The sequence below is a fragment of the Peromyscus californicus genome, unplaced genomic scaffold (assembly GCF_007827085.1).
Source record: "Peromyscus californicus insignis strain IS unplaced genomic scaffold, ASM782708v3 Scaffold_24__1_contigs__length_46423439, whole genome shotgun sequence".
Lineage (NCBI taxonomy): Eukaryota > Metazoa > Chordata > Mammalia > Rodentia > Cricetidae > Peromyscus > Peromyscus californicus.
In genome coordinates, this window is record NW_026294535.1 from 44,158,033 (window position 1) to 44,220,085 (window position 62,053).

The following is a 62,053-nucleotide window of genomic DNA, read 5'->3' on the forward strand; positions in this document are numbered from 1 at the left end:
TCCAGACAAGATGGTCCTGGTGGCACCTGGGAGAGGCAGGAAGGATGTCACAACTTGGCAAGTTCAGGCTAGGCCAGCCAGGGCTATTAGTGAGACCTTGTCACAAAACTAAACTAAACTAATTAATTAAAGATCTCAAAGAGCTGATGCCCCGGAGTGCGTTTCCCCTGGGACTTGGCAGGCTCAATTCAACTTTTGTTTGCTTTGTATTAATGAGTCTGTCTTTTTTTTTTCTTTTCAGATAATAAAAATTAAATTTGTTGACATGCCTGAATGCATGGTAGATGGTTTTGAGTCCTAAACAGGAGGTAAAACCAGTGTGGGATTTCCTTAAGATCAGAGCTGAGCCCTCCTTTGCCCTCCCATGCCCCTTCCCAGAATGCACTTGAACTCACACTACTCTGAATTTCCCCATTTTGGGCTCCCTTCCCTGAAAGGTCGAGGAGAGAGATGGAAGCAGTCACCAGGCCAGTCATTCTGTCAGAGGTGACATGCTTCAGGTTGGACCTGAATTTCTTGCATCTGAGCTAATTGCCATGTGGATGCATCCACCTATAAAATTACAGAGCAGCTCATCCAGGGGCCCTGTATCTGTTGCAAGTCCGAGAAGCTCTCGCTCCCTGTGGGCTCCGGCAGCTACCTGCTGGGCTCTGAGGACCAGCCTCCCCTACCATTTCCTGGGCCCATCCTTGGACATCAGCTCCAATGGCAGCCCTCACAGACTTCGCTTTCATGTACCGCTGGTTCAAAAACTGCAATCTGGTTCGAAACCTCTCAGAGAAGTACGTCTTCATCACGGGCTGTGACTCGGGCTTTGGGAACCTGTTGGCCAGACAGCTGGTTGACCGGGGCATGAGAGTGCTTGCTGCTTGCCTCACTGAAGAGGGGGCTCAGAAACTCCAGCAGGACACCTCCTACCAGCTGCAGACCATCCTCCTAGATGTCACCAAGACTGAGAGCATCAAGGCGGCAGCCCAGTGGGTGAGGGACCAAGTGGGCGAGCAAGGTGGGGTGACCGGCATTCTTCAACATCCCCTCTCTCCCTCTCTCTCTCTCTCTCTCTCTCTCTCTCTCTCTCTCTCTCTCTCTCTCTCTCTCTCTCTCTCTCTCTCCCCACCCCGGGATCCTGACGTGCAAATGGAGTTGGAGAGATGGAACAGGAACAGGCCAAGAGCCTCTGGTGCAGTTAAACCTGGAATCATTGCATGGTTTGGCCAGGAGACATGAGAACGCAACATTTTCTCCTGAGGACGTTTTCTCCCTCAGAGGTTCAGGACAGAGGCGGCAGCTAGAATGTTCTGAATGTTCAAACCTCTAAAGATAGAAGTGCTTTTTGGAGGCTTCAGGAGTCCCAATATTGGCTCCCATGGAAGTGCAGTCGTGTTTCTTGGAGGGCTGAGGCTAGGAGCAATAACGAAGGGGCAAGCGGTGGAAATCTAGTGAGGCAGGCCTGTCTCTTCTGTACACCACCACGGAGGCTGCTGCCTCCAGCAGGGGGTCGCTCCCATTGGAAAATGAGCCTGTGTTGGAGGCTGTTCCACGAATACACTGGGACTTGCCCGGGGAACTTGTAGCATGCAGGGCGTGGACACAGGATTGTTTGGTTACTGGAACAGAGACTGCAGGGAAGTATTTGGTTCCTAAGAATCGCTAGGCTTCTGCCCAGGTCGGGTCAACAACTCTAGCATTTAGCCCTGTCCAGTACATAATGCGTTTCAGTTTTTTTTTTAAATTATACCATTATTATTATTGGTGTGTGTGTGTGTATGTGTGTGTGTGTGTGTGTGTGGTGTGTGTGTGTATGTGTGTGTGGTGTGTGTGTTGTGTGTGTGTGTGTGTGTTGTGTGTGTGTGTGTGGTGTGTGTGTGGGGGGTGTGTGTGTGTGTGTGGTGTGTGTGGTGTGTATGTGTGTGGTGTGTGTGTGTGGTGTGTGTGTGTGTGGTGTGTGTGTGTGTGGTGTGTATGTGTGTGGTGTGTATGTGTGTGGTGTGTATGTGTGTGTGTGTGTGTGGTGTGTGGTGTGTATGTGTGTGGTGTGTGTGTGTGTGGTGTGTGTGTGTGTGTGTGGTGTGTGTGGTATGTGTATGTGTGTGTGTGTGTGTGTGGTGTGTGTGTGTGTGTGTGGTATGTGTATGTGTGTGTGTGTGTGGTGTGTGTGTGGTGTGTGTGTGGTGTGTGTGTGTGTATGTGTGTGTGTGTGTGTGTGTGTGTGTGTGTGTGTGTGGTGTGTGTGTGGTGTGTGTGTGTATGTGTGTGTGTGTGTGTGTGGTGTGTGTGTGGTGTGTGTGTGTGTGGTGTGTGTGTGGTGTGTGTGTGTGTGGTGTGTGTGTGTGTGGTGTGTGTGTGTGTGTGTGTGTGTGTGTGTGTGTGGTGTGTGTGTGTGTGGTGTGTGTGTGTGTGGTGTGTGTGTGTGGTGTGTGTGGTGTGTGTGTGTGTGGTGTGTGTCTGTGTGTGGTGTGTGTGTGTGTGGTGTGTGTGTGGGTGTGTGTCTGTGTGTGGTGTGTGTGTGTGTGGTGTGTGTGTCTGTGTGTGTGGTGTGTGTGTGTGTGTGTGTGTGTGGTGTGTGTGTCTGTGTGTGTGGTGTGTGTGTGTGTGGTGTGTGTCTGTGTGTGGTGTGTGTCTCTGTGTGTATACAGTGCATGAAGAGGCCAGAGGACAGCATTGGTTCTGTGGATCTGGAATTACAGAAAAAGAAAACAGAGTAGGAAAAATGTATGTGGAAGCCAGAGGATAACTTTTGGAAGTCAGTTCTCTCCACCAGCTGAGCCCCGGGTGTTAAACCCGGGTCATCAGGCTTGGGCTGCAGACACCCTTATCTGCTGAGCCGTGCTACTGGCCCTTTCTTTCTTTATCATCTGTTTTCTCTGCTGGACTAGAGCCTCCTGAGAGTGGGTCTATGTCTCTTTTACTCATTCCATGTCCTTAGTACCTAGGACACCCAGGAAGGTGCCCAATAAATATTTGTTGAATGAGTTAGTTAATGAATAATTCAGCAAGGGTGAGCCTCTTCTACCACGCTGTCTCAGCCTGTTCCCTGAATTCAGCCTCCAGCCATTTGTGATGTGACTCACTGGGTGTATCAGTCTCCTGTGGTTGCTGTAACAAATCCACGCAAATGTGGTGGGTTAAACAACAGACATTTATTACCCCATAATTCTGGAGGAAGTAAGTCCAAAATGGTTCTCACTAGTCAAGACCTCGGCAGAGCCACGCTCATTTTGAGGGCTCTGGGGCAGAACTCACTTGCAGGAGTTTCCACCTTCGGAGGCTGCCGACACTATTCTGAGATCCTTATGCTCATAGCCTCTTCCAGTGAGCTCTTAGGTGTCCTGTGGTTATACGGGCTTACCTGGTGAACTTGGGGTAATGTCCCCAGCTTAAGGTCAATTGATTAACTGCCTTCCTTCCACCTGCAGTCTTAACTCTCCCTTTCCCACACCACCTAACAAATTCTCAGGTTCCTGTGATGGTGACATCTTTGGAGGACTATTATTCTGCATGTGCCACTGGGCAACATTTTTCACAAAAGAAGCGCTAGGGATTGGGTGAAGTGAGGCATCCCGGACCTCAAGAAACGGAGGCAGGCGGATAGACGGCCTCCTGCAGGCACAGACGTAGAGCTGTTTGCCCTGCTTTATTCTCTAATTATTCTTTTTTAAAGAATAATTTATTTATTTATTTTTATTTCATTTGCTTTGATGTTTTCCCTCATGTAAGTCTATGTGATGGTGTCAGACCCTGGAGTTGCAGACAGTTCTTAGCGGCCACATGGGTGCCGTGAATTGAACCCAGGTCCTTAGGAAGAACAGTCAGTGCTCTTAACTGCTGAGCCATCTCTCCAGCCCCCTCTAATTATTCCTTGTAGGAAAACAAACAAAAAATACATCCTGTTTCTCCAGTGCTCTATCAGAGGCATCGGTGGTACGTGGCCCTCTCTAGAGCAGAGACCACTCAAGTGTTAGGATCTTTGAGTCTTGGGAGCCTCATTTTTTCCTCTGTAAGAGAGTTCCCTTAGCTGGGAAGGCCCTAAGTCCTACCAGCCAGTTGTCCTCCTGCAGTCTCTCTAATCTGAAGAAGGGATAAGATGGGAAGTGGCATGGCTTAGGTGGGGACTCCAGAGCTAGGGGAAAGATGGGTCGTAATTGATGCTTGTATCCAGACCTGCCCTCAGAAGAGAGAGTGCACTGTGGTACTCCAGAGAGTGTCTTGAGGCTGTGTGGATCAAAATGGAACTCTACCAGGGAAAAGAATGGAGGGATCAGGGATTGGGGCACATAGGATCCCTGGTGAAGGAAGCAGCTTGCACTGTTTCTATGATCACCTCCTCTGCTGGCATTTCACTCAAAAGCTCGATTCATAAAACAAATGAAAGGAATGCTTTCTCCCACAGCCCCACCGCCAGCAAGCTTGTGGGAACTGTCCTGGTGTTGTTTGATGAGGAACCTGAGGCCCAGGGAGGGAAGGGACTTGTCCAAGGCTAGAATCAGAATCAGACCTGGAACCCTGGTTTCTCCAACCCTGAAGCCCTGTAGAACTGGATAACCACATTGATTTTCACCAGCCCTACCTTCCTAATTTGAAGAGAACCCTTATCCCATTTCCATGAGTATCAGATTTAAATGTTCTTATGCATTTATCTATAAATACTCTAAGCACGCTTTTCTTTCCAGAGGCTTAAGATCCCCAACTTACTCATTTTATGTCTCCTTTGCTTAAGTAACATGCACAGAGCAGAAACATGAATGAATGAATGAATGACATTTGCTACATGAATGAATGAATGGGCTGATCTGGTAACTGTGAACTGGAACTTTTTCTACTTGGAAGAGTAGAGACAAGGATGCATGATTGGTGGAAAATTCAAGCACCGATCCGCTTGTATGAAAACCATATCTCTTAGCCCGTATCTCATGGCTTCGGTGACACCGGTTAGCACACAGCCTTGGTTACAGCTGGTACAGAGCCCGGTTTAGTTGGCAGACCACAGGAATCAGGGAGGGGGAAAGCGTTCCGTCGGGAACTGCGAGCATTTCATTTGGCCTTCAGCTTGCTGTAGCTCTCATGGCTGTCCCACGCCACACACCATCCTTGAGCGTGTCTGCCCACTGCCCCGAGGTGTTGTACTCCTGCTCTGCCATCCTCAGCTATCGGTAGTGGCCCCTGGAACTCTCCCAGAGAAGTTGCTGACCCCCGTATGGTTCTCTCTACCCTTCTCTCTCACCCTAGGCCTCTGGGCCCTAGTCAACAATGCTGGTGTGGCCCTGCCCAGTGGTCCCAATGAGTGGCTGACCAAAGAAGACTTTGTGAAAGTCATCAATGTGAACCTGGTGGGACTGATTGAAGTCACCCTGAACATGCTGCCTATGGTCAAGAAAGCCCGGGGCAGGGTGGTCAACATGTCCAGTTCTGGTGGTCGTGTGGCCGTCATCGGTGGTGGTTACTGTGTCTCCAAGTTTGGTGTCGAAGCCTTCTCCGATAGCATCAGGTGACTGGGTCCTGGTACCAAGCCAGGTGGGGGGGGGGGGGGTCTTGGGGCTTTAATGCGGTAATAGAGGTCTGAGCATGTCGGTGTGTGGGCGGGGTAGTTCTGGGGAGAAGAATCTAACTCAGGACCAAGAAAAGACGTGAGGAGGAGAGGGACCCTGCGGAATAAGGATCGAAGGATCAGGCGGATCTTCCCTTGGGTGGACCCAGAGTGAGGGAAACCCCATTGCTGGGGAGAGACAAGGGGGGAGGCTGGAGAGGGGAGAGAGAAAGAGAGCACATAGAGGGAGGCCTGGAGCAGAGGTGCCTCTGGAAGCCCCTTAGAAGATGCCAGTCTTTTTACAGATCCCCTTATACCTTTTGTCACATGGGTGATGGGCATAGGGCTGAGTGGAAAGAACCTGGGAGGAGGCAAGAACTTGACCTAGATTCTCCACCGAGTTCCTGTTGGCTTTGCCTAATGCAAATTGCCCCAGACTACTGGATCAGTTTGGGAAAGGAATGAGGTCCTAAGGAAAGCTTATTTGCATGAAGGCAATGTTGAAATTAGCCCTATGATGGCATGAACACCTCCAGGTTTCAGGAGAGACAGGTCCCTCCAAAGGTGTCTCTGATGCCTGTCATTATGAGGCTAGACCAAATGCAACTCTTAATCTCACAGGCGAGAGCTTCACTTCTTTGGGGTGAAGGTCAGCATAATTGAGCCAGGGAACTACCGGACATCCATTCTGGGCCAGGAAGCTCTGCCATCTCGAATGAAGAAGCTGTGGGATCGGCTGCCTCAGGAGACCCGGGATAGCTACGGAGAAGAGTATTTCCATGCCTGTGAGTCTCCAGGAGGAAGTGGGCTCTCGGAGGAAGAGCTGGAGGTTTGGGGGTCCCCGGATGGATTTCAGTGTACAGATGATGGGATGGAGCCCCAGAGATCATACACACAGGTAGTAGCAGCAAAGCTGGAGTTTGAGATCAGAGCCACAGCTTCGGGGAAGGTCAGGGCATGTGGAGAGAGGCTGTCTGCTCTGACACTTCTCCAAACATCAGATGTAGGTAGATCTGAGAAGACAGTAGCAAACTGATAGAGCGTGTGGGTGCAGGAGCCAGACCGCCTGCTTCAAGTCCAGGCCCTGCCACCTGTGGGCTTGGACACTGCTTGGTTTTTGTTTTTTTTGTTTTTTTGTTTTTTTTTTTTTGTTGTTTTTTTTGGTTTTTTGGTTTTTGGGGTTTTTTTGTTTTAAGTTTCCGTTGCTGTTTTCATTTTAAAAGTTGTTGTTGTTGTTGTTGTTGTTGTATTCCTGAGGCAGGTTCTCTGGTAGCTTAATATGTAGCTCAAGATGACCTTGAACTCTGGATCCTCCTGCTTCTGTTTCCCAAATGCTGTAATCACAGGACTATACATACCACCACACCCAGCTTGACTTAGGCCTCAGTTTTCATCTGTACATGGAGCTTAAAGATAGTGCATAGGTCTTTGGGGGGACACTTAAGATCCAAACTACAGCAACGTAAGTCAGTGAAATCCAGGGCAGGAGTAGGAGCTTGTGCTCAGTGGCATGGTTTTTTGTTTGTTTTTTCCTTTCTTGTATTTTACGTACCAACCACAGTTGGCCCTCCCTTCCTCTCCCCCTGTTCTCTCCCCCCACCTCCCTTCTACCCCCCACACACACCCACTCCTCCTTCCTCTCCATTCAGATGGGGTAAGGTCTCCCCTGGGAATCCACAAAGAATGGCATTATCAAGTTGCGGCAGGATCAAGCTCCTCCCCCTGCATCAAGGCTGAACAAGGCCTCCCACCATAGGGAGTAGGCTCCAAAAAGTCAGCTCATGCATCAGGGACAGGTCCTGGTCCCACTGCCAGGAGCCCCACAAAAGACCAAGCTACACAACTGTCACCCAAATGCAGAACTAAATCCCCAACCCCGAGAAACGTTCCTTAAAGAAACACTTTGTTGTGGATATAACAATGTCCTGTGGGGGAGAAAAGAATGCCCTTAGGTGGAATATCAGGGCTCTGGTTCACAAGTGAAAGAAAATTCAACCCAAATCATTTAAGAAGAAAGTAATTTCTTATATGACTAAAAAATTGAGCAACAGTGGTCTCCAGGCCCCAATCTGACCCAGGTGCGGCATGTTATGGTTAGGGTCTGGTTTTTCTCTCATCTCTGATTATTTTGTATCAATTTATGTCCACCACTTATCTCCCCGGAGAGTAAGCTTCTAAGCAGGAGCGAAGAGTCCTGTCCAGCGCTTCCTCTGACAGTTAAATAATTCATCCTAACCTGGAGGTCCCATCATCAGGATGAGCCCAACCCTAACCTTTCACATGCTCAGAGGAGCATAAGGTTCTGATTGACTCAGGCTGGGTCATGTGCCCACGGATCCCGCAAAGGGAGAGCTGCGGCTGTGGGAAGTAAGGGAATAGATGGTAGAGGGAATGAATAACATAATCCTCTGTGTGATTCTTAAGCAAAGGATGTGCCAAATTATTTACAGGCCTACTCTGAGGCTGGGGTGAAATGTAGATTTAGTCAGTCTCTAGGAACTTCACAAGGGCCGTTTCCTAAGTGACTACCTACTACAGTTTCCCGTGGGTCTTTGAGGGAAGATGTAGGTAGAGAGCGGGGGCGGGGGTGGCGGTAGTATGGCTATACTGAAGTACAGTAAGAGGAGTTGGGCTGATAAATACCCTAGGCTGATTTACCTATATTCCGAACAGTGATTTTCCAAGAACAGGTGATAAGTGCTTTTAGATAAACTTCTTCCAGGTGGTTAATTTTCACCTCTGCAGAGGAGATCTGAAAGCAACTATATCACACCCAGAGCATCATGCTGTAATGGGTAGGCACAGAAAGCCAAGCCACTCCAGAGTGGTTACCAGTGGTTACCCAGTTCTTCTGGAACCGATGGCTCACGGATGAATCCTTTAGTTTTGCTGGATAGGTAGGAGTTCGCCAACGGGGATGAGATCCTAGTTATTTCCCACAGAAACATGAGCAATACTTGGAGATCTGAGCATCTGGGTGTGGGGCAGGTTCCAGGGCATGATTCCATAGCTCTCAAAAAACGAAGGCGTATTCAGCTAAGTATAGTTCTCCCATCGATTTTTAGGAGAACTGAACAAAACGGATATAGAATAAGCCTGGCACACTTTGGGTGGAGTTCTTACTCCCAGCCTGGCAGCAGTGTGAACAGGGTGGAGGCAGGCAGGCCTCTGGAGATACCCACACTGAGGAATACGGGTCTTGTCCTGAGGCACAAGCTCAAAACCGCTGGGGAAGATAAGGTGACCAGGCGGGAGGCTGTGCTGGAGGCTGAAGTGGCAGGTCCTGGTAGTGTGGGGCAGGGGCAAGCTCTGAAACAGACTGAAGGAATATTTAGGAGTGACAATACAGTGCCACATGACATAAACTCTCACCAGTGGCTCTGGCTAGCCCAACAGGTCCCTCCCTGGCTTTGCACCCCAGGAGTGGGCTCCGGATTGCTTGACGTTACTTTGAACTCTATCTGGGGTAGAACCATTTTAAAGTGGTTCAGGGTCACCAGAACAGGCATGCGACCAGAGAGCAATGTTCTGGCGCAGATGGGTCTCAGCATAAACTGCAGCCAAATGGGCTAAGAACGAGCTGAGGAGGGACAGACTACTAAGCGGGAGGCCGTCAAACATTCTCCTTTTAGCCATCCCGGTCTTAGTCGGAATCTGTATGAAGCACAGGAGGGGAGACCAGAACGTCAAGTGTTAGGCCACAGTGGCAAAGCCAAGAATGAAAACTCTTCCTCAAGAGCCCGATTCCAAACTCTATGCTCTTCCTCACAGTCTAGGGAAGTAAAGGGCTGTGTGGGAACTCTCTCTTTCCATTCCATGCGAAATCGGAGCTAGCAAATATTTAAGAAAACAATGTAAGGACATACCGCCTCTTGTGGCTGGACGCCTCACTGCGGGGGTGGGGGTGGGGTGGGGTCTCTGCTCCCTTTCAAGGCCCAGGGCCCAAACTGTGCTTCCCTCAGCTTGACTCCATCTCCTCAGCTTGCACAGGTTCTATGTCCCGAGGAAGTGTGCAAAACCCTGAGCACACTCTCACACTCACCTTCCTGCTGGTGGGAGTCACACCGGGTACAGCATTGGAGATGTCCTAGAACTCCATCACTAAAAAGACAGCCTGCTTTTAAGTGGGCGTGGCTCTTTGGGAGGCCCCAGTATGTAGCTGAAATTTTCTACAGTTTTCTCTTCAGGAAGCTCCTTAGAGGCTGCCACAATGCCACTGTTCACTCCCCAACAACTAGCTACAAGCATCCTTAACCTGAGATAGTGGATAATTTACGGGCACCTAGAGCAGGACAAAGTCAGGACAACTTGTTACTCTGTTTCCCAGCTTTAAAGCCCTGTCAGGAAAGTCAGATCCTCAAGCTCACTTCCTCTGGAGTCCTTATTACACTCTCTGAAGTTTGAATCCCACCCCCTATTCCGAACACCTACCCCTGTCCCAGAATCCAGGAGGAGGGGCATGGTGAGTTGCCAGAGGCCTGTCTGCCGTTGATGTCATGAGCGCCAACCGGCTTGAACTACTCAGACACCCACGTGTGTCTTCATGCCTGTTTGTAGAATTACCAATTTTTTTAATTTGCTTTTTATTTCATGTGCATGAGTGTTTTGCCATGGGTATCAGATCCCCTGGAATGGAGTTACAGACAGCTGTGAGCTGCCATGTGGGTGCTGGGAATTGAACCCGGGTTCTCTGGAAGAGCAGCCAATGCTCTTAACCTCTGAGCCTCTCTCCAGCCCCAGAATTACTAATTTTCAATTCCCCAGACACTTTAGGAAGCATGGAAACTCACAGAAGAAAAATTAACATCATGCAGTCACTAGACATCCCAAGAGCCAATAGTTTCACTTACTTTCAATTTTTTTGTGTGACTGTGAACCTTTTCCTCTGTCCTCCCACACCATCTACTCTGCTATTCATCACTATTATAGCTTGGATTGAAAATGTCTTCCAAAGGCTTATGTGTTAAAGGCCAGGTCCCCAAGACAGCAATATTCAGAAGTGGGGGCTTTACAGAGCAATTGGATCATAAGGTTCTGATGTTACCCATGGGTCAACCCAGCTGGGCTATAGCTCAATGGTAGAGTACTTTCCTGGTGTGTCTGGGACTCTGCGCTCCATCCCCAGGACCACACACATACACACACACACACACACACACACACACACACACACACACACACATACACACATACACACACACATACACACATACATACACACACACACAAACATACATACACACATACATATATACATACATACACACATACACACACATACATACATACACACATACACACACATACATACATACATACACACATACACATACACACATACACACATACATACATACATACACACATACACATACACACATACACACATACATACATACATACATATACACATACACACATACACACACATACATACATACACACATACACACATACACACACATACACACATACATACATACACACATACACACATACATACACACACATACACATACATACACACACATACACACACATACATACATACATACACACATACACACATACACACATACACACATACACACATACACATACATACATACACACATACATACATACACACATACATACATACACACATACATACACACACATATACACATCAGGAAAGGTGGGGGAGACAGGTGTGAAGGCTCACACTTGTAATTCCAGGACTTGAGCGACTAAGGCAGGAGGATTGCCGTGAGTCTGAGGTCGGCCTGGGCTATAGAGTGATTTCCAGGCCAGTTTAGATTTTACCGAATGAGACTTTGTCTCAAAACAGAACCAAACACACGAAAAATTAATCCACAGATGGTTCATACTTGCCTGGCGTGTGGGGGGTGATGCGGATTTGCCTGGCCCTCCTTAGGGGCACGCCTTTGGGGGCTACATTTTGTCCCTGTCCCCTCTGTCCCTCCTTCCCTCTCTTCCATCCCTTGCTCCTCCTCGGACACCACGAGGAGAGCAGCTTCTCACACCGCCGCCGCCGCCACCACCACCACCATTCCCCCACCCCCACCCCCGATGCTTGGCAGGACCAAGTGCCTGTGGAGCGTGACCTCTGACACCATGAGCCCAATGAGTCTTCCCTTTAGGTGACGCAGGAACGCAATGGTGACAGTCATCCGTGCTATTCTCTTGGGTCCGTGTCCTCACCCCCATTTTCAGATAACCAAAGCCTGTGTTGCGGTTCAGACAGCCCCTGAGTGGCTTGTTGTTAAAGCACCGGGCAAGCTCTCGGTGTGGGTCATCTAATAAGACAGTGAGACGCCGACACCACTCCAGTGTTTAGAAAGAGAAATAAGATGCTATAATGATCCTGTAAATGGGTGTTTAGGTGAGGGATGCTGAATCAGACGTCTGACAGACAGGGAGCTTGGATGGAATTCGGGGTGGGGGGAGTTGTGGTTTTTTTTTTTTTTTTAAGGCTAATAGAGGTTTTGTTCTATCTTTCACCCCCAATGTCTCAAACAGATACTGAAAAGCTGGTTAACTTGATGCAGCGGGCATATACGAACATCAGCAATGTCACCAACAGCATGGAGCATGCCGTTGTCTCCAGGAGCCCCCGAATCCGCTACAATCCTGGCCTGGATGTCAAGTTTCTCTATATCCCCCTGGCTAAGTTGCCTGCCTCTGTGACAGATTTCATCCTGAGCCGATACTTGCCAAGGCCAGCAGACAGTGTTTGAGCTGGGGAGCCGAAAGGGTGGCCAGTGGGGTATAGAGGAGGGGCAAAAGACTGTGGCATCACAAGAGGCATTATTATAATAGACCTTGTGGGCATCTGACACCCACTGCTGGTTTATGTCTCCCCGCTTCTGCTGGGACCTCCAGAAACCTGATGTGGCCCCTGCTGATTTAGAGAGTTCCAATGTAGGCCCCAAGACACCTCTCATCAAGGCAGGGACAAGTGGTCCTGGCCCTGGAAAAGTCAAGGAGAAAAAAGCTGGCTTCTGTTGAATGACAAGCTGTGGCCACCTCTATAAAATACCACGGGATATTCTAGCCCACAGGAGAATCTCGGCCCCCTCCCCACAGATCTCTGCACAAGCACTGATTTGTGCATATTCCGAAATGTGTAATACAGAAGCCAGAACTGCCAGAGCATATCCAGAGAATGTTTTAAGTCATTTACTTTTCTTTGTGTTTCTCTATCTGTAGATGATTGGGATCCATATAACCCTCACTTCTTTAATCACCATTGATTACTGTTTCAAGTATTTATTAAGTACATACCTACCAGGCACTGAGGTTCTGGGGGTATAGGAGGATGATGAAATCATGAGCTTGGGTTTTTTATTGTTTATTTTGTGTTTTATAGCTAGCAACAGAGATAGGACAGTGGTAGGAGGGACAGAATCAGGAAATGAAAATTTGAAGGACCCTGGAGTTACGATGTAATAGTTCCCAAACTTGGACTCTATCATAATCACTCAATTAATTAAAATGCATATGGAGGCTGGAGAGAAGACTCAGAGACTGGCAGCATTTGTTGCTCAGAGGATCCTGGTTAGATTCCCAGTATCCATACAGTGTCTCACAACCATCCATAATTCCAGTTCCAGGGGATCCGATACACTCTTCCGATCTCCACGGACACCAAGTATGCACATAGTGTGCATACAGACAGGCAGACAGAACACCACTACACATAAAATAAGATAAATAAATCTAATATATATAAAACAAATATATATATGTATATATATACATATATGTATGTATATATATATATATGTGTGTGTGTGTGTATATATATATATGGAAGCCGGGCATGGTGTCTCATGCCTGTAATCCCAATGCTTAGGGGCTGAGACGGCAGGATTTTTTGTGAATTCAAGGGCAGACTGGGTTACAAAATAAGACACTGTCTCAAACAAATAAACCCCAGGAAACAAACAAACAAAAATACATATGAATGTCAGTGTCAGACAATCTGATTCAACTGACCCAAGACGGAGGCTGGAACTATGAACTGGTACCAAGGACTTAGATGAGTCAATGTACCTGAGAGCCACGGAGAGTCCCACCGGAGAATCAGCTAATATGCTCAGAGTGGGAAGTAGTTTACCCGAAGGCCCCCAGCTCAGTAGCCAAACAAAGCTCAAGTATTCCTTTTTCTAGCTATAGGAGGGTAACTGTAATATCTTCAAATGTGTCATGGAACTGGATAATATTTTTAAAAACAGCCATGAACTTCTGGGTTATATGTGCTTTTGCTGAAAAGAAAAAAATTTTTTGAGATAGTGATTATCAAACCCAGAGCCTGTGCACTCTAGGCAAGCACTCTACCTTTGAACTATATCCCCAGCCCTCAGATTTTCAGTTAAGACTTTACCAAGTAGTTCAGGCTGGCCGTGAACTTGCTGTAACTTTCAATATTCCCTCAAACTCGTGATTCTCCTGCCTCTGCTACCTGTGTGACTACAGACATGTGCCACCAGTCCTAACAATAACAATGATTAAATAAACAAAAATGTTAAAATCTTGATGACTGTTTATGCAATAAAACTCAAACATGATTCTTTAAAGTCAAAATGTCTATGTTTCGTCAACATCTGACTGAGGTTGGAAATAAATGTGACTTTAGTTATTTCTTCAAACTCCTCCCAAATCACTTGTCACGGATTCTAGGAATTAGCATTCCTGTCCCTGGGAAGGGAGGAGACTCATTATACAGTCCACTACAGTCTGTTACTTCTGTTCTGGTTCTGTTAGAACTGAGGAAGCAGCAGCAGAAAACCCACCCCACTTGGCTTCCGTGATGAAGAGTGAGAGCAGGACCCAGCTCCCACGAGCTTGGCTCTGCACTCATGGCTTTGGCTGCTCCACCACAGAGGCAGGAATGCCAATGATAGGAACTCTTCCCTTCTCCACTCCTAACTCACAGAGGAAACAGCTTGCTTTCCATGGCATTCCAGATGCGGAAAGGTGTTTTCTCGGAGCCAGCATCGAGGCTTCTTATAGAATCTCTGTTGTGGAATATTATTTTAACTAGGCAAAGATGTGTTACATTTGTTTCTGCTGTGGACTATGACTTTAACTGTGTAAAGGTGTGTTACATTTGTTTCTGCTGCATTTGTTTAATTACATAAAGATGTGTTGCATCTGTTTCACCTTGCCTGCCTCAGGCACCTGATTGATCTAATAAAAAGCTGACCTGCCAATAGTTAGGCAGGAGAGGGATAGGCGGGCAGAGAAGAAGATCAGGGAGAATGAGGGAGGAAGAGAGGGACTCACCTGGGGCCAGAAGGCAGGCAGCCACCAGCCAGACACAAGAAGCAGTAAAAGTAAGACATACAGAAGGCAAGAAAGACATACAGAAGGCAAGAAAGACATACAGAAAGAACAGTAAAAAGCCCCTAGGCAAAGTATAGATAAAGAGAAACAGGTTAAGTTATAAGAGCTAGCAAGAAACGAGTATAAGATAAGGCCAACCCTTCATAACTAATTATTATAAGTCACCGTGTCATGATTTGGGAACTGGTTGGTGGCCTGAAAGAAAAAACCTGCTATAAATTCCACTGACTCGAAGTGGCTTAGGCTTGTCCATCCCTGAACCCATTGCCAATCAGGGTGTAAGTTGACATAAACTGTGTAGATTAATCATAGAATAGGGAGATATTGGGGAGTTGGTCACACTGCTTACTGGCCTGGAAAGTTAAAAAGGCAAATCTCTATGCTACTGAGAGGGCTGAGCAAACGTAAAAAATAAACTTTCTTCACCAAAGACATAGAAACTTTAGACATGCACGGTGGTGCATATCCGTAATCCCAGTACTGGGAAGGTAGAGGCCAGAGGGTCGGGGATTTAAAGTCACTCTCTGTTACTGTGTTTGAGGCCGGCTTGGATCCCATGAGACCTGTCACAAACAAATGAGGAGATTGTGTGTTACGATATTCTGAGGTGTTCCCGTATACTTCCCCAGGTTCCTTGCTCTACTTTCCCTTGCCCCCACGCAAGTAGGTACCGAAAGTGAGACTTTACCTAGGGCAAGATGTTTGCCAGGACACACAGATTTCCTTCCGCAGCTCTTATCTCCCCAACTCTGAGGTTGTTAGAGAAATTATGGACTTTGGAGAATGAAGTACGAGTCATGTGACTTCTGGACCGGTCCAGTGTCACCATGAAGCTGTCCGTTCTGCAAAGACACAAGGAGTCACTGGCTGTCGAGAGAAGAGAGTCAAGTTTAAGGTTTCTGGGGCAGTTTCTGGAAGCACTTTGGGAACGGGCAAGGCTGAAGTGAACAACTGCTATGCTGGGTATGTGTTCATTAGATGAGAGCCTGGAAATGTCGGAAAATATTCATGTGTCCCACTCTACAGGGCAGGAATGCTGTTAAGTCACCTAGCAAAGGGTATTTGAGCTGCCACAGCAGACATTTATTTGAGTAACCTGTGTAGACAGAAGATTTCATTTTAGAAGCTGGTAATACAGCTCAGTGTGGAGCACTTCCCTAGCATGCAGGAAACCCTGGGCTCAACCTCAAGCATTTCAGCAAGGAAAAACAGTTCAGTGTTTTGATCAGAGAGTTACCCCTCTGTGGGAATCAGAGGAAGCCCCGAGAGAAGGTTAGAGGCATGGATGAAGTCACAAATGAGTATGTATTACTGACAGGGACCAATGCCTCATAACCATGGGACTTGGCAAAGCCTTCCTTTGGTCGTGTGTGTGGACGTTGGCGATTTGTGCAAAAACTAGTGACCACAGCTTCCTGCTCCCCGGACTGCTCCCCTACAAAGACCTCCCACTCAGACCAGCTAACTCTTCCCTATGGTGTAAGAAATAACCGGGTTGTTACAGGTGTAACCGTATAGTAGCCGCTCCACCAGAGAGAACATATCCCTCCCAACCCCAGCTTTTCCGAACATGTGTCTGTTTGCACTCTTTCTTCATTCTCTTGCCCCAGACAGGTTCCCAGAACCAAGCAGGGCTGGACAAGGTACCCATCCACCGCAGAGTAGTTGAAGTACGTTGTGAGTTTGTGAACTGTGACTCTTACCTACTTCAATGTTATATTTTACTTCATCTTATGTTAGGACTGTGGTCTTTTTTTTTGTAGCTATTTTCCTAGTTTTGAATTGCCTTTCTTTTTCTTGATGTTTAGTATGATTTTTATTAATTGTTAAGTCAGAATACACAGTAGCGGGCATTTTCCTTTTCTTTCTTTTTTTTAACCATTATTTCTTTAAAATCAACTTTAAAATTTTTTTTTAGGCCAGGTATAGTAGCCCAGCCTTCATGCCTTTAATCCCAGCACTTTGGAAACAGAGGCAGGTGGATCTCAGCACTTTGGAAACAGAGGCAGGTGGATCTCTGTGAATTCAAGGCTAGCCTTGTTTATATAGTGAATTCCAGGACAGACATAGCGACATAGTGAGACCCTGTCTCAGAAAAAAATAATGTTTTTATTTAGTCTTTGAGATTTTCATACAATGCATTTTGTCATACTTATCTCCCTCCCCCAGTTCCTCCCAAATCCTCCTCCTCCACCTCCCAACCCAACTTCATAGTCTCTCTCTTAAAACAAAACAAAAATGCCGGGCGGTGGTGGGGCACATCTTTAATCCCAGCAACACACCTTAAAATAATTTTCTACAACTATATATATAATTAAATATTATACTATTATAAATATGTATTAAGATACATTTACAGGCCTGGAGAGATGTATGAGAGGCTAAGAGCACTGACTGCTCTTCTAGAGGTCCTGAGTTCAATTCCCAGCAACCACATGGTGGCTCACAACTATCTGTAGTTAGATCTGGTGCCCTCTTCTGGCCTGCAGGCATACATGCAGACAGAACACTGTATGCGTAATAGATAGATAGATAGATAGATAGATAGATAGATAGATAGATAGATAGAGAGATAGATAGAGAGATAAAAAGATACATTTACAGCAGTAGAGTTCCATGTGGCTTTTTCAAAAGCCCCTTAATGTTAGTTATCCAATCCTCCTACTCATTTTTATTAAATTTGTTATTTGACATTTTCATATTTGTGTAAAATGCATTCTGATTACTCTTACCTGTTAATCTTGCTCCTCCCTACAAATCCCTTCCCCTGTTCCTGTCTTTTTTGTTTGCTTGTTTTGCTTTGCTTGTTTCTCTGTGTAACAGCCCTGGCATATTGTGCATATTTATGCAAGCTGGGGCATGCTTGGGAGTCAGAAGAGAAGTTACAGGAGTCAATTTTCCTCTTCCACCATGTGGGTCCCAGAAGTTAAAGTCAGATCCTTAGGCTTGGTGGCAAATGCTTTTTCCCACCAAGCCATCTCACTTCATGGCACTCTAACATGTTGGGTGGTGAGGCAGGTGCTGGATGAGCCACTTCTGAGACACAAATGATTTAATGGTGACATGTGACTCAGGATTGGGAACCTGCTGGACAGAGAGCTGAACATGTAAGGCTCGTAGCGGCTGGCTGTGAGACGATGACCTCGGATGTCCCCAGAACAGACTATGAGCACCACCGCAGCTGTCCAGTGAATGAACAGCTGAGAGAACTACATGACTTTGGTTTGTTTTCTCCTAAGCTGGACGCCCTTTTATTCCAAACAACACCCCCCACGAAGAAGATAGCATAAACATTCCTAATAAGAGGCATCAAAAGAGTAATTTGGTCCCCACCCCGTACTCAGTGTTGAACCCTGAGCTAGACAAGTTCCCTATCATCGAGCTACAAACTCTGCCCATGAGTTTTGCTCCTACTTTATGCGAAGAAACATTGCTTTTAGATCCAAGAGGACATCTAATTCCTCCAAGAGGACATCTAATTCCAGTTAGTCATAGTCTGTGGGATGTAACCACAGGTGTGTGCTTAATGTAAGGACAAAGTATTCAGCACTATGTGCTCTTTGTACAGCACATCACAATTTAATCAAGTTCCTTTATATATAACATCCACATCCTATGGAAAGAAACCTGATTTCATGCTAGATCATTTTAGCGTTCTGTTGTTTATTTTACAAGACAGAATCCCACTCTGTAGCTCAAGCTAGACTGGAACTCACTGTGTAGCCCAGGCTGACCTCAACCTTAGGCAAACCCCGTAAGTACTGTGATTATAGGCGTGAGTTGCTACGCCCAGTTAATTTGAACGTCTTTGAATGGGTCTTACCTCCTCATTCCAGGTCTTTGCTCATAGCTCTGACACATGCTGTTGCAATGATGTATGAAAGTTGAAATCCGATCCTACATTAAAATTCTGTGTGCTCTTGGACAAGTTATTAATTCCTCATGAGTCAGTGCCTTTCCCAAGGAAGTGGGAATAACGAGGTCTCCACGGAGGCTACCGTAGAACACATGCTATAACACAGAGGAAAGCTTCGAAAAAGGAGAGATCGAGTTGGGGTTGGGGACACGGCTCAGTCCGGCAGGTGTGTAGACCTGAGTTCAGATCCTCCACACCCACATAAAAATCTGGACACGATGACATGGAGAATTAGAAGAGGAAGAAAGCTGTGAGCCGTGGCGGTGGCCCCAGACGTTCTTCACAGGAGCCGCTGTGAGAGGCAAGGATTACATGGCCAAACTCTGGCCTTAGAACTGCTTTGGCAGAGCCAGCCACGTCTGCTTTTCAAAGGCGGCTTTAAGGTGACAGTCCCAGAGCAAGACTTCCTGGATTTAAGTCTCTCTCTGCCATTTAGTCACAGTGACCGTGAGCAAAATATTAAGTGCTCTGTGCTTCGTTTTTCTCCCAAGCCAAACAAGGGTAATAATAGTGTCAATTTCGCAGGGTCATTATAAAGATTAAAAGAGTTAATAATGAGCAAAGTACGTAGAACAGGGTATAGCCTGCGGTAATTCTACACAATGATGATATGCAGTTATAACTCTTACTGTTAGGTGTTGTTTATTGGCTCAGGGTGGCTGAGAAGGCACTGACGGGGGTTATGGATGGATGGACAGATCCTCCCGAAAGTGACACATCAACCCCACCACTGACTAGGTTTGTCACACTGTGCCTCTTACTTCTGCCCAGCCTAGGCTCCATAATTCATCTCTCCTCAACCTTAAATCAGTTCTGTTCTATGTCCACTCACTCAACGCAGCCTGTCTCTTCACTGGGGGAAGGATGGGAGAATCGGAGTTCCTGAGCATTGACAGTTCCTTCGGAGAAAGGGAAGTGGAGTCCGAGAGACTCTGTACAATGGGTCTGAGGAGCTTGTGCTGCTGGTGAAGTGCTTGTTTTGACAGCATGAAGACCCAAGTTCAAGCTCCAGAACCCATCATTTAAAAAAGCTGGGTGAACCAGACATGGTGGCGCATGCCTTTAATTCCAGTACTCAGGAGGCAGAGGCATGTGGATCTCTGTGAGTTCAAGGCCAGCCTGGTCTACAAAGTGGGTGCCAGAACAGCCAGAGCTTTATCGACTCATGCTGATTTATAACCCCAGTGCTGGGGAGGTGGTGACAGGTGGATGGGTCCCTGAGTCTGGCTGACCAGCCTACTTGATGAGTTCCAGGCCAATAAGAGACATTGTTCCAGCCGGGCGGTGGTGGCGCACGCCTTTAATCCCAGCACTCGGGAGGCAGAGGCAGGCGGATCTCTGTGAGTTCGAGGCCAGCCTGGTCTACGGCGCGAGATCCAGGAAAGGCACAAAGCTACACAAAGAAACCCTGTCTCGAAAAACCAAAAAAAAAAAAAGAGACATTGTTCCAAAAACAAGGTGGGCGGCTCCCAAGGAACAACCCAAAGTTGTCCTCTGGCCTCCACTCATGTGTACCTGCACACACAAAGATGTACACACACACACACACACACACACACACACACACACACACACACACGCACGCACATGAGAGAGAGAGAGAGAGAGAGAGAGAGAGAGAGAGAGAGAGAGAGAGAGAGAGAGAGAGAGTCCATTTGTTGTAAAGATGGGAGAGATTTTCGAGTAGAAAAATATGTCCCAAGTGGGGACTTAGGCTCCTGTTCACCCCTCAACCTCCTTCTGAGACTGATTTCCTCTTCACAGTAACACCAGACAGCAGGTTTGGTCTTTATCCATTTTCTGTTGCTAATAACACAAAACTCTGAGTTTTTGTTTGTTTGTTTTTATTTGTTTATTGTCCTTTGTCAGTGTGTTTTGAGCTAGAGTTATTTAGGAAGATGGACCTTAATTGAGAAAAAATACCAAACTGCCTATAAGCAAATATGTAGGGCATTTTCTTGATTAATGACTGGTGTGGGAGGGCCCAGCCCACTGTGGGTAGTGCCACCTCCAGGGCAGGTGATCCTGGGGTGTGTAAAAAAGCAAACTGAGTAAGCCGTTTAGCAACACCCTTCCATGGCTCCTATTTCAATCCCTGCCTCCGGGTTCCTGCCTTGAGTTCCTGCCCAGACTTCCCTCAGGGAGAGACTTACCTGGAAGTGTAAGCTGAAATAAAACCTTCCCTCCTCAGTTCCTTTTGGTCATGCTGCTTTATCACAGCAAGAGAAACCCTCCTTAAGACCATCAAAGACTGGATAAGATCCAAAGAAGGAAGTTTGTGTTGGTCACAGTTCCAATCCAAGGTCAAAGGGTAGCACTGATGATGGCCTCCTCGGAGTCCTGAGGTGGTGCTGAGCATGCCAAGGCAAGAGACTAACCAAGCTGGTTTTAGTTTCAAGCCCACTTCCTAGGTAGCCTGTTCAATCCTTAATCCATTCACCCATTAGTCACGGGATGGACCAATCCATTCAAACGAGCAAGAGCCCTAGTTACCAACGTTCCCTGTCCGACCTCTTAATTACATTCACTATGAGCTTCAGGGTAAGACAAACCACGGTAGTTTCCAGCTCACACCTCACAGCTTTATCATCATACGGAAGTCCAGACTTGCCCCCATGAGAACCAAGCTCAAAAAAGTTCTTGTTAGGTGTCAATACCTGAAGCCGTTGATTCTGATCAATACACGGTGGTTCAGAGCTCCAGGACTAGCCTAGCCTGGGAGGGAGACCGGTTGCTGATTAATCACTTCAGGTTAGAAGCAGATGGGATCTCCAAAATGATAGCATCTTTCACTTAGACTATGTGGTAAGAGAGTTTCCCAGAAAGACAGACAGATGCAAATGTTGTTTCAGACCAACAGCGTAAACCGAGGGGTTCCCGGGCTGCATGTCACGGCACCAAAACCACCAGTGGATAACACAGATGACAACTTTTTTCCTTCACCTGAAAATGTGCCATTTTCTGTCTATTGATTTTCCAGAGACCCTGATGCCTTGTGTCTTTTCGCTCTGCCATTCTACGGTCCAAGATGGCACCGGCCAGCCGGAATGAGGAAAGGAAGGGCAGGTTTCTGCTCCCTGAGGGCATGGCACATTTTGCACAGCTCACTTGTTCACACAAGCACTGGCTGGAACTCAGGCACACCTTGAGAAAGGCTAAAACTGGTGTGCATTCTGGGCAGGCATGTCCTCAACCAGAAGTGCAATTATTACAGGGAAGAGGGTTCCTGTGTGTTACGGTCCAGGTGACAGTCTCTGCCCCACAGAGTGAGTCAGGCCTTTGGGTGAGCCGTCAGCCAAAGTACCTTCCTTCACAGGTAAGTCCTTGGTGGTCTTTTAGTTTCTTTCTTATTTATTTATTTATTTATTTATTTATTTATTTATTTATTTATTTTTGGTTTTTTGAGACAGGGTTTCTTTGTGTAGCTTTGTGCCTTTCCTGGAACTCGCTTTGTAGTCCAGCCTGGCCTCGAACTCACAGAGATCCACCTGCCTCTGCCTCCTGAGTGCTGGGATTAAAGGCATGCGCCACCGCCGCCCGGCTATTTTTATTTTTTATAGCAGTTTTGTTGAGGTATAATTTTTGCATCATCAAATTCTCTCAGTGTCCGATGCAAGCGATTAGATTGATGATTTTAATTAAATTTACGCAATGGTATAACTGTATGTTCTATAGATCACACAACTCAGCAATAAAGTATTTACTCCATCTAAAATATTCTCTTGTACCAACTAAGAAACTGTGGGAAATTCCTCCTGTTTCAGGGAGCCTCCACGACTAGAAATTACATATGAACAAAAAAAATCACATGTTAGGTAGTCCTTTATGTCTAGTTTTTTACTTAGAATAGTGTCTGGATATTTAGCCATCTTATTTCATATTTCAAAGGTCTTCTCTTAGTTGCTGAGCTGTGTCCCGTAGCATGGCAGTATCACATCATGCTTACCTTTTTAGCAGCACAGGCCTCCACTAGTTTCTAGTTTAGGGTTTCTATAAATGATGTTACTGGAAGCATGGAAACCCAGCTTTGAGCCTGGTGTAGGGGTGCACAGCTGTAATCCTAGCACTTGGGAAGTGGAGGCAGGAAGATCAGGACTCCAAGGCCAGCCTTAGCTACATTGAAAGTTTAAGGCCAGCCTGGGCTACGTGAGAGCTCATCTCAAAGAACGATAGATACTATGTTTGTGTGAACACAGCTTTCACTCCTCTCAAGTAGGTACCCAGGAGCTGTACAACCGGGTCATGGAGTGTCCCTAACTTCTTAAAACTTTCCCAATTTTCCAAAGCAGTTGCTATATTTTACGTTCCCACTGGCAGTGTATGTTTGTTCTAACTTCTCCACATGCTCATCAGCACTGAACACTGTCAGTCTTTCGGGTTACAATCATACCAGTAAGACTGGCATCTTCTGATGGTTTCAATTTGCATTTCCCTGCTAAGAAACCATGCTGAATACGTAACAAGCTGCAAAATCCCATTGAAGCACTGCTTTGGTTTCAGCTTTTGGTTTTCCATTCTAATTGTGTGTATGATGTGTGTGTGTGTGTGTGTGTGTGTGTGTGTGTGTGTGTGTGTGTGTGTGTGTGTGTGTTATGTATAGGCATGTGTCTGTGAGCATGCAAAGGCCAGAGGAGAGTATCACTTTATTCCTTTGAGGTAACGTGTCTCTTTTTCACCTGGAACTCATATTTTTCAGCCAGGCTGCCAGCCAGCCCTCCCGTCTACCTCCCACAGCACTGGGGTTTCAGACACACACAAGGCTGCAGCCAGCTTGTTACCCGGGTGTTGGGATTCACACTCAGGTCCTCACAGGTGTGAGGTTAAGTTCTCTTATCCACTGAGCCATCTCTCCAGACTCATTTTCTAATTTCTAACGTGGCTCTTTTTGATCCAAGGACTGCTTAGGTAGGTATTAACTTCCAAATATTCAAGAGTTTTCAAATTTCTTGTTGGTGGATATAGAACGCTAATTTTTTTTTTTTTTTTTTTTTTGGTTTTTCGAGACAGGGTTTCTCTGTGTAGCTTTGCGCCTTTCCTGGAACTCGCTTTGGAGACCAGGCTGGCCTCGAACTCACAGAGATCCGCCTGGCTCTGCCTCCCGAGTGCTGGGATTAAAGGCGTGCGCCACCACCGCCCGGCTAGAACGCTAATTTAATTTCTCTATGATTGTAGGACAATCTTGGTACAATTTTAATCCTTTAAAAATTGAGATTTATAGCTGGGCATGCTGGAGCACATCTTTAATCCCAGCACTTGGGAGGCAGAAGCAGGTGGATCTCTGTGAGTTCGAGGCCAGCCTGGTCTACAGAGTTAGTTCCAGGACAGCCAGAGCTACACAGAGAAACCCTGTCTTGAAAAAACAAACAACAACAATAACAAAATACACACACACACACACACACACACACACACACACACACACACACACACACACAAAATGAGATTTATTTTAGGACCTCATATATCACCCATTCAAGAAAATATTCTATATATGCTTGAAAAGAAAACGCATTCTTACATTGTTAGGTAGGGAGTTCTAGCAGTATCTGTTAGGTCAAGCTGGTTAATATTCAAGTCTCCTATAGCCTTTACATTTTCTAATAGTTCTGTTAAAACTCCAAAGGGAATATTGAAATCTCCAACTATAACAGTTGAATTATCTCTTTTCCTTGTAATTCTGTTCATTTTACTTTATATACCTCAGGTTTCTAGCATTAGAGGCATATCCATTATACTTTTTCCATTCCTGAATACTGTTATCAATATAAAATATACTTCTTTGTCTCTGGCAATATTTATTTTCATAAGGTTCATTAATATAGCCATTGAAGCTCTCTGGGAATCTCTCTCTCTCTCTCTCTCTCTCTCTCTCTCTCTCTCTCTCTCTCTCTCTCTCTCTCTGACACATGCAAATTTCTTTTACAGGGTCCCACTGTGAAGCCCAGACCAGCCTGGAACTTCTAGACCAGCCTGACCTCAAATTCACAGAGATCTATCTCCCTGCCTCTGTATGTTTTAACCGCTTTGCTTGCAATATGCTTCTGTGTTTCTATCTGAAATGTCTCTCTTGCAGACTATACAGGTGGGTCCTGATTTCATGTCCACTCCCACTGTCCTCTGCCATTGGATTAGATGTTCAGCACGTCTACGCCAACGGGATTGTGTACTAGGCTTTACGTCTTCTATTTTGCTATTTGTTTCCGACACGTCTTACGTAAATTTTGTTCTTCTGTTCCTCATTTACCACCACCACTTATGTTTTGAATTTTAATATATTTTAATTGGTGTTTAAAAATTTAGTTCACCATTTTAAATTATTTTTCTTTTTGTGCTTGAGTGTTTCGCCTGCATGTATGTCTGTGTATGATGTGTGTGCCTGGTGCTTGCAGAGGCCAGAAAAGGGCTCCAGATCCCAGTGAAATGGAGTTACAGTTATGAGATGCCTTGTGGGTGCTGGGAATTGAACTCAGGTCCTCTGGAAGAGCAGCCAGTGCTCTTAACTACTGAGCCATCTCTCCAGCCCCTGGTACACCAATTTAACTCTATTGACTTTAAAATGTTTTCTTTTAAAAAGAAATTTTAATAACATCTTTGTAAAGGTTTTATTTTTTATTTTCTGTCTCACCATGCAAGCCTGGTGCCCACAGAGTTCAGAGGAAGGCGTCAGATCCCCTGGAACTGTAGTTATATGTGGTTATGAGCCACCATGTGGGTACAAGGAACAAAACTTGAGTCCTCTACAAGAGCAGTAAGTGCTCTTGGCCACTGGGCCACCTCTCCAGCCCCTTAGGACACTGTGTTCTAATGGTCCTCAGCTAAGGACAGTATTGCTCCCTGACTTCCTCTAGAAGACATTTGGACACACTGGAGACATTTTCAGTTACAGTTCGGGATAAAATTCAGAGAATCCAGTCGAGTCTCTGGTCATTCCTGCGTTTACTTTCAGCATGGCTCTGACAGGTCTCCCTTTCCTGTGTCTAGTGGTCCAGGGAGGCTGCTGTGGAGGCCGGCCTTCTGGGCATCTCACTTCTGAACCTCACTGGTCTGCAGTTTGCCCCCAACTAAGGCCACAGGCTCAGGCTAGGGGACACCCGGTTCATGTCCCATCAAGGCTGCCTTTTTAACAGCTAATGCCCTGGCGTGTTTTCACTTTCTGCCTGAAATGGAGCCTGCCCCTGGCCAAGCGTCCATTTCTCTCATGAGCTCTGTCCCCTGCCACCATGTTGCCTGATCAGCTGGAGGGGACCAGGATGCTGCAGATTCCTGCTGCTCTCATGTGAAGATCCAGCAGGTTTACACAAAGACATGATTGTCAACTTGTTTGCCTTTGACTGATGTCCAACAGCCCACTAAAGCACTGTGTTTGATGGTGCCACCCAATTTCATGCTTGTTTTTGAAAGAGAGCATTTGCCAACTTCTTCCCTCCACAGACGTTCCCCCTACCACCGAGGTAACGTCTGTGTCACAAAACCTGCCAACTTCAGGACGTCATCCTCACCCTTGAAAAGCTGAACAGCGTCATTAAGAAGTTTGGAACTGAATTTCTCTGAAAAAAAAAAAAAAAGCTAAAAGCAGCGGCTGGAGAGATGGCTCAGCACTTAAGAGCACTGGCTGTTCTTCCAGAGGTCCAGAGTTCAATTCCCAGCAACCACATGGTGGCTCTGTAATGGGATCTGATGCCCTCTTCTGGTGTGCATGAAGACAGAGCATCTATGTACATAAAATACACAAATAAATAAATCTTAAAAAAAAAAAACTAAAAGTGATTTTAGAGAAAGCTTAAAATTTTTTGTTTAGTTTTGTTTCTTTTGGGACATAGTCTCACTATGGTACCCAGCCTGTAAAAAAACTCAAGGTCTCAATTGCAAGGTCCCCCTGCCTCAGCCTCCCGAATGCTGGCGATTATAGATACTACCAAGCATAGCTTTTAGAAGTTCTTGGGTAGCTATCGGCTGATCAGGATATTTTTGATCTCATTCAGAACTGATTCTGGGTCCCAAACAAGGCCATGACACAGGCCGCTTCTGCCTCGAGGGAGCTGGCTTCCTCAAGTCAAGCGCTGTGATAGCTCTTCCAAGTAGGCTATAGACGCCAGTAACCTCTCAGCTCCTCTACCCCACCCAACACGCCTGAGTGCACACACAGGTATACTAGCGATTTGCTTGCTCAAGCAATCCAATGCTGGCGTCTGTGAGACCAGTGACCCACATCCGAGGTTCCCCAGTCAAGGCTCTAGATGGAGCTGCTGAAAATATTCTCCACGGCAAAAACGAGAAGTCATTCCGTACTCTCAGTCATTCGGCTGACTTGTGTGGCACCAGCTTCTGGGAGCCAGCAGCCTGCTGGGGCTGGGGACGTGCTGAACCTGCCATAGTTCTCACACTGGAGAAACTTCCAATACCAAGGAAGGATACAGTTGAGTGACCACTTACTCACACGGCAAATGCCGTGGAGCAAAGAGAACGGGCAGTGACAGAGCTGATGCGCAGCAGGGACAGGTGGACAGACTCGGGGGATCAAAGGCAACGAGTCGGCACTGACCGGAAAACTAGCAGACCGCACTGCACCTTTACCTAACCCTGTTCAAAGCCACGAGGGTTTAGCCGGACCTCCCACTTACTCACTCTGTTATAGGTCAGAGCCTTCACCAGCGGTCTTACCTCACCCCTCTAGGCAGTTCGATGCGTGATGCTCTAGAAACAATGGCTCTGTTTGTTGTTTTGTTTTGTGTAGCCCAAGCTGGCCTCAAACCCACTATGTAACCGAGGAGGACCTTGAACTCCTGAGGCCCTCGACCTTGAACTCCTGAGGCCCTCGTCTCTGCTCTGGATGACAGGTCTGGGCCGCCACCCCTGGCTCATTTTCAGATTTGTTAAAATCAGGTGGGTTTAGAAAGCTGAGCATGTGGTAACACGAGAAATTCCTTACCTAATGATGGAGGGAACCCTGAGATTCCTGGCAGCTTCTGAGTGTGACATGTAAAACCAGTTGGCTGGGTGTCTCTAGACAGGCATCATGCACCTTATGGGACTGGATTATATGGGACTCCTAACTTCCGATCCCTGGTCAGCTATTGAGTAATTGGGTCAAATTCTGTCTAGGTTTCACGTCTTCGTTCACGGTGGTGATGAGGAGAGTAAGTCGGCCTGCGGCTCATCTTTTTCTTCTAGTATCATAAAAGGAATCCTCTTTTTAATTATTCAAAACCAAGTGGAAGTGATTCTTGAGTGGGAAGTACCACAGAGAGCAGAGATCCTTGCTAAAATTAATGGGAGTCTATGAAACATGCCAGAGGAGCCCACGCTGGCCTCAAACTCACTAAATAGTTGAGGGGAATCTTGAATGAATGCTCTTTCTAGCCTGTGTGTCCCAGGGACTGTGGGGTCTGCCAGAGTCCAGCTCCGACCTGCTCCCACCTTACAAAGGGTTCTTGGGTGGAGGAGAGAGGAATGAGGAAATATTAGATAGAAAGACAGAAGAAAGAGATGATAAAAAAAAAAAAGACAGAGACACAGGACAGCTTTGGGAGGGCCCTGGGTCAATAACCAGCAGGCCAGAGCTTTATTCAAAAGAGCTTTTTATAATATGCTAAAGGGAGAGGTAAAATACCTCCCCCTTGCAAGATCAAAGCACACCATACAGCCGAGTGTAGACCCTTCCAAACACCTGGTAAACACGCCCCTGGCCAAATCACCTCCTTAAGCAGCCATGCTGGGTAAAGCAAGCTCAGATTCTCTGACCCTGAGTAAGATCTCACTAGAGAGCCTCTGTGGGCCACCACAAGGGGCTGGAGTCACAGACATGTGCCACCTTGCCTTGTGCTTGGGCGGAGTTTAGGAATACAGCTGGAGTCTCGGGGCTCTCTCTACCATCTCTCTCAGGCTTACTGTCCTCTCCCACAGGTCTCTTTCACCCGTGTGGTTAAAGAAAAGCATTCTGTACACGTGAACAATCCACTCACAAACACTACTGACTGAAGGCAATCAGATCTGTCTGAGGGATGGACAGCAAGGGGCATTTGGCCTTGGATGCTTAAGTCTGTTCTTAGAGAGTACAGAGGTACCTCTGATAAGGTACTTTCATCCCTCCTGGGATGGTCCTGGCCAGATGCTGCCAATGACGATAATTACAGGGAGGCTTGAAGTGGGGTTCTGGCTGTGCATAGCTGTCAGCGCAGAAGGTTATCTGAATATTCCTTTAGTAGAGGGAAATGGTGCCCAATAAATGATGGAAAAGCTACAATAGCACACAAGAAACTCATAGCATGAAACGGCTGATAATCAAAAGCCAAATATCACCAAGGCTCCTTGAGCCTCAGCTTGACCTCTGGATGGCCCTTGGCTTCTTCCAGGTATTAGCTTTGTCATAATTAGCTGAAATCCTACTTTATATATTTTTGTGGCTTGTAGCAATGTCAGGCCCAGTCATACACTCTTTCTGCCTCCTGCCTATAAATCAGGATATAAGCTCTCCTACTGCTCTAGTGCCTGCCTGCTGCCATGCTCCCTGCCATGACGGGCCATGGATTAACCCTCTGAATTGTAAGTAAACCCCTAATTAAGTGCTTTCTGTTATAAGTTGCCTCCGTCATGGCGGCTCTTCACAGCAATAGAACAGTACTTAAAACAAGGACATTTCAAAAATTGTTGGAAATTCTGTCCTAATCCCAAGATAAAATTCATTTAATGATTTTTTTGTAGGGGAGTGGTGGTGATGGTACTGTGGATTGAATGTAGGACCTCACATATGTTAGGCAAATATTCTGTCACTGGGCTATTTGCCCAGCTCTCAGTTAGTGGTTTTTAAAGAAAAATAAAGCCCAAATCAGGAACTCAATTTTTAAAATCAAACATCCTAACACATTTTTATCCAAACATATCCTGACTTAATTCTTATATACCAAGGAAGAATGATAGAAAAATAAGAAAAGCCTTTGTTTTCTGCAAGTAAATCATGTTTCTATAAGAGTGAAGCCTTAAAACAGGCAGTGGTGGTACAGTCCTTTAATCCCAGCACTCATGAGGCAGAGGCAGGAAGATCTCTGTGAGTTTGAGGCCAACCTGCTCTACAGAGTGAGATCCAGGAGAGCCAGGGCTACACAGAGAAACCCTGTCTTGAAAAGACAAAAAGAAAAAGAAAAAGAAAGCTGGGCGGTGGTAGTGCATGCCTTTAATCCCAGCACTTGGGAGGCAGAGCCAGGGTATCTCTGTGAGTTCGAGGCCAGCCTGGGCTACAGAGTGAGTTCCAGGCAGCCAGGGCTACACAGAGAAACCCTGTCTCAAAAAACAACAACAACAACAACAACAAAAATTGTCCCTCATCTAAATGCACCAAGAAATAGAAGAATGATAGAACTCAAGAACTGATTCTAGATAATTCTAGAAGGCCATGCCTATAACCTTAAAAATAAACTGCAGCCATTGCCAGTAATTCTCAGTTCCCGCTAACCTGAAACCCTGGTGTAGCGTGAATGGGGCATTTGCAAGGTCACGCAGATCAGGGAATTCAATTCAAAAGGTGGAGATTAAGACCCAAAAGGTGCCCCAACGCATACAGCCTTGGCGCTGGGCCTGAGAAAGGGATCTGTGGCTCTTGTGAACTCTAAGAGTATCTGGCTTACAAAAGAACAGACTCAAATGGGAAAATTGGGTCTGAAATGGCCTGTTTGGGGAGGGAGATTTTTTTTCAAAGAGGCCATATTATCTTTGGCAAAACCATGTCAACAAAAAAGGAAGTCAATAAAGAGACTGGACCTGGTTTGAGCTTCTGAAACCTCAAAGCATGGAGTTGGCAGATGCTAAAAGAAAAGAAAAGAAAAGAAAAGAAAGAAAGAAAGAAAGAAAGAAAGAAAGAAAGAAAGAAAGAAAGAAAGAAAGAAAGAAAGAAAGAAAGAAAGAAAAAGAAAAAATCAGTTGACTGAGAAATTTTCATGGAGGGAAGCACTAATGAACAGATAGGGCTTTAAAATAATTAACAGGAACCAGAATATCTTATTTTAATTAAGCTGAATGCTGACTCCAAAGCTCTTTGAAAACTGAAATAACCAAAGTTTCAAATCACTTTCTGGTTCTGGGTTTTTTTTTTTTTTTTTTTTTGGTTGTTTTTTTTTTTAATCTTTCGAGCCAAAGGTACTCACGAAATGATTGGTAACCAAAACTCTTTACGAAGCTGGGCATCATGATACATGCCTATAATCTCTACACCTGGGAGGATCAAGAAGTGGGAGCCTGAGTTTGGGGGCCATCCTGGGCTGCATAGTGACACCACGTCCCTAAACAATAACTATAAAGCCAGTAAGACTTTCATGGCAAAGGATGGGCTAGGGCTCAGTGCACAGCTGCAGCCCCTGGGGACACACTACCCTACAGGCAGCCAAGGACTACCCCACCCCACAGTGTGTGAGCACCAGGTCTTTGAGGTCTCGCCAGCCCCGGACACTCCTGCTGACAAAGCAAACAGCCGCTTGGTTATTGCAAAGTCATTCTTGTTTTACTTGGCATTTCCTTCATCAGCAGAGAGACCACATTTCGTGTATTTATTGACACTTCTTCCTTCTGTAAAGTGCATACACTAGTCTTGTGTGTTTTTCTAATTAAGCAGTGGGTTCCCCTGCTCCCCCAAAAAACTTTTATAAAGATTAATTCTACTCACAGGAAAGTGAAATATCATTACAAAATTGTGGCTTCGTTAGCCAAGGACTACTACCTCGAGTCTTTCCAAACATTCTTCTTGGAGCTTCTTGCATAAGACTGAGCACCCTCCCTCCCAGTCACATGGCATCTTGAGGCATCGCTCACAATTGCTAAATACCTGCTAGTGACTGTACAAATATGTTTTTGTAATTCAAATCTTTCTGGGTCTAGGGTAGAGACAAAGCACACCCTTATTTTGTAAAACTCAGATCTGTACACTGGCTGCTATTCTACAATTGGAGAGCATCAGAAAAAAATGAGAAAGTACTTAAACGCAGCCCTGATGGGATGTGAATTGGATGTTACTGTTTAGGCTTTGTACTGTTTGACCTACTGTATGCAAATGAGGACTTTGACAAAAAACGCCTGGGCTTTTAAATGAGGAACTCAACAGAAGGAAAGATGAGCTAGGGTTCAACTTTCACCCACAGAGGTTTTTATTTTCTTTTCACATACATTCATGTGTAGGGGTACACATGTGTGTGACAGGCATGTGGAGGCCTGAGGCTGACATCAGGATTCTTGTTTTGAGGCAGGATACCTCAAGGGCACCCAAGTTCACTGACACCAGCTAGTCTAGCTAGCCATCTTGCTCCAGGGATCCCCTCGTCTCCAACTTCCAAGGCCTGGAATTACAGGGGGTCTGCTCACCCACACAGCATTTACGTGGGTTCTGGGGGTGCCAGATCTGAACCCTGACCCTAAGGCTTGTGTGGCAAATGCCTTATCCACTGAGCCATCTCTCCAGCTAATTACTTATTTATGTATTCGCATGTATTTACTCATGTGTGCATGCGTGAGTGCATTTGCACCACGGCAAGTCTGTGGAGGTCGAAGGGCAACGTACTGGAGTCAGATGTCTCCTACCATGTGGGTTCTGGCGATTGAACGTGGGTCATCAGGTTTGGCAGCAGGTCCCTCTACCGATAAGCCATCTCACCGGCCCTGTTTGAGGGTTTTTGTGGAGACAGGGTCTTAAGCAACCCAGGCTGGCCTAGATGCATCGCCAAGGGTGTTCTTAAACTCTTCCCTGCTCCTTCTCTCTCTAGCTCTCAAGGGCTGGGGTTACAGGCACGTGCCACCACGCCCAGCTGGCATTCAGGTTGTTTTAGTGTTCTTAACTGTAGTACTGGATAGACTTCCTGTCCAGCAACTGCTTCTTAAAATTTAGCACATTTCCGGTTATTTGTCCTTGTTGGCTTTCTATTGCTGTGATAAAACACCGTGACCAAAGCAACCTGGAGAGAAAAAGGCTTATTTCATCTTACAGTCGCTCATGAAGGGAAGTCAGCACAGGAACTCAAGGCAGAAACCTGAAGACAGGACCTGAAGCAGAGGCCATGGAGGAATGCAGTTTACTGACTTGCTGCTCCCGCCTTGCCCAGCCTGCTTCTTTATATAGCCTGACAGGACCTGCCCAGGGTTGGCACCACCCACAGTGAGCTGGGCCCACCCACATCAACCATCAATCAAGAAAAGGCCTATAGGCCAATATGGAGGGGGCATTTTCTCAATTGAGGTTCCCTCTTCCCAAATGACTCCAACTTGAGTCAAGCTGAAAAAAAAAGCAACCAGCACATTGTTGATACCAGGGTTAGAGTCACCTTTTTGTTCACAAAGATGAAAGAAATTAGAGAGTAGCATTTAAATGGGAAATAAAATATAATTCCAGTCCTTTAAAGGCAGAAGGATCCCAAGTGTGATCCTGGGCTATAGGGTGAGTGAAAGGCCAGGCTGGGCTATAAGGAAACTGTCTCAAAAAGCCAAGAGCTGGGGATCTAACTCAGTGAAAGAGTGTTTACTTAACCATCTTGTCTTGGTTACATGGAGCGAGTCCATGACCATCATGGCTGGGAACATGGCAAGCCGTCATGGTGCTGGAACCGTAACTGAGAGTTTACATGTGGTATTGTCATAACCATGAGGCAGAAAGAACTAATGCAGAATGGCGTGGACTTTTTAAACCTCAAAGCCCGCCCACAGTGGCACACTTCCTCCAACAAGGCCACACCTCTTAAGCCTTCCCAAACAGTTCTACCATCTGGGTACCAAGGGTTCAAACATCTGAGCCTGTGGGGGCCGTTCTCAGCCCAACCACTACACACATGTAATGTTCGCAGCTCAGTAGGTGTCGGGTAGTCTACAAAGGACAGATCTTATTTATAAGGAGCAGTTCAATAACTATTTAGCCTTTAGGGATGTTAGATGCTGTAGTTAACTGTCTTCTTTCCTTTCTTTCCTATTTTCAAGCCAAAACCACTAAGTTACTCAGAACCCAAACCAATGAGCTTTTCATGGCTTGACTAAGGGTGAGCAAGATATTACCTCACTCCTACTGCAAATATCATGCAGTGATTAGGGCCTCACCAGAAATCTTCAAAGCCCGGGCAGGAGACGTCTCCCTCCATGTCTGCAGTGAGACTCAGTATGCACAAATTAGCTAATTATTGACAAGAACTTTGTGTCCTTAAAGTAGATCAAAAACTGGTCTGTCCAGTGACTCTCAGAATACGGCTTCTTAAAGATCTTTAATCATTTGGTATCTATTGGGATTGGGTTCCAAGACCCCTGTAGTTTCAAAATCTGTATGTGTCCAAGTCCCTTATACAAAATGGAGTAATGTCTGCATATAACCTGTGCACAATGAAGAGAACAGAAGGACGTGTGGGCCAGTTTGTTTGTGTTTAGACATCACGATGCTGATATGAATATCTGGTGTGAGTCAACTAAAATGTGGTTGACACAGGACATACCGGGGACCCTGAGTCCACTAATGACGGCTTACACTGGATGCCCCAGGAACCCAAAAGTAAACAGTGATGTAATCCATTATGTAACTATTCCTGGCAAAATGACACTTTCCTGTGATTCTATACAAATATGGCCTTAGGGTGAGAGGAGAATGCTTTTTGACTTCTGCCTTTGCCTGCCAGCCCATGAAGGCCTGCGTGTGCCTACCTGTGGTCTGTGTTCCTGTCTGCACGTGCGCCTGTGAGTGCCAGCATCGCCCGGGTGCCTGCCAGTGTCTGTCTGCCTCGTGGCCTGTGTGTTGAGGGAAAAAATAGGTCATATCTGCCTATGACATTTCATATTCTCTTTAATCTCTAGGCCTCCCATATACTCCTAAAGGAATATCTTATGTTGATAATGTAACAAAGTTATGTAGAAAATACGTGCTCAACTAATTGGTTATTTTAATTGTTAGACAATAACATCCCTATCATTAGGTTCCATGTCTATGAATTCAACCAGTCATGGATAGAAACTATTTTGGGAAAAATTTGCACCTATACTGAACACATCCATATGTTTTTGTTGTCATTATTTCCTAAACAATGAAAGATGGCAGCTCTCTACACAGCACTTACACTGAGCCACTTAAGTGACTGTTTGCCAAGGGAGTTCCACTGGTTCCTGGATCCCTCCAACTTTCAGTTTCTCAATGGCAGAAGCTAAGTGAGGCTTTGGAAATTCGTATGTGTCTATTTCCTTGAACAAGGTGCATTTGTAAATGAAAAGGTGTTTTCTAGGGCTTTCTTTGACTATTAAGATTAATAGTTAATTTGTTTAAATTATAACTTAAAATAATTTTCCTTTGTTTATTTTATTTGTAAAATGTACCAGGACTTTACTCATTTATTTATTTATTTATTTATTTATTTATTTATTTATTTATGGTTTTTTCAAGACAGGGTTTCTCTGTGTAGCCCTGACTGTCCTGGAACTCGCTCTGGAAACCAGGCTGGCCTCGAACTCTCAGAGATCTGACTGCCTCTGCCTCCCGAGTGCTGGGATTAAAGGTGTACGCCACCACCACCTGGCTATTTATTTGCTTTTTAATAGCTTTTACTATGTATCCCAACTGGCCTTGAACTTCACCCTTCCTCAGCCTCCCACGGATGACAACTGGGATCCCAGGCATGGACCACTAGGCCTGTTCTTTTATCAATGTCATAAGGGAAACTTGGATTAATAGTTCCCTGTGTTAATTAAACTCCCTTGAAAAATGCAAACCATGTTCATTAATCTAACATATTTCTTTGAAGACACATCAACTGTGTGACTGGTCAAACCTTAAATAGCCTAATAAATCCAATGGTACAGATTCAGCAAATCAAGTTATGGAATTTCCTAACATGGTTTATGAATAGAAGAAAGTTTTTAATCTTAAAATCCCAAGTCAAATCAAATATTCATCGTTCATTTAGAGTCGACTCAGAATATGAATCTCTAAATCTATCCCACAAAATTATTGCCATACCAGAGTTTCTTGAGTGCTTTAAGAATATATACTACATACTATCTCGTTCTAGATCATTCCTACAGTTAGTCTGAGATAGTAATAACTCTAAATTTGATTTTTCCTGTTCTTTACCATCTCTCAACTATTCTTGGGGCTGGGGATGTGGCTCATGTGTTGACTGCTTGCCTGGCGTGCAAGAGGCCCTCGGTTCGATCCTCAGAACTACATGAACCTGGCATGGTAGAAATAAACCTGTAATGATGAGAAATTCAAGGTCATTTTCAACTACATAGCAACTTCAAATCTAACCTGGGATACAGGAGACCCTATCTTCTCAAAAAAAAATCTGTTCTAAATATAAGATTCATGGGCTGGAGAGATGGCTCAGAGGTTAAGAGCACTGGCTGCTCTTCCAGTGGTCCTGAGTTCAATTCCCATCACCCACTTGGTGGCTCACAACCATCTGTAATGAGATCTGACGCCCTCTTCTGGCCTGCTGTCATACATGCTGCAAAAGAAATGTGCCCGGTGAAGCGCTGGACGGGAGGAAACGCTCTAGCAACCTCAGCAGCAATTATCTTTGGGGAGTGAGGTACTCGCTGTTCCTTTCTACTTTATGCATCTGGTAATTTCCCCAAACCACAAATTCAAGTTTTGCAACCCAAGGTTGCTTCTAGACGTGATGAAACCCTTCTCTCTCATTGCATTGGAAAGTGGTTTGTTGTTGTTGTTGTTGTTGTTTAACAAATCTCATAGGGCCACACAGACAGCCAAACACTGTTGCACGCCGTTGCATGCCGTTGCATGCCATTGCACGTCGTTGCACACTGCACGACAGGTTTCCATCAGTGACGGAGTGAGCACATATGATGTTGGTTCCATAGGATGACACCACCTCGCGGTGTCGTGGCCATCTAAGTGTGTATAATTCACTCCGTGGTTTTAGTGCAAGGATGACCTCCCACTGGCACGTTTCTCTGAATGTGTCTCCTTAATTAAGTGACACGTGTCTGTTGTCCTATAAAGACACGGAGACAACCCCAAGATTCGCTCCCTTCCCTCTCCACTTCTGTCCACACAGGACTATGCTTTGAGTTCTTCAGCTGACTATTTTTATTTATCACCACATATTTAAAAAACATATTTATCGACGTGTTTCTGACTGGGGTGTCATTTTCTATTGATTCTTCCTGTGAACCATTAGGCTTCGATCTGATTCGTCGATCAGCTCCTCCCCTTCCAAAATAGAGAGGTTAAAAATTGGACAGAATGATATGCAGCATCACAGCACAATGATTATGCAATCATTCCAAGTTCCATGTTTTGTTTTTTCTAGAGTTAATAATTGTTTTTATTTGCTCAGTTTTGAATGTCCTTGTCACTTAGACTGACCTTCCTGTTGTTGCTCATTGCTCTTCTTACGCTCCATCCAGGACAAAGAATATCTTAGCCCTCGCGCTGGGACCCAAATCAGAAAAGAATAGCTGCTTCCTGGTATAAGCTCCAAGACGACAAGGAAGTGAAAGACTGATCAGTAAGGGACATTAACAGAAATTAGAGCAGTCACCAGGCAGTGGTGGCGCACACCTTTAATCCGAGCCCTTGGGAGGCAGAGGCAGGTGGATCTCTGAATTCCAGGCCAGCCTGGTCTGCAGAGGGAGTTCCAGGCCAGCCTGGTCTACAGAGGGAATTCTAGGACAGCCAGGGCTACACAGAAAAACCCTGTCTCCAAAACAAAACAAAAAAATAAACAAAAAATTAAAACAGTCTAATTTATTGCCTTTGCTAACACTTTGACCTCAAAGAATTAAAAAGAAGGGGCTGAAGAGATGGCTCAGCAGTTAGGAGCATTTGTTGCTCCTGTAGAGGACCCTCTCCTGGTCTCTTCAGCACACGACCACATGGCTGGGTCCTGACAGTGGAAGGAACGGAAGTGTTGCTAGAGTTTTCCTGCCTGGCCCACAGTCAGTACACATCTCTCTCACCCGCCAGTCCCACAGCCACTCAGACCCGACCAAGTAAACACAGAGACTTATACTGGTTACAAACTGTATGGCGGGTGGCAGGCTTCTTGATAACTGTTCTTACAGTTTAAATTAATCCATTTCCATAAATCTATACCTTGCCACGTGGCTCGTGGCTTACCGGCATCTTCACATGCTGTTTCTCATCATGGCGGCTGGCAGTGTCTCTCTGACTCAGCCTTCCACTTCCCAGCTTTATTCTCCTCCTTGTCCTGCCTATACTTCCTGCCTAGCCACTGGCCAATCAGGGTTTTATTTATTGACTAATCAGCAACACATTTGCCATACAGAACATCCCACAGCACTTCCCCCATTTTTTTTTTCAAAAAGGAAGGTTTTAACCTTAACAAAGTAAAATTACATATAATTTGGGAATTTGGGCGTAGCTTCTCTTACTACTTCCTGCTGGAGGGGGGCGCTGTATCTTATGGGGACACAAAGAAAATTTTAGGATCATGGAGTAGTCCGTGAGGCTGTATCGTCTGAGCCAGTTGCCTTGAAACCATTCTGGATGTTGGATCATCTGGGCCATGGTGTCACCTTTCAGGGGGTCTTGGCTGGTCAAACCTGATGTACCTTAATCTGGAACAAATCCATAGCCTCTGGCTTTCTGTGCAAACAAAAGCAGAACCTCCTTTCCAAAGCAACATATCCTTATATCCAAATTTTGAAGTCAAGTTACCTTTAAAATATACATTTTGGCATAACTCAACAGCTTTTGTAATCAAATGTTTTTCTTTAGTTACGAATATCAAAGAGAACACAATCCAGATTCTCTGTGTGGTAGCCATCTTTACGTGGCTTTTTTTTTTATATTAGCTTGAGCCTATTGCTTTGAACTGCAGCCTTCTAAGCCTGAAACGGCGCTGGTGCTGCTGGCTGCTGGCTCCGCCCACTTCAGCTTCCCAACATGGTGGTGATACGTTTTCCTCCAGCTCTGGGAGCCATCAACTCTCAGAAAAAGTGGGTCTATATTTCTATCAAAGCAGCGTGTAGCCCAGAAACCTTTTTTTTTTGTTTTGTTTTGTACTAGCAAAGGCTAAATCCACCACACAGCTTAATGTGCCACTTGCAGAGGCCTCATTCCCGCCATACTGCAGGTCGAGCATGCACGCCAGGAACCCGCCATAGTAGCTCAAACACACAGCTGCCGCTAGCTTAAAAGAGACAACTAGGAGCTGTTTTTAGCTCCGTTTTAGAATCTTTTTACTCAGGTTTTAGGTGGAAACTCTTGCCACCACGTTGGACGCCATTTGTTGCTAGAGTTTTCCTGCCTGGCCCACAGTCAGGACAAATCTCTCTCACCTGCCAGTCCCACAGCCACTCAGACCCAACCAAGTAAACACAGAGACTTATATTGGTTACAAACTGTATGGCCGTGGCAGGCTTCTTGCTAACTGTTCTTACAGTTTAAATTAATCCATTTCCATTAATCTATACCTTGCCACATGGCTCGTGGCTTACCGGTATCTTCACATGCGGCTTGTCATCATGGCAGCTGGCAGTGTCTCTCTGACTCAGCCTTTCACTTCCCAGCTTTATTCTCCTCCTTGTCCTGCCTACACTTCCTGCCTAGCCACTGGCCAATCAGGGTTTTATTTATTGACTAATCAGCAACACATTTGCCATACAGAACATCCCACAGCACGGAAGTACAAAGTCCATGCAGTATTGTGAGTAGCAAAGACGACTTAACTCCCCCTGAGGGCGCCTTGCTAGGAGTAGAGCCCTGTTAAGAACATTAGCGTCTCTTTTTAGAGATAAGGCCTCACTAGCCTTTGCTGGGCTAGAGCTTGAACTCAGAGATCTGACGGCCCCAGCCTCGCTGGATTAGAGACATACAGGCAGACAAAACACTCATAACTCATACACATAAAAAAATTTTAAATAAATCTTTTTAAACTTAACAAGAAGCATCCATTGGGCTGGGAACATAGCCCGATTGGTAATTCACTTGCCTTGCAAACTCAAGGCCCCAAGTTCAACCCCAGAAGCCACACAGAAGCGCTAGGCATGGTAGCAGGTGTTTGTAATCCCAGTGCTGGGAAAGCAGAGGCAGGAGGATTCCTACGAATTACTGGCCCGTCAGCCCAGCCTAATTGGTGAGATCCAAGCCAATGAGAAACCTGTCTCAAAAGAGATGAGCAGCATTCCTGAGGATGGCTCTCAAGATTGTCCTCTGGCCTCCACACACACATTTACAAGTGCATCCATACCCGTGTGAACATGTACACACACAGAGTCACAGACAGACAGACAGACAGACAGACAGACAGACACACACACACACACACACACACACACACTTGTGCAAAGCATTTACTGCCTCTAAAATGAGGTCTATTCTCCCAAATCCCAGTGTCTTCCAGATTGAAGATATTAACGCTTAGGGGAAAGCTCTTGGGTTGGAATGTGGCCAGTCAGTGGAAGGGGAGGGAAGGGAGATGTTCCAGGCACTCTCGAAGAACTATAAAGAGGCTGCACTGTCAGTAAATGAAGAAGCCTCGCTTCACTGAACCAGAGGACAGTGCCTGGAGTAAGACACAAGGAAGAACGCACAAAGAGCGTTCACGCCTCGGGTCAATCATTACCAACCATGCTGCAGGAGAGATTAAAGGTAAGCATTTGTATAGCATCAGAGTGGAAAATGGGAGCAGGAGAGTACTAGGGGAGGGGTGTTATTGTGTGACTGTGGAACCCCGGGATAATGCCTGATCCTGCAGAATGAGCAGCCCTTGTCCTGGGCTGGCCCCAGCAGAGATCTCAGAAACAGAAAGATAACCCTTCCCTTCGATCGAAGACGGATCCTAAAGCAACTGCAAGAGCCGAGTGTTAAGTCCCAAATGTGACTCTAGGGTGCATCCCAGCAAACTGGTAAAGGCTAGCAGGGGAGAGGAGGCTTGAGGCCATGGGACGGAGTGTGCATCCAACCTCGGGAGCAGTGGGAGAGACTGGTGTAGGACAAAAGACTCGGAGGGTTGATTTCCTGTGGTCCCTTAATACCCTGGACAAACTTCAAAGAGCTTCATGAGGTCGGTCAACACGACGACGATGCCCCTGTTACCCCAGCACTCAGGATGAGAATCACAAGGCTGGAGATACAGCTGAGAGGTAGAGCACTCGCCTAGCATACACAAGGCCCCAGGTTCAATCCTCAGTACCACTAAGGAATAAAATGAAATTAAATAAAAAGAAAATCACCCACACTTTGAGCTGGTTAGGGGGTTCAGTGGGTAAGGGTATTAACTATGAAGACTGATAGCCTGAGTTTGACCTCCAGGAACCCATACAGTCGAAGAAGAGAACTGACTCCTGCAAGTTGTCCTCTGACCTCTGCATGCGCTCTGTGATACGAGCACACACACACACACACACACACACACACACACACACACACACACACACAGAAAATGTAAAATGAAAAAAAAATAACAAATTCAAGGCCCAGAAGGATACATAGTGACACCTTGTCTCAAAAGAAAAAATATTTTAAAAATGAAGAACAGGAGATGTAAGATCACATCAGCGTTATGTTTAAGAAAATCAAGTATTATCGTTGTAGTTTCAAATTTCAGTGAAACTAAGGATGAAGACAGACTAGATAAGGGCAAAAATAAAGAATGATAAGAAGCAGATAGGCAAAGATATGATACAGTTATAGAGGTTGGTGTTTGGTTATGAAAACTGGTGCTTGCTGGGTGGTGGTGGCAGTGCACACCTTTAATCCCAGCACTTGGGAGGCAGGGGCAGGTGGATCTCTGTGAGTTTGAGGCCAGCCTGGGCTACAGAGTGAGTTCCAGGACAGCCAGGGATACCAGGGATACACTGGGAAACCCCGTCTCAAAAAAAAAAAAAATGTACTTAGTAAACAGAGTGTGTGTGTGTGTGTGTGTGTGTGTGTGTGTTGTGTACATGCTGTTTATATGTGGAGTATACACATACTGACCGGTGTCTGGTGTCTTCCTACATCACTCTGCATTATTTATTGAGACAGGAGCTATCACTGAGTCTAAAGTTCCCTGATTGGCTATGCCGGCTGCACAGCGAGACCCCAAGGACCCTCTTGTTTGGGCCTCACACCCCTGGAGCTGAAGTTACAGACTTGCCTAGAATTTGTTTGTTTGTTTTTTTAAAGATGTATTTATTTATTTATTATGTATACATTTATTTGTTCTGTCTGCATATATGCCTGCAGGCCACAAGAGGGCACCAGATCTCATTACAGATGGTTGTGAGCCACCATGTGGTTGCTGGAAATTGAACTCAGGACCTCTGGAGGAACATTCAATGCTCTTAACCTCTGAGGCGTCTCTCCAGCCCACTGCCCAGAATTTCTTAAATGTGGGGGGCTGGGGAGCCAAACTCCGATCCTCAAGCTTGCACATCAGGCACTTTGCTGACTGAGCCCTCTCCCGAGCCCAGTAAACAGAATTTTAAGGAAGAATTTACTGTTGGTCTTTTTAGCCTTGGGTTCGTAAGTTGTATATTATAATAAACAACTGACAAATTGGATAAAGAAAATCCAGCTCTTTTCCATGTTATATGACTGACCCTTAAGCTGATAATATCCTAAGATACGAAGATGCACTTGACATTTAAAGGCCTGGAATTTTCTTGCCTCAAAATAAGGAGGCCAAACTAAGGAAATCCCCCACCACAAAAAAACTTAAGAGTATTTTTTTGATTTTGCTGTTTTTAAGAGTCTCTTATATCCCAGGCTGGCTTCAAATTTAGTACATAGCCAAGGATGACATTGAACTTCTAAACCTCCTGCCTTCAACCCCCCAGGGCTAGGATTGCAGGCATGGGCCACTGTGCCGTTTCTAGAGGGATGGGGATCAAACCTGGGGCTTCCTGTGTGTTAAGCATCTACTAACAGCTGCACCCAGACTTTGTGGGTGGTTTTTTGTTTTCTGTTGTTGCTTTTGAGACCGGTTCTTATGTAGCCCAGGCTAGCCTCCAGCTTACTATGTAGCTGAGGATGACCTTGAATTCATGATCCTCCTGCCTCCCTCTCTTGGGCAGTAAGATTATAGTGTGTGTCATCATACCTACATGGAAAATATTGAAATATTATCTTAACCATCTAGTAAGGAATTAAACCCAAAACAAAACAAGAAAATTAAGTACCACAAACATAAGATTTGGCCCAAATATGACATATAGTGAAGCTAACTCTGCCCAGTGAGACAGCTGCTTTGGGAAACCTACTGATAATTTCCTAGAAAGGTTAACTTAGACTCACCATATGACTCAGCACTGAGTCTGATAGGGGATTGAAAACATGTTCACACAAAGCTTGGACACCACTGTTGGCAGCTACACATTCATAACAGCTAAAAAATAAAAGCCACAGGAACGTCTGTCAGCTAATGAACGGAAAAGCAAAATGTGCTCTGTCCACACAGTGTACGTGACGCAGCCGTGAAAATGAACAGAAGAGTGGGTGGTGGTGTTTGCCTTTGATCCAGCTCTCGAGCGCAAAGGCAGGCAGGTGTCTGATCTACAGGCCAGCCTGGTCTACAGAGTGAGTTCCAGGCCAGCCAGGGTAGCATAGTAAGACCCTGTCTCAAAAAAAAAAAAGTTAATGTCGGTTCTTTATTGTAATCACCCTTTAGTGTTTACTTTTCCTTTAAGTAAGCTAAGCCGTTGCTGAGCTGTCAACTGGGCAGCCTCTCTTTTGGAGACCAGCCTGACTGTTCTCATAACCTTGCATTGGCACCAGAGGACTCCTACCCAACAAAGACAATCATTAAAGTGTTTTAAATGCCCCCTCCACCGCCGCCGCCGCCGCACAGCTGCAGCTATTCTCACTTATGACAGAAGGTGGCGCACTTCCCCTGTGATTCAGGGGGAAAAAAAAAAAAAAAAAGCCTGTGACTGGTACGAGGCCAGGTTTGGGGTTCACTGGTGAACTTGACCTGTGACTAGTACGTATGCAAAGCCTGTGATTGGAGGAGAAGACAGCTGTGCTCCTGCAGGGCCGTGGTTGGTGGGATGAGACTCCACAGACGAGCATGCTCTGTCCCTCTCGTCGGGGGGGCTGTTTTCCGCTGTTTCCAGGTTAGCCTAGGAGGCCCCTCCCCTGTGTTCTACCTCCACAGCAGTGCGGCAGCGTTAGGCTCAGGAGTCTCCCAGATGGTCTCCCAGATTTTTATCAAGAGTTGAGCAGGCGGGACACAAAGGACAGACAGGGCTCTGGCTTCCACTTCTGGTAAGGATAATAATATCGACACTGAGAAGCAGCTGAGTTACCAAGAGCTAGGGTCTCTAGACTGACGTCTCAGAACTGTAGCTCCAGCTAGCCCACCAAGCGCTGGAAATAGGGAGGTGGAAGAGTCAGGAGTTCAAGGTCATCCTTGGCTATATAGCCAGTTCAAGACCAGCCTGGGCCATATAAGATCTTGCCCCACCCCCCAAAAAAAGTAACTATAACTCTAGATGGCCACCAAGAATCCCAGAGATCAGCCGGGCAGTGGTGGCACACGAATTTGATCCCAGCACTAGGGAGGCAGAGGCAGGCAGATCTCTGTGAGTTCGAGGCCAGCCTGGGCTACAGAGTGAGTTCCAGGAAAGGCGCAAAGCTACACAGAGAAACCCTGTCTCGAAAAACCAAAAAAAAAAAAAAAAAAAAGAATCCAAGAGATAACCAAGGATAGACACTACAAGGAGCCATAGTCAAACACTGTCTTTAAAAAAAAAATTAAAACTGAAAGAAGGTAAGACTACAAAGGATGATTGAGTGAGCATTAAGAAGGAGAAATAGCCGGCATTGGTGGCACACGCTTTTAATCCCAGCACTCGGGAGGCAGAGCCAGGCGGATCTCTGTGAGTTCGAGGCCAGCCTGGGCTACAGAGTGAGTTCCAGGAAAGGCGCAAAGCTACACAGAGAAACCCTGTCTCGAAAAATCAAAAAAAGAAAGGAAAAAAAAAAAAAGACAGTGTTAGAACCTACTTCACTTACCCCCTCTCTTGGAAGATTCGCTTTTTCTATTCAAAATGTGCCCATCCTGGGTGAGTGAATTTATATGATTTTGTCCTTCTGGTCTCAGTTAATTGGACCAGAGATAAAGTTAATCAAAGCCCACAATCTAGTACAGCTTGCATCCCAGAAACCTGACTGGGCTGTTGAGGGAACGAAGACAAGACCGACACACAGACGTATGCATAGAAAACCTGGGGTCTGGTGGGCTGCCCTGATGGAGGGTGCCAGCTACAAAGCAACAACCTGGAACCTCAGCGACACAGAGGGAGGAGTTAGCTTGTCTCAGTAGGAGGTGTCTGTAGGCAGCAGTCACAGGCTTTAGATGTCCCTCATTCACACTCAGACTAGAGGAAGGCTTTGCTGTTCCTCTGAGACAAACAGCACAGGGTAAAACTAGCATTCCCATGGGTCCAAGACCTTGGTCCTTAACCCATGTCAGATGATGTACATCCACTCAGGGCTTCATCCGCTCTGCACTAACAGGTTTCTGCCCACCCCACCCCCAGTGATAGGTTTCTCTGCCCACACAGTCAGCCAGATCAAGCCGAATTGAAAAAGTATAAGAACAGGTTTATTTGAGCAAAGCAACTCCCAGGCAGGTTCTCCAGTCCCAGAGATGGAGGCTGGAGAAGCCACAGGCCTGAACTAAAGCAGAGAGATTATATAGGTTGTATGCTGTGGGATGTTCTGTATGGCAAATGTGTTGCTAATTAGTCAATAAATAAAACACTGATTGGCCATTGGCTAGGCAGGAAGTGTAGGCAGGACAAGGAGGAGAATAAAGCTGGGAAGTGGAAGGCTGAGTCAGAGAGACACTGCCAGCTGCCACGATGAGAAACAGCATGTGAAGATGCCGGTAAGCCACGAGCCATGTGGCAAGGTATAGATTTATAGAAATGGATTAATTTAAGCTGTAAGAACAGTTAGCAAGAAGCCTGCCACGGCCATACAGTTTGTAACCAATATAAGTCTCTGTGTTTACTTGGTCGAGTTTGAGTGGCTGTGGGACTGGTGGGTGATAGAGATTTGTCCTAACTGGGTCAGGCAGGAAAACTCTAGCAACAAATGGCATCCAACGTGGTGGCAAGAGTTTCCACCTAAAAACTGAGAAAAGATTCTAAAACGGAGCTAAAAACAGCTTCCTAATTGTCTCTCTCAAATGAGCAGCAGCTGCTGGTTTGAGCTACTTGTGGGTTCCTGGTGTGCATGCTCGACATGCTGTATGGCAGGAATGAGGCCTCTGCAAGTGGCACATTAAGCTGCATGGTGGATTTAGACTTTGCTAATACAAAACAAAACAAAACAAAAAAAAAAAAGGTTTCTGGACTACACGCTGCTTGGATAAAAGCATAGACCCACGATAGCTCCCAGAGCTGGTGGTAAACGTAGCCATGTTGGGAAGCTGAGGTGGGAGGAGCCAGCAGCCACAGCTGCTGTAGTTTAAGGCAATAGATTCACAATAAGACAGATTCAGATGTAATAGTTTACAATGTGTGTAAAAGATACGTAGGCTTGAAAGAGACAAAAAAGGTGATATATACAGTTATAGAAACAAATACATAGTTTTAAAAAATAAAGTCTTTAAAGAGACAGTAAAGGTAGTATAAAAAATAAGCCACGTAAAAATGGATATAACACAGAGAATCTGGATTGTGTTGTCTTTGGGACTTTTAACTGCAGAAAAACATTTGATTGTAAAAGCTGTTGAGTTATGTCAAAATGTATACTTTAAAGGTACCTTGACTTCAAAATTTAGATATAAGGATATGTTACTTTGGAAAGGAGACTCTGCTTTTGTTTCCACAGAAAGCCAGAGACTATGGATTTGTTCCAGATTAAGATACATCAGGTTTGACCAGCCAAGACCCCCTGAAAGGTCTCCGATGACACCATGGCCCAGATGATCCAACATCCAGAATGGTTTCAAGGCAACTGGCTCAGACGATACAGGCTCACGGACTATTCCATAATCCTAAAATTTTCTTTGTGTCCCCATAAGATACAGCGCCCCCCTCCAGCAGGAAGTAGTAAAAGAAGCTACGCCCAAATTCCCAAATTATATGTAATTTTACTTTGTTAAGGTTAAAACCTTCCTTTTTGGAAAAAAAAAGGGGGAAGTGCTGTGGGATGTTCTGTATGGCAAATGTGTTGCTAATTAGTCAATAAATAAAACACTGATTGGCCATTGGCTAGGCAGGAAGTGTAGGCAGGACAAGGAGGAGAATAAAGCTGGGAAGTGGAAGGCTGAGTCAGAGAGACACTGCCAGCCGCCACAATGACAAACAGCATGTGAAGATGCCGGTAAGCCACGTGGCAAGGTATAGATTTATAGAAATGGATTAATTTAAGCTGTAAGAACAGTTAGCAAGAAGCCTGCCACGGCCATACAGTTTGTAACCAATATAAGTCTCTGTGTTTACTTGGTCGAGTTTGAGTGGCTGTGGGACTGGTGGGTGATAGAGATTTGTCCTAACTGGGTCAGGCAGGAAAACTCTAGCAACAGTTGTAGGCGATGATGTGTCCGCCACAAGCTGGGTTTGTATCCAAGAATAGTCAAAAGCTGAGCACTTCAGGCGGGGACATGGAAGGCTGGCAACTTCAGGGCAGGAAGCTGCAGTGGCCACCAAGAATGCGGGACTGGGCTTTCCGGACCAAGCAGGAGTGGGCTGGAGATTCCAACCAAACACCCACACTTCTTAATTTTTATCAGCAGAAACACTGCCTGTTTGGGCCGAAAGAGGTAACATGATTGAAAGACAGCTGTCAAACCCTCACAGGTTAACTGTCGGGAAGCTGCCCGGTAAGTTACTCAGCCCCTGTAGTTCTAGCCATTCGGTAGCTCAGTTGGCATGATAACCTGAGCCCAGAAGTTCAAGATCAACCCTGCCTCTAAGTAAAGACGAAAACTTTTACTGTCTGTGGCGGTTTGACTGTGAAATCCCCCCAGCTCATGTTGGTCCCCAGCTGGCAGTACTGTTGGGGAGAATGTGGAGACTCGAGGGGGCTGAACCTTGCTGGAGGAAAAGGCTCACTGGGAGTGGGCCTTGAAGTGTATAGCCCTATTTCTCTGCTTCTCAACCTGCCCAGATGTGAGCACACAGTCTCATGTTTCCCACCACCACGAGCTGCCCACCATGACTCCCTCAATCTGTTGGCCTAGGTAATGCCTTCCTCCATTAAGCTGGCTTTTGTTTAGTTGTTTTTATAGAGACAGGGTTTCAAGTAGCCCAAGTTGCCCTTGAACTCATAACATCCAGGCCTGACCTGGATCTGAACTTCTGGTTTTCCTGTCTCACCTCCCAAGTACTGAGATTACAGGCTCACACCACCACACCCAGCTCTTAAATTCCTTTTATCAGGTCACAGCCAGGAGAAAAGTAACTAATATGCCTAGCCAGCTGCATATGCAAGCCAGATTCCCTGAAGCAGGCTCACAGGGCAGGCCCAGAAGGTGCAGGGTCTTAACAAATGCATAGAAGTCAGGGCTGAGAGTGGGAGATTGTCTTGGGGTCTGGGAACCTGAGCTGTGCCTCCAGATTTACAAGCTACTCTGGTCTGGAGACTCCTTTTTAACCTTCTGTTCTATGACCTTTCCCCGATTTGAACTAGAATGTCTGTAATTACAGCCCCATAGACACACCTCGACCATGTCCTGGGAACACGTAACTCATTCATTTAATCTCACAGGGCCCCAGGAGAAAGGTTGTGCCCTGATTTCTTTCCACTCCTCATTTAGACTATGTGATAACATTGGGATTTTGATGGGATGCAGATAAGATTTGTGTGCTTTGAGCCAACTGTATATTGGAACGTTCCTTTGGAAAGTTGTGTGAGAGTACATGGGTTTGGTGCATTGGATGGATGCAAAATCACAGCGATGAGAAACAGGTCGGCGGTTGCACTGGTGTAGGTGGTGTAAGGTGTGGCTTTGAAGGTGTGGTGGGGCGTGTGGGAGGGTGATGAAACTGTTCTATATCGTGGTTGTGGTGGTAATTACATCTCTTGGTGTGATCAAATTCATAGAACTATTTACCAACAGTTAATTGTGATATAAATACTTTAAAGGAAACTGAAAGAATAGAGAGCTTCACTAATTCAACTTCTAAAGTCCTATTGTTTGGACTCCTGCCTCCAGGAGACTGAGAACTGGATCCCAATCTTACAGGCTCAGCAGTAAAATTCCATCGACTTAACCTTAATTTTATTCTTTTTATGAGTTCTGTGGTATGGTGGAATGTTCCCTGGGGGTGTCAGCTGATAGTACATATCACCTTTCATAATATAGTTTCCCTGGGGCTCCTCAAAAGCCGTCAAATCCCGGGTGACCCACCAACCTGCACGTTCTCTGTTCTCGCCATCGTGGGTTGACGGGGAGCTAGCTGTTCTGTGGGTGTGCCCACTAGGTGGCAGTGTGGAGTAAAGTGGCGCAAGGGCTCTCAAGGAAGGAGGAATTTCTTGATCCCTCTTCCGAGCAAGTTAACCCGCTTAAGGACCAGTTGGCGTCTCGGAGACAAGGCTTGTTATGCCACAGAGCGGTGGGTAATATATGGGGCAATGTGTGAAAGACTGCGGTCCAGGAATGGCACTGCTGTCACTGTGCTGGACCCAGAGCAGCCTTGAGCATCCGGCTGACATCCCGCTGAGGAGGGAGTCCTCCTCCCCACAGCTGAGACACCAGCCGCTCACTGCCTCCTACCCACCCCCAGCCCAGCTGAGTGCCATCCCGCCCCTGATGCGGGAGGTGCTAGCGGAGGCAGGAGGTAGAAGGGTGACTGAGGGGTGCAGCAGCTTTTAGGACTCATCACTCACGCTGGGGCTAGATTTGGATGGCAGCGGTCAGGGTCACCATTGCTCCCGTGCGAGACCCTGCACTCTGTTTCTGTAGGAAACCCCAGTAAACTCATAGGTTAACTAAGATCGACTTAGGGTGTATTCCATACCTATGTAGTTCCCGCCACAAAATACCCGGCCAAAGCAATTTGGGAAGAAGGGGTTTTCAGCTCACTGTTCCAGGGGACACAGCCCGGTCACGGAGTCGGAGGGAGGAGAGTCACAGGAAGTAGCTGTTCACGCTCCACAGAGAATGATGAATAATGACTTCCTGGACTCAGTTCTCTTCATCCCCTCTCTCCCCCCACACCATCCCCACACACCTCTTGAGAGAGAGAACATATTTATTAACTCTCAATGTCATTTTCTCCTTACTGTTCCAGGCCTGAGGCCTGGGCGCCTTGGTCAATTGGCAGGTTTAATCACGGAGGCAGCTGGAGCTGTCAGCCTCCTCATGAGACTCACGTGTGGGTGATGCACAGCTTGAGTGCCCATCTTCCCACCACTGATCACAAGCTACTATAAGCTAGTCTCCATCCTTCGGACCTTCAGCCTTTGATGTCTTCTTGGCAGTAAAGAGTAAGTGCCCCTTGCCGGGCAGTGGTGGTTCACGCCTTTAATCCCAGCACTCAGGAGGCAGAGCCAGGCGGATCTCTGTGAGTTCGAGGCCAGCCTGGTCTACAGAGTGAGTTCCAGAACAGGCACCAAAACTACACAGAGAAACCCTGTCTCGGGAAAGAGAGAGAGAGAGAGAGAGAAAGAGAGAGAGAGAGAGAGAGAGAGAGAGAGAGAGAGAGAGAGAGAGAGAGAGAAAGTGCCCTAGAAGCAGCTGCTGTCTTTGGCTTGATGAGCTGGGAATGGACTTCTTAAGAACAAGAGCCCGAAGGAATGAGAGACATTGCTGATCTTCATCTAGAATGTTAGCTGGGAGGCTTTGGTCCAGAATCCAAGAGAAGACAGTTGCCATTGCTTTTCCAGTCTCAGCCACTTCACCCTCACCGGTCACACACACACCGTGGACCGGCACCCCAGGAGCCTGCTGCCACCACAGACACACACTCCCTGCACAAAGCAGTAGCCAGCACCATGCAGCACCATGAACACAGCCATTTCCTGCGGTGTTCCCAGCCTGCCTTTTCCTTTTACTCGGTCTAGGACTCCATGGAATGGCACTACCCACACTGCTGGTGAGTCTTCCAACCTCAATTAACCTAACCTAGATCCCTTACAGACATGCTCAGAGCTGTTGCCATGGTGATCCTTCTGTAAGGATGATCAGGTCCTTCCCCTTCTCCCTGTATCTCCTCCTAGCATGGTGTTTTAGGGTTTCTATGGCTGTGAAGAGACACCATGACCACAGCAACTCTTACAAAGGAAAACATTTAATGGGCTTGCTTACAGTTTCAGAGGTTCAGTCCATTGTCATCACGGCAGGGAGCACAGCAACATGCAGTCAGACATGGTGCTGGAGAGGTAGCTAAGAGTTCTACATCTCGTGCAGGCAACATGAAGTAGACTATCTCACTGGGCATGGCTTGAGCCTATGTGAGACCTCAAAGCCCACCCCCACAGTGACACACTTCTTCCAACAAGACCACACCTACTCCAACAAGGCCACACCTCCTAATAGTGCCACTCCCTTTGGGAGTCATTTTCTTTCAAACCACCACATTCCACTCCCTGACCCCCAAAAGCTTGTCGCCATGTCATAATGTAAAAATGCCTTCAGTCCAACTTCAAAAGTCCCCACGGTCTATCACAGTCTCAACAACATTCAAAGTTCAAAGTCTCTTCTGAGATTCATGCAATCTCCTAACTGTAATCACCTATAAAATCAAAATCAAAAGACAGATCACATACTTCCAACATATAGTGGCACAGGATATACATTACCATTCCAAAAAGTAGGGAAGGGAGCACAGTGAGGAAATACTGGACCAAGGCAAGCCAAAAACCAGCTGGGAAAACTCTAGACTCTGCATCTCCAAATGTAATGTTAAAAAGACTCCAGATCTCCAACTCCTTTCAGCTTTGTTGAGTGCAACACACTTCTCTCTCTTGAGCTGGTTCCACTGCCTGTTAGCAGCTCTCCTGGGCAGGTGTCCCATGGCTCTGGCATCTCTAACATCTTAGGGTCTCCAAGGCAATCCAGGCTTCAACATCACAGCTTCACTCAATGGCCTCTCTACTAGACCTCCATTCAGGGGCACCCCGACACGTGCCTGGCCGCAGCAGCTGTCCTTAGATGCAGAGGCCAGTCCCATGGCCCCTTTCTTCTGTCCTTAACTCCAGGACTACATGGCCAAAGTTGCCGAGTTCTGCTGCTTGCTAGGGCTGGAACATCCTACCTCATTCAATTACAGCTTCACCAGCTTTCTGTTTCTGACTGTTACCTTTATTACCTAAATTTGGCTGCCCTAAAACTGGATCTGTAGACCAGGCTGGCCTCAAACTCTTAGAGATCCGCCTGGCTCTGCCTCACGAGTGCTGGAATTAAAGGCGTGCGCCACCACCGCCCGGCTTTTCAGGGGTCACTATTTGCCACTCCAACATGTTGGAAATAATAAATGCTCTTGGTGATTGCATATGTGACAGACGGTCTTTCTTGGGGACTTCTCTCGGACCCTAACAGTTGGAGCTCAGGCACAGTATCTTGTATCTTGAGGCTGACCCTGCCCGAAAGGGAAGAGCAGTCCATTGTTCCTATTTATCAACTACGGCAGTTGATGGGCTTCGGGGAAAGGAAGAGTCTGTTTTCTTTAAGGATGTGTCTCCTAGTAGATCAATCAGGCTTCAGCAGATGACTCCACGGGACAGCACCAATTGGACTCAACGGTTATATATAAAAAAAAAGAAAAAAAAATTTTTTAAGGGATTCAAAGTTGAATCAGGCCGAGGGGGGAGATAAGAGTGAGTTGAGGGGAGTCAGGTGTGTATGTGCGGGGTAAATATGATCAAAATACACTGTATGAAATTCTCAAAGAATTAATAAAAAAAAAAGTATGTGTTAACATCCAGGCATTACACTGGCCTGCCCTCAGGGTCCTCACCTGCAGCCCTTGTTAGTACTCAGGCATCCACACTGGCCTGCTCAGGGTCCTGACAATACGCCATCAGCTACAAGTACTATACTGCTAGGGAGAGCCCTCCCTATGTGCATGTGCTAAATCCTCATAAGCCTTGGGGCTGGAGAGATGGCTCAGAGGTTAAGAGTACTGACTGCTCTTCCTGAGGTCCTGAGTTCAATTCCCAGCACCCACATGGTGGCTCACAACCGTCTGTAATGAGATCTGGTGCCCTCTTCTGGCCTGCATGGACACATGCAGGCAGAACACTGTATACATGATAAGTAAATATTACAAAAAAAAAACAAAAAAACAAGCCTTTCCATTTCTCATTTTCTTTCTCAGCCCCTTCTCCGACCAGACTCCACCAGACTCTGTGTCCTTCCTTCCGTTCGTCCCCCCAGTAAACCTCCCACTGAGTTCTACGGTGTGACTTTCCGCTGCTGCTAACTACAACAGTGGATAGGTAGATAGATAGACAGATAGATATAGAGATATAACCTTAAACGCTTTAGTTTTTTGTAGGAGTTTCACAAGTTGAGAGTGTAGCTCAGTAGTAGATTACTGCCTGGGTAATAGGTGTGAGACCCTGGGACCTGATTTGACCCCCAGCAGGTGTGTGTGAGGTAGATAAGAAATGTCGACACACTTTATGATTCTCTTCTGCTCTATCGGAAAGACCTTTGGACAGGAAGCGATCGAATTCTGTAGCTTGAGTTTTCCTGCGTGGCCCACAGTCAGGATAAATCTCTCTTACCTGCCAGTCCCACAGCCGTCAGACCCAACCAAGTAAACACAGAGACTTATATTGGTTACAAACTGTATGGCCATGGCAGGCTTCTTGCTAACTGTTCTTACAGCTTAAATTAATCCATTTCTATTAATCTATACCTTGCCACATGGCTCGTGGCTTACCGGCATCTTCACATGCTGTTTCTCATCATGGCAGCTGGCAGTGTCTCTGACTCAGCCTTCCACTTCCCAGCTTTATTTTCCTCCTTGTCCCGCCTATACTTCCTGCCTAGCCAATGGCCAATCAGTGTTTTATTTATTGACTAATTAGCAATACATTTGCCATACAGAATATCCCACAGCACTTCCCCTTTTCTTTTCTTAAAAAGGAAGATTTTAACCCTTACACATCTCCAAAGTCAGCTTGGTATATTTGGGAATTTGGGCATAGCTTCTCTTACTACTTCCTGCTGGAGGGGGGCGCTGTATCTTCTGGGGAAACAAAGAAAATTTTAGGATCATGGAGTAGTCCGTGAGGCTGTATCGTCTGAGCCAGTTGCCTTGAAACGGTTCTGGATGTTGGATCATCTGGGCCATGGTGTCATCGGAGACCTTTCAGGTGGTCTTGGCTGGTCAAACCTGATGTGTCTTAATCTGGAACAAATCCATAGCCTTTGGCTTTCTCTGGGAACAAAAGCAGAGCCTCCTTTCCAAAGCAACATATCCTTACATCCAAATTTTGAAGTCAAGGTACCTTTAAAATATACATTTTGGCATAACTCAACAGCTTTTGTAATCAAATGTTTTTCTTTAGTTACGAATATCAAAGAGAACATAATCCAGATTCTTTGTGTGGTAGCCATCTTTACGTGGCTTATTTTTTTATATTAGCTTGAGCCTATTGCTTTGAACTGCAGCCTTTTAAGCCTGAAACGGTGCTGGCGCTGCTGGCTCTGCCTACTTCAGCTTCCCAACATGGTGGTGATACGTTTTCCGCCAGCTCTGGGAGCCATCAACTCTCAGAAATAGTGGGTCTATGCTTCTATCAAAGCAGCGTGTAGCCCAGAAACATCTTTTTTTTTTGTTTTGTACTAGAAAAGGCTAAATCCACCACACAGCTTAATGTGCCACTTGCAGAGGCCTCATTCCCGCCATACTGCAGGTCGAGCGTGCACGCCAGGAACCCACAAGTAGCTCAAACCAGCAGCTGCCGCTCATTTGAGAGAGACAACTAGGAAGCTGTTTTTAGCTCCGTTTTAGAATCTTTTCTCTCAGTTTTTAGGTGGAAACTCTTGCCACCACATTGGACGCCATTTGTAGCTAGAGTTTTCCTGCCTGGCCCACATGTCAGGACAAATCTCTGTCACCCGCCAGTCCCACAGCCTCTCAGACCCGATCAAGTAAACACAGAGATTTATATTGGTTACAAACTGTATGGCCGTGGCAGGCTTCTTGCTAACTGTTCTTACAGCTTAAATTAATCCATTTCCATTAATCTATACCTTGCCACATGGCTCGTGGCTTACCGGCATCTTCACATGCTGTTTGTCATCATGGCGGCTGGCAGTGTCTCTCTGACTCAGCTTTCTGCTTCCCAGCTTTATTCTCCTCCTTGTCCCACCTACACTTCCTACCTAGCCAATGGCCAATCAGTGTTTTATTTATTGACTAATCAGCAACACATTTGCCATACAGAACATCCCACAGCAGAATTCTCCATTCAAAGTTAATATTTATTTTCTGGAGGACTGAACAGGACATGTCAGAGACAAGTATGGCATTACTGTGAGAAGTGAATTCTGATGGTTCATTTTTTTTTTAAAGGGGCCTCAAGCCAGCTTAGGCCCACCAACCATTGAACAAAAAAAAAAAACACAGCCGGGCGGTGGTGGCGCACGCCTTTAATCCCAGCACTCGGGAGGCAGAGCCAGGTGGATCTCTGTGAGTTCGAGGCCAGCCTGGGCTACCAAGTGAGTTCCAGGAAAGGCGCAAAGCTACACAAAGAAACCCTGTCTCGAAAAACCAAAAAAAAAAAAAAAAAAAAAAAAAAAAAAACAAAACAAACAAACAAAAAAACACTAATAGTGCCTGCCAGCCTGTTTTCCCCCAGCACAACACTAAACCCAGACTCTGCAAAGTTACCCCCACCCACCAAACTAGAAATTTAGAGTATAAAATTACTAACATCCAATTTTGCCTACAAAATCGTGTGTCCAGTAAGCTTTGAAATAAACAGGATGTAAAATATAGAGACAAACCCATACACTTTCGTTGTTGAGAAAAGGACACACAGGAATGACAGAGAATAAACCCTAAATATTATTTATGTAAGGCCGTACCCTTCCGATTATCGGTGAATGTGGAGGGGCAGGAGGGACTTAAAAACGGCTGTCTGTGTTCAGACACCAGCAGATCCCAAAGGACTTCGTCTCAGGTGCTCCCTGTCACCCAGACAAACCAGCTTTGTCCTCCCAGTTGGCAGCAGGCCCAGGATTTGGTTAAGTTGTGGTTTTCTCTGTAATTCAAGCTGCCGGATTTGCAGGTGGCCCATATCCCTCCCATCGCCGATTTCAAAATTCATATAGAGTTAATACTGCCTGCTATTCTTCTCAACCCTCCGCTCTCCAATGGCCTGGGTTCCAAGGGACTGTTTCTGTTTGTAGAGAGTGAAATTTCATCATCTGGAGATTTGAGCAAACAAAGCCTTTTCATGGCCCCTCATAGCAGCAGAGATCTGTAGTTCAGACTTATAACACGGAAACCTTTAATTTATTTCTCTTTAAGCAACTTGACAAGAAACCCAGACCCTACCCTCCAAAAAAAGGAGGCAAAAAACCCAGAAAATAGAATCCTTGTTCTTACTGCAGCCAGCCAGTCCCATTGTCCACATCTACCAAACACCTGGAAATCTTCACTGCATCACAGAAAGAATTGGGTCATAGTTTTGAAAAATCAAAAATTTAAAACTATGAATTCATTGAAAATTATTTGATCACTATTAATTCCCTTAAACTGGTAGTTACTTGTAACTCTTCTATCTCATAGGTTCAATAATTTATTTAAAGTCATAACAAATTGACTTGTTCTCAGTCGTGCTTAGGAACAGATTTGATCAACTAATAAAGCTAATCTATTTTAATTACACCCAAAATTTTTTAAATTTCATACTCCTCTCTGTTAGTCCCGCCTATACTTCCTGCCTGGCCACTGGCCAATCAGTGTTTTATTTACTGACCAATCAGAGCATATACAGACCATCCCACAGCACAGATTTCTCAGGCTCTCGGCTACAATTTTAGCACCATGCATGCCGCAATGCTCCCCACCGTGGTGATAAATGGACTAAGCTTCTGAAACTGTAAGCAAGTCCCCAGGTAAACGCATTGGACATGGTGTCTCTTCACATCAGTAGAACAGTAAGACAGCCCTTTCGGCAGTTTTTTTTCCTGGTTTCTGTAATCCTAAATGATTAAATCTTGGCTTCCCCCCACACCTGGAATTTCACCAAGCTGCAAATAAGTTCCTACCAAAGTCTTCCTCTGAGTTATGGCTCTCAAAATCCACGCAGAAAGTGAGTCTAGTCAAAACCCCAACCTTTGAACCTGCCTGTGGATCAGGGCCCCTTCTCCTTCGCCACCACTAAGATCTCAGCTCTTGGATTCAGTTTCCAGGTTAAAGCTGCAGAGACATCACACCCGGCACTTGCAGATAGGCGTCAACTCTATGCTACCCAGGAGGGCGACTCTGAGAGTCTCTCCAGTCTACTCCTGTGACCTCCTGGGCACCTCAAACTCCTACATAAAAACAAAACAACCAGGTGAGACTACTCCTTCCATGGTGTCCTCCTGCCTCCAACACCCATATCTGAAGTGGCTAATCCTCTTAACTCTCTCTTGGCCAAGTACTGAAATTCCTGCTCTGCTGGAATTCACACTGTCTGCTGACTGCAGAGGGAACCCAGGTTTCACACCACGGGGGCCATCCTGCTGCCGGCCCTAATCTTCTCTGATTAGAGAACATCCTGCTCAGCTCCTCTTTTTATTCAGGAGTCTATTTAGCCCCAACTCAGGAAGTCCTTATCTCCAATCACCTAGGAGACTCCTACATCTGCCCCCTCCCTCTCTTCATCCGCATCCCTGCCCCTAAGAACACAGGTGGAAATTGATGATTCAATCCTTTATGTGAAAAATCATTTTTTAAAATATTTACCAATAGGCTAGAAAAAAAATCTCTATTTTTCTCAAAAGAAGTTAATTAATGAGATCTAGCTAAAATATATCATTCAATGTTTTTGTTAATTGCCTCGCCTGTCTTCCCATCTTGCAGTCAGAGATCTCTGCATCCCTTCATCCCACTCTCCTCCAACTCAGCCTTCTTCATCTCATTTTAACAAAAAAAAGGCTCGTGACTTTGCTTTTATTATCAAGGTTAGGCAAAACGTTCTCCAGCCTGCCATCAAGTTTTCAGTTTGTTTTTTTTTTTTTTGTCAAAGGAACACAATCATGGTTCTGTGAAAAGCCTATCCCAGTAGCCCTCCTTCCGTCTCTGAATTTATTGCCCACTCAGGCACGAGTTCAACGAGAATGAGTTTCTTTGATTTGTCTATATTTGCACTTGCAGAAAACTCAGCTGCTGAGTTTCTGGAAACTGCTAAGAGTTGGAACCAGAGTCCAGTGAAGGTCGTGGGTGGCAGAACTGGGCGACCTTGTTAGACCCTTGAGTTCTCAGGGGGAAGAGGACAGACTCTTGGAAGTGAACCCAAGTGTGACTCAGAGTTTAACCTATGTCTCAGAGCAGACAAGCCAACAGATGACATAAAACAAAATGGTCTGTGCCAACCACTAATAATCTTCCATATGAGATTTTCTTCCCATGACTCTTAGAATTTGGGTCCCAAAGCCCCAAGTAAAACGTGAGGTTTAACCACACTGAACAGTTCATCCACCATGTGGATTAAAGATCAAAAGGGCTTACGCTTGAGAGGCCCTAGGCAGAAACAGCTGAGCAGCCAGAACTGGAGCTGGCCTCAGCTTCAGGGGTGGGAGGATGTGCCAGAACCTCAGCTAGGGCTACCAGCACCAGCACATAGAAAACCTGTATCTGGGTTAGTCCACAAATCTAACCCTTTGCGAATGGACTACATACATATATGCTAACCCCTGGGCCAGGAGGTTCCCCCAGTAATCCATTCACAGCTTTAATCCTAGCCCAGTGTCAAGATGTGTGGTACAGACTGAGTCCCACGGGAAGGGGAATAAGAAAGAAGTTTGGGTTAGAAGAGTCAGATAAGGTTTTCGAGTGAGCGAAGAATGTAGCTCAGATGTCAGACAGCATGCCTAGCATGTGTGAAGCCCAGGGTCAAATCCCCAACACTGCACAAACCTGGTGTAGGGCCCACACCTGTAACCCCACCATGGAGGTAGAGGCAAGGGGTCCAAAAGCTTGAGATTGTCCTCTGCGACAAACCAAGTTTGAAGACACATAAGACTCTGTCTGTCTGTCTGTCTGTCTCTCTCTCTCTCAAAAAAAAAAAGTGAACAGTGATATTAAAGGGGAAACTGTTCAAAGCGGGAGACATGAACAAAGTTCTGGGAAGGAACGAGCGGGCTCGAGGACCTTGCTCTTTAGAACAAAGGTTGTGCAAAGAGTAGGAGGGAAGCTGGATAAAGGTGCCAGGTGCCTATGGCTCGGTTAGCCATGCGGGCACAGGCAGGGGGGTCAGAGAAGATGCAAACACCTGCTCCCAAGCCCCTCTTAAAGCTATAGGCCTCCCCCACGGCCAGGACTCAACACCGCAGTGCCCAGGCCTCTTCTCAGCCTTAGTCTGGCAGCTCGACTGTCCCCTCCTCTCACCCTAGATCTGTTCTGCTCTGAAGTTCGGCATCAGCACTCCCCTCAGCCTTGAGGACAGAGACTGCCACTGTCCCATCAAGGCAGGCAGGCAGAAACAGGCCAGCTCCTGCCAGGGACTTACTCCACCTTCAAAATTAGAATCATTTACACATACAAAAGAATGTGTGTAGTGTCCATAAGTAAGTTCTGAAGCAGATTTCTCAACAGACGCCAACTTCCCGCCAGTCGGGGAACTCGAATAGGGTGGATATTATCGATGCTCCCTGTGTGCCCCGCCCAGCCTGAGCTGTCGCCCACCATCATGGCTAACTACATCATCCTGAATTCTTTCTTTCCTGTCTGTCTGTCTCTTGCTTGCTTGCTTGCTTGCTTCCTTTCTGAGAGTGAAGGTGTGTGCGCCTGTGTGTGCTCATGCACACCCAAGGAGACCAAAGTAGTTGTTCTGAGAATTCCTTCCCTGGGGCAACGTAAGCCATGTCTGCCCCTCCTTATAAGAACTCAGCTGATAAACCCAAGATCAATCCCACCAAAGTTCAACCTGAGGAGTGGATGAGTTTCTTGACTGACTTTGGAGCATGATGAAGGGTTACTTACAGAAGCATGGGTAACCCCAAGGTAGCCTGACTAGAAATTCTTTACCCAGCATGGATGACAGTTTTCCTGCAGCCACAAAAATGGAGTTTCCCTCTCCAGTTAATCTTTCTCTGTAACAAAATGTATTGTTACAGCTGGCAGTGGTGGCACATGCCTTTAATCCCCGCACTCAGGAGGCAGAGGCAGGCAGATCTCTGTGAGTTCGAGGCCAGCCTGAGCTACAGAGTGAGTTCCAGGACAGCCAGGGCTACACAGAGAAACCCTGTCTCGAAAAACAGCAACAACAACAACAACAACAAAATAAAAAGTACTGTTAATTTTAAAATAAAATTTAAAAGAAAATGATCTAAGAAGTGTGTAGGAGAATTCGTATTTCCTTGGGTCTAGACTGAAGACGCCTCAGCTCCAGGGAACTTTATTATAAAATCACATCAGAAGTTGTTCCAGGTACTTTGTATCCAGTTGCCTCTGAGTCCTGGATGTACCACATAAACCATCTTCCTGTTATCACTTCCACCCACACCAGCAACCCACAGCACATCCCAATGAGCTATTCTTTGTGTTGGCAGGGATCTTAAATGACGACCTCTACTTTCAAATCCAATGCATATTTATTAAGCAACTATTCTGTTCAAAAAACAATCTCTTTTGGAGCCCCCTTGAGACCCACTTGCAAGAGACAAATAATGGCACTATTGTAACTGCACAGCCAGATGCTGAATAATGATGGCTGAGGGGGACATCCAGCTTTCCTTCTGTAACTCATGCTCCCAACATCACTACAGCCATCCCAGCCTTCCCCGTGCCTTTTAAACTTTTATAACTTGAGCTGTCACGATGGTACACATCATCTAGAAACAACTTTTAAAATCAGGTCGATAAAGTTGAGGAAAAGTTTGTTCTTCACGACAGCTCCTACACCTAATGAGAAGCGATCACAGTGCATGAGAGTGAAGCGTGCTTTTAGGGTCACGGAGCAGCAAAATATGCTGTTCTTCCTCCTAAAACTGAGGTGTGTGGAAGTGGGAGTTTGTTTCAGACTTGATACTTTGGTTTACAGAGTTGGTTTTCTGTAGATAATAAGGTGAGGATGAGATGGAGGAGTCTGGAGACACACCACAGGTGCCCTCCTTAAAGAGACTTAGTCCCAGAACTTGGGAGACAGAAGCAGGCGGATCTCTGAGTTTGAGGCCAATCAGATCTATAGAGCAAATTCCAGGATGACCACAGCTACACAGAGCCTTGTCTTGAATGAAACAAAACAAATCCGTAGCGGTGACATGTACTTGAGCTCAGGTGTTCACTTTTAAACAAGCTGTGACCTTCCACCAATCAAATTTGAACCTGTCTCTGTCAAAAGTTACCAACTTTTCATTTATATAGTGGCTAAACTGTAAGTTGATATGGTCATGTCGATGTTAAAAAATAAACATTAGGGGGTGGGGGTGGGGGTGGGATATAGACACCTACTACTGTAGAGTTTCCGAGAGAGAGAGAGAGAGAGAGAGAGAGAGAGAGAGAGAGAGAGAGAGAGAGAGAGTTGTGTATGTGTGTATGTGGTGTGTGTGTATGTGTATGATATGTGTGTGTGATATGTCTGTGTGTGGTTGTGTGTATGTGTGTGTGTACACATATAAAGGGAGTTTAACAGTGTTACCCTATAATAGAGTGGGTGGAATGCCTCTCCCATACACCAGGGGCTATCATCTAAAAAGCTCAGTGCCAGGTATGGGTTACCTCTTGTCCACCTGTTGGTCAGTAAGGACCCATTGACTCCCTCCCAAACATTACAGCTGCTACCATTGCTCTTGGTTACCCTCAGGAACTTGATAGAAAGACCCTGTTGTGGAAGACACCATATACTTGTGTCATAGGATGTGGAGATTTCTCTCACACATACTTGTGTATGGCCTGTGTACCTGTATCTGTATATAACTATTTATATTTTTTAAGAGTTTTAGTGCTATATGCGATACTTCATCTTTTTTTTTTTTTAACCTTATGTTAGACAAGCCAAGCATGGTGGTACAAATCTGTGAGTTGCAGATACTCAAGGGGCTAAGGAAGCAGGATTTTGTCTTCAGGAGCTTGAGATATGGCTAGGCAAATTGAAAAGTCCCTTTATATATATATATATATATATATATATATATATATATATATATATATATATATATTATATATATTAGACACAACTTTACATGTAGATAAGAAGTTGATCACTTAGAACTTTTTTGAGCACA

General features: G+C 45.9%; 1 protein-coding gene across 1 annotated transcript; it reads left to right on the forward strand.

Moving 5' to 3' along the window:
* The first annotated feature begins 705 nt into the window (after positions 1–705).
* On the forward strand, positions 706–12,264 carry Sdr9c7 (short chain dehydrogenase/reductase family 9C member 7). The gene is made up of 4 exons (XM_052753789.1): positions 706–1,006; positions 5,227–5,485; positions 6,146–6,309; positions 12,047–12,264. The coding sequence occupies exons 1-4, from the start codon at positions 706–708 to the stop codon at positions 12,262–12,264; spliced, it is 942 nt and encodes a 313-aa protein (XP_052609749.1).
* Positions 12,265–62,053: the final 49,789 nt, after the last annotated feature.

Coding starts and splice junctions, on each gene's coding strand:
- Sdr9c7 (XM_052753789.1), top strand. CDS start 706: ATGGCAGCCCTCACAGACTTCGCTTTCATGTACCGCTGGTTCAAAAAC. Junction 5,486..6,145: donor GCCTTCTCCGATAGCATCAG/GTGACTGGGTCC, acceptor TTAATCTCACAG/GCGAGAGCTTCACTTCTTTG. Junction 6,310..12,046: donor AGAAGAGTATTTCCATGCCT/GTGAGTCTCCAG, acceptor TGTCTCAAACAG/ATACTGAAAAGCTGGTTAAC.